The 63,868-nt window shown below is 39.0% G+C and overlaps 2 protein-coding genes across 2 annotated transcripts; one reads left to right on the forward strand and one right to left on the reverse strand.

Moving 5' to 3' along the window:
• Positions 1-28,383: 28,383 nt before the first annotated feature.
• Positions 28,384-29,268, reverse strand: LOC145994471 (uncharacterized). The gene has a single exon (XM_083130606.1). It carries the CDS (start codon positions 29,266-29,268, stop codon positions 28,384-28,386), a length of 885 nt encoding a protein of 294 aa, XP_082986732.1.
• A 7,420-nt stretch (positions 29,269-36,688) lies between these two features.
• On the forward strand, positions 36,689-60,557 carry LOC145993776 (protein broad-minded-like). The gene is made up of 8 exons (XM_083129557.1): positions 36,689-39,453; positions 40,688-40,923; positions 45,705-46,079; positions 47,940-48,088; positions 50,252-50,419; positions 54,653-54,833; positions 58,916-59,128; positions 60,250-60,557. The coding sequence occupies exons 1-8, from the start codon at positions 37,101-37,103 to the stop codon at positions 60,391-60,393; spliced, it is 3,819 nt and encodes a 1,272-aa protein (XP_082985683.1). The 5' UTR covers positions 36,689-37,100; the 3' UTR covers positions 60,394-60,557.
• The last annotated feature ends 3,311 nt before the right edge of the window (positions 60,558-63,868 follow it).

Consider the following 63,868-nt stretch of genomic DNA (forward strand, 5'->3'; position numbering starts at 1 on the left):
TGATGGTAGAGACAGCCCTGAACGGGCAGGTACAAATATCTAACTATACATTAAAATAGACTCATGATTCGTTTCTAGACTGAAGTGAGCAATGCAAATGGCAGAATGGGTGTAGACTAGCTTACCCTGTTCGGTTTAGAAATAAGACCAGTAGCTCCTGCTTCTCCGATGATTCCAGATTAAAAGACCTCGTGTCGCTCTCATGCGCACGTATTTAAACACTCGCTTGGCCTCTCGTCACCTCTTACCAAAGGCCAGTGTTCTTACCATTTCCTGTAGAATGCTTATTCTACACATTCTGAGCAGGAGCTGACAAGGTCTGCCAGGGTCAATATTTCTTAATCGAACGGGGTATGGTACGATATTGTTGTAGGTTTGGTTTATTTTACTTCGCTTTTCTGCCACATTTGGTTATCGCGAAAATGAGGATTGAGTGATGATATGATGAAATTGGTGAAGGGACCTCATATGAACAATCCAGGCCAGGATTCGAACCCGTGATGAGTGCGCATTCTTGTCCTATGTGTTGCAGTGAATAATGAAATAATTTGGAATGAAAAATGTATCTCAGAACTCAAAAAGTCAAATGAATATCATTGAAGAAACTACAAAAAAGTGTGTTGTGTTTTGTTTCCTGTCACCAAATCAACCAAGCGCGGGGGAGTGGTTATCACAGCGCGCTACGACACCAGGCGTTCCGGGTTCGAACCCCGACCCGGGCATGGGCGTTCCTTATGCTCGTCCCTTCATCAGTTTCATCGCATCATCTTCACAATTAACCAAATGTGACAAAAAAGCGACGCTAAGTAACAAAAATGAAATCAAATCATTGATTGATTGCTCAAATTGGTTTATTTTACTTCGCTTTTCCGCCACCTTTGGTACAACAAAATAGATGAAGGAACACACACAAAGAACACAAATGGCCAACCCAGGATCTCCGGCTTAGAGTCAAATCAAATAGTTTTTTATTTTCGAATGTGGGTGGGGGTTACGTGTACTTTTTTCTAGTACTCATTCATAATTTTGCAATCTTTTCCTGTTATTGACATTCTTCTTTTTTGAAGGAATACTGGCCCTAAAGAGAGGAGGGGTGTGACTCACACCAACCCCCCCCCCCCCTTGAGCACGCCACTGACTGCTACCCCAAGTGTCGACGTCACCGCACGTCACTGATTTGTACTCATTGTACCGGCATTCAAGAAAAGGTGTGTATACGTAAAAAATCGACCCATTTATTTTAAGCTTCCTTATACGCTAACGAAGTACGTTCGATTCTGTCCTCTTCATGGCGTCATAGCGCGCAGAGGATCATGGGAAAAAATATTGGAACCTCGGAAATGGCCTACCTAATAAAGCTATCTTGCCTTTGACTGCCTATTTCAGAGGTTTTTAGTGCCTTAAATACGCGCCCTACTAATGACTCAGTCAGTGGCGTACGCAAGGGGGGGGGTTACCGGGTTTAACCCCCCCCCCCTTGAGCTCTTGAAATATTATGGAAAATGCTGTAGAAAAAATTAAAAATGGCTAATTTATCACAGTCAAAGATCTGCGACAGTAATAATAATAATAATAATAATAATAATAATAATAATAATAATAATTTGGATTATTATTCCCATGCAGCATGAAGAAAAACACAACATTCCAAACACAATCTAAGCGGCCGCAAAGTTCAATTTTGCAATTTTCTTTTGCAAAAAGTCGCGCAGTGACTCTTGCGAGAATTGTGAAAATTCCTTGCTTCGTCCTTATTGCAAACGTTCTTCCCGGTACTGATTTCACATCCCCTTGTGAACTCTCAAGTGATGCTGAGTCTACATCCACATCATTAAATAATGTCGAAGAAGTCTTTTGTGAATCACCTAGAAGGGATAAATGTGTTGGAATGTCTATAAACTTACTTTACAACGAAAACATAGACTCAGTGGAATTTAGCAACATGTATTCTCGCGCTTCATCATCACCCTGGGTGAGTTCCATAGGTAAAGGTAATGTAAATTCCCCCGTGTATATAGCACCGTGCCATGAAGTCACACATAGTGGTGTGGTGGGCCCCAAAGATTCTTGATCTCGAACTATTTTGCAGGTGATGTGATCAGCACCATGCTCCGGCAGCCTTCATCCCCCAAGGTTGCTCTCAGATACCCATAGGCTGGGTGCGGAGACAAGGCTGGATAAATTCCAACCAATTCCGGGAATCGAACCCGGATATCCCACGAAGTTGTCAGACTAGACCAGCGCGGCTCCTTGAATGAGTTTCATATTTCGATTATTTCAATAAATTTAATATATTTGCTTGTTTTTATGGATTTTCTTCACAATTAAAATGTCTCACTTATCATATACAAATAACCGTTGACTAGACAATTATTTTGAAACAAAAGAATTGTAATTTTGTTCTATTTCTTTCATAAATAGCAGCTGCATTAGTAGTAATTAAACTAATTAATTAATTATAAGAATTATTAATTAATTTATTATTATTATTTATTAATTAAAGTATAATAAAACAATGGTAATGTGAATTTGTAGAAAGTTTTCGAGATAACACCCCCCTTGATGAAATCCTGCGTACGCTACTGGACTCAGTCGGGAAAGTGATCGTATTGAGCTCCCAGATGTTAGTTGAGCATTGCTCGAATATTTAACGCGCCCCAAATGAAGCATTCTGTATGCAGCAGATTTGCTATGGTCAATGCTATACTCTTTCCAAAGAAGGAGGACATTTACCGATTTCTAAAAAATCCGCCCGGACGCCGGACGCGGAAAGACACCTAAAAAGGAGAACATGTCCGGATAAAAGAGGACGTCTGGTCACCCTACAACTCTCTCTCTCTCTCTCTCTCTGTGGAATATTCGTGGGCCTTTGCATTCCACCAGCTGAATATGTAAAGTTTAAATCAACTTTCGATTTTTTAAATAATTGGTTATTATAAATATTTAAGGAAGCAAAAAATCAGATTTCCACATTTTCCTGAAACTTGTCAGGAGACAATAGATCGTGCTGAAATCCAGGAAATCTCCTGCGAAATCAATAGACCTGGCAACACTGTCCTGCGATAACTTGACAACACTCGAATCAAGGTTAGAATTATAATAGTAGCAGACGACAAACTTCAGAGTGACATATTAACATGGCGTATGGTACTTTCAGCTAGTGTTGCCAGGTCTACTGATTTCGCAGGAGATTTCCTGATTTTCAGCACGATCTACTGATCTCCTGACAAATTTCGGGAAAATGTGGAAATCTCCTGATTTTTTGCTTCCTTATATATTTATAATGAATAATTATTTAAAAAATCGAAAGTTGATTTAAAATTTACATATTCAGCTGGTGGAATGCAAAGACCCACGAATATTCCGCAGAGAGAGAGAGAGAGAGAGAGAGAGATGGGGGAGGAGGGTCATACCAGGCTTGGTGACATTGGGAACTTTGAGCCCTTTGTGCATTGGGAACTCCAAGACGGGTGTCCTAGCTTTCCCCATCTGGTACGGTTTTTGTCAAAGGGGAGGCAGCTGGAAACTGGTTACAAATAAATACCAATGTTGCCACCCACACATACGAACATTGCAACGTACTCCAGTTGGACACCAGTCGTCAGAAAGTTACTCCGCTACTCCTTTAGTCGGGAACATGAGAATCTTTGCAAATCATCAGGGCTTGCTGGGCAGAAAAGAAACACAACACAGTATTCAAAGTTAAACGTAGTTTTATAAGCACTTATATTTCCTATCGTATGTGTACTTACAAGCAAGGCACAGATTTGCTTACGTTTCTGCCTGAAGAGGAACAATTCTATATCATATTAAATCACATCACAATCACTAAAGACACTTGCATATAGAATTAACGTTGGACAAGACAAACAAATACACGAAAGTTTCTGTACTTAATTATTATTTCGAGTATAGCCAGAATGAAACGAAAATAGTTACCAATTACATTATTCCGGCATTCCATTAACTGTTACCATGTTCTTGTTGATTCTTCACCTTCACCTGTTTTTCAAACTCAGTCTGTCGTCAGGTTAGGCCGTGTCCGGATTGGCAAGCGCTCCGTCCCGTTCCCTCCCGTTGCTCTCGCGTGCCGTCGAAGTTAGAGTGCCACACACGTAAATTTGCCGTTGCGTAGAAACGAATTTTCGTTTCGTCTCCCTCTCTCTTAGCATCATGTGTTCTACCCTGCTCGAAAACCTTCGTTCTTCTTCTTCTTCTTTTTTGTCCCTGTCAGCATTATCGAAAACCTTCGCTATTGTTGCCACATTGTCATTCCATTCCTGGACACACTCGCGCAAACATCATTGAAAACAATTGAATAGCGCTCCAGCTCGCGGTTCCCACCGTTCGGTAGGGACGCTAATGTGGCAATATAGCACGGCGTAGTGCTTGCTTCTTTTATGCAGTGCATGTTCATTGGCTAGCTAGTAACTAGTGTTGCCAACTGTAATAATGAAGCACTATTTCTGTCACGGAAGGGGAAAAGGCAGGTAAAGTGGCGGTGAGTTTTGTTGGATTGGAAGCACCATATTTTTATTTTATACTAAGTATTTGACCGGTTTGACGTTGTGTGCGTGTATTGCGTGTGTGTATGTAAAAGTGTGTGTTTGCTAATGAACGTTAAATTCCATAATGCCTCCAGTTCTGTCGAAGTTGAAATCAAAAACCTTGCATAGCCAAGCTCGGGAAATTCTAAGCAACGTGCACGAGTTCATGAAGGAGGAAGCCAGTCATGGTGTTAGCATCCCAATAAAGCATTTTGGCAAGAGAGCAGCGAACAGCAGCAACAAATTGTTCATATTTCATAATTTTGGAATTATTCAAAATAAATAAATTATGTGGCTCCAACATCATTTCAACTCTGGCTCCGGCACGTGTTCTTGTAGAAATTGCATAGAGGAGGCTGTCATTTTTGCTGCTTAATGCGATACATATTGTTTTCTGTGTTAAAATTGCCATGCTTTGATGGGTGACCAAGTTCATAGCAGGGCCGGCGGAAGGGGAGGGTGAACCGAGCGGCAAAATTTGAAGAGAAGAAAAAAATAAGCCTATTGAAAACTGTGATCGAGCGAGATATTCTTTTGCGCTGAAAAGTATTGAAATAGCATAAGAAGTCTCATTATTTATTTTATATTTTGATGTTTTAGTTAGGAATATATTGATTTTCAATTTTCCGTTGCTGCGTAATGACCGGGGGGGGGGGGGGGTCGAAATAGAGCGGCATCTGCCGCCACCTTCCAGAGAGGCAAAATGACTAGCGCCGGCCCTGGTTCATAACAAAAGAAAAAGCCGCGCAGCTTATCGTCTAGTGGCAGTATATGTACTTGTTATTGTTGTCGAAGCCGGCATCCTTTGTAAATGTACAACAAAGGCAACCGACTGTCGCCGATCTCAGAGAGGAAATAATAATACTGTTTGAGGAGGAGTGTTATGGTGCAATTGTAGCGGTTTAACACGTTGGCATGTTATTATCTGCCGTTGCAGTTCCATACCAGTGTATACGGGTTTTGGGAGTGAAAAGTTAGAACGCCACCAGTGCATTAATGCAATGAAAAATAATATATACGTATATATTTTTTTTTATTTTGTTTGAAATCACTCAAATAAGGAATCGTATGAAGAAGTCTTCTTTGCAGCATTTTTGGTAATTTTACTTATGTGTTAGTTCATATTTTGCGAATTTTTAGTTCATATGTATGTAGCTACATACAAAGCCACTTGTTAGTACATATTAATCCTAGTCCTGGTATAATGCATGACGTTTAAAATTCAACGTTAGATAGACCTGAATTCTCTAATTTTATTGTTGTACGTAACAGCTGTGCATCGGAGCACTGCAGCGATTTTTCTATCTGCTCCATGAGCAACACTGCTTCTTTAGTTGTTTCGCGCATCGCACGGCAGAATTAACTGTGCTGGACTATACGTCCAAGTCGTCCGAATCTACATGTCCCCTTGTAGTACGGTTATAACTTTTCCCGCCAGGTGTCAGCCCGAACTTCACCCACCGCACTCTGGGGCGCAGGCGCACCGCACGGAAGCAGAAGGCAGACGCCAAACAAACATCACAATGATTTCCACCTATTTACTACTCATTTTAAAAATGTAACATGCTATTTCATCATTTACAATTTTTCTACATTCAGTATTATCGATAAAATGTTAAAGTATCACTGAGTTTTACATCGTCTAATCAGTAAATGCTGTCTGCACAAAGTGAAAGTTAGAATATGGCTGCCAAGCGCAGGGTCACAACGAGTTCAAGCGTGCATCTGTCGCTCCTCTCAGCTCTCCCCTCCGACTCCACGTCTGCCGCGAATTCGGACAACGGAGGTTGCCTCAGTCCCCGGATGGAACGGTGCTCTAGGTGACATCTGCTACCGATTCGGACGCGGCCTAAGCGTGCATCTGTCGCTCCTCTCAGCTCTCCCCTCCGACTCCACGTCTGCAGTGAATTCGGACAACGGAGGTTGGCCGATTCCCCGGATGGAACGGTGCTCTAGGTGACATCTGCTGCCGATTCGGACGCGGCCTTAGAAACATTCAGGTGTGTTCACTTCCTCTGCTGAGATGAGAAAATGACGTCAACACGAACAGATTATGACGTATTTATAACCATCTATACAAGTTCCAAACACAACTGTATCAATCTAACTATAATTGTCTGTGACAACTTGCACATTATTTGAAGTCAGAGGGGGACACTCCGCGACTTGCACGTTATTGGCTAGAGCTTGTGACGTCACCAAGCGGACACGAGCGGAAGAAAGCTATGCGTAGAATGTAGCAGATGGCCCATGAAACGCTGTGTTTTCATGCATCTTTTGATATTATAACAGTTGGGCTGAAAAGTTCGTAGGCTGACTCATAGATGGCGTTACTAGAATTAAATCCATGTGATTTTTACTTAGTACTAACCTTCAAAAGACACGTGTATAAATTTCACAGCTGCCGGATAATTAGTTCGTGAGATATAGCATTGTGAGTGAAGCAGCTTTTGTTATTGTGAAAAAATGGATAAAAAAGAATTTCGTGTGTTAATAAAGCATTGCTTTTTGTCGAAAAATAATACTGTTGAAGCCAAGGCTTGGCTTGATAAACATTATTCGGACTCTGCTAAATTTAAACGAGGCGAAATGAGCATCGATGACGATGCACGCAGTGGACGCCCCAAAGAGGCTGTTACCGACGAAAACATCAAAAAAGTCCACAAAATAATTTTAAATGATCGTAAAGTGAAGTTGATCGAGATAGCTGAGATTATTACATAGCGTTGTTGGAGCGTTTAAAGGATGAAATCACGAAAAAACGGCCCCATTTGAAGAAGAAAAAAGTGCTGTTTCATCAAGACAATGCACCGTGTCACAAATCAATGAAAACGATGGCAAAATTATATGAATTAGACTACGAATTGCTTCCCCATCCACCACATTCTCCAGATCTGGCCCCCAGTGACTTTTTCCTGTTTGCAGACCTTAAAAGAATGCTCGCTGGAAAGAAATTTAGCACTGATGAAGAGGTAATCGCCGAAACTGAGGCCTATTTTGAGGCTAAAGAGAAATCGTACTATAAAAATGGCATCGAAAAATTGTATGACCGCTATAATCGTTGTATCGCCCTCAAAGGCAACTATATTGAATAATAAAATCGAATTTTGTCAAAAAAATATATTTTACTATGTTAGCCTACGAACTTTTCAGCCCAACTGTTACACCAAACCTGTTAATTTGACAACAAGAGATCAAATACGCGATAGAAGAATACACTTATTCCGAAACAATGCATAGTTTATTTTTCATACATTATATGCGTGATATCTTGTCCCTGTAGGCTGTAGTCCACTGCCAGCTTTTCTTTCCAGCTAACCTATTGCATTTATTTTAAATGTCTAATTCTAAGGAAAGTTCTTGTCCGGGCATATTCTGATATGACTTTTTACTTAATATCCTGGAATTTCCCTTTAATATTTTTACGTTACTTTTCAGATTCTCCAGTTGATCGCCACGATGAGGATAAATTTGTTTTTGTTATTTAGTGTCTTCTTCCACTTTTGGCTAATCGCGACGAACAGGATGAGTGATGATTAGTTTAAATTGATGAAGAGACACTCGCAGCAGGCACGTATCCAAGGGGGAGCTTAGGGGGCTCGAACCCCCCGAAAGTTTGCTGTTTACAATAGTTAAAATGAGGTTTTCGGTTCCTTGTGGTGTGAAATAAAATAACGTGACGATAATTTAAGGAGATAATATAATTATCGAGTCAAGCACGTATGCAAGGTGGGAATCAGGGGGCTCCAGCACCCCATTCAGGAAATTACGCTACATAAAATTAGGTTCATGGCTTCTTAAATAATGTGATGATAATTTGAGATAAATAATTTTCGAACCAAGACACATAATGTTCTATAACCCTGGTATTGTTAATAGCGCGCACCCAAGGTGGGATCAGGGGGCTGGAGCCCCCCTTAATTTTTTCAGTTTACACTACATAAAATTAGTTGTTTTTTTTTTTTGTTTTTTTTTTTGGATTTGGTTTATTTTATTTTACTTCGCGTTTTGTTCCTCTTAGCTAATTTACGAAGATGGGAATGAGTGATGAAATGATGAAAATGATAAATGGACATTCACATACAACCATGGCTGAGCGGGATTCGAACCCGGGACCCTTGGCGTCGCAGCGCGATGTGCTAACCACTCAGCCACAGGATCCGGCAAAATTAGGTTTTTGTTTTCTTGAATAGTGTGCCGATAATATATAAGGAGAGAAATACTTACCAAGGCAACACGGAGAATGTTCTATAAGCCTGTTGTTGATAATATTGCATTAAAACTTTTCTTGCGCTTTCGGTGTTGTCGCAACACTATGCAAAGACTTGTCAGCATTTGGAAGCTGCAAACGTAGCGCCACACGTAGGACGATTCATTGTAATTTTTTAATCTCTGGAAAGCGCGGGAGGGAACGTTCTTGAATAAGAGAAGGAGTCGAACTACTGGCAACATTAACGAATCATTTCATCTGTGGAACGTTCTAGAATATAATGAGGTTAAAATACGCGGCTTCAATTTCCAGGTTGATCTGTACTAGGGATGGCCAGATCCGGATCCTAGCGGATCCGAAATCCGGATCCGGTTGGTTCCGGATCCTAAGGATCCGGATCCGGAATTTTCAGATTCGGATCCGGATCCGGTACTTTCGGATCCGGATCCAGAACTTTCGGATCCGGATCCGTTTTGCCATCCCACATGCGCTTCTTTGGAAAGTAAGAATGTGCTTATTACATATTGTAACCTGCTAATATACATATATATTACACACACACACACACACACACACACACACACACACACATATATATATATATATATATATATATATATATATATATATATATATATTTTGTGTGTGTTCGCGCGTGCGCGATTTGTAATTAATTAATACACTTACAAGGGAGGTCTAAGTCTCCCCCTCCGATTTCCATGAAACTTGCAGGGCCCAAATGAAGAAATACGTGTTTTTTTGTTTCGGCAAAAAATTTGTTCTAGGGGGCAACCACCTCTCAAGTGCCAAGATGAGGACAAATTGAAGTGAGGATCTGACCCCTGTGTTCCCCTCCGATTTCCATGAAACGTGACAGGTGTATAGTAGGGATGGCCAGATCCGGATCCTAGCGGATCCGAAATCCAGATCCAGAACTTTTCTATTTTAATTTGTAGAACTGTAACTGTAGAACAATTGTATAATTTTTGTATAACATTTCTATCTTGTTATATGTGTTAGAGGTTTCATCCTGGAATGGAATGTCTCACATTTATGTGTGTTTTTATTCCCCCCCCCTCAAATGTCAAGATGACTAGAAATTGAAGTGGAGATCTGACCCCGAAACCACGTAAATATGGCATAGGAAGAAACAGGGGGCATAGGGCCTCTCTATACACTCACATTTCATGAGAATCGGAGGGGGACACAGGGGTCAGATGATTCCCGCTTCAATTTGTCCTCATCGTGACATTTGAGGCGGGTTTTGCCCCCTAAAACACGTATTTCTTCCTTTGGGCCCCTCTATACACCTGCCAAGTTTCATGAAAATCGGAGGGGTACACAGGGGTCAGATCCCCACTTCAATTTGTCCTCATCTTGACATTTGAGAGGAGGTTGCCCCCTAGAACAATTTTTTTGCCGAAACAAAAAAACACGTATTTCTTCATTTGAGCCCGTTTATACACACACCTGCCAAGTTTCATGGAAATCGGAGGGGGACACAGGGGTCAGATCTCCACTTCAATTTGTCCTCATCTTGACCATTGAGTGGGTTTCGCCCTGTAAAACCGTTTTTTAGGTGAAACAAAAAAAACACGTGTTTCTTCCTTTGGGCCCCACTATACACCTGCCAAGTTTCATGGAAATGGGAGGGACACAGGGGTCAGATCCTCACTTCAATTTGTCCTCATCTTGACATTTGACGAGGTTTTGCCCCCTAAAACAGTTTTTTAGCTGTAACAAAAAACACGTATTTCTTCATTTGGGCCTGTTTATACACACACCTGCCAAGTATCATGGAAATCGGAGGGGGACACAGGTGTCCGATCCTCACTTCAATTTTGTCCTCATCTTGACATTTGAGGGGGTTTTGCCCCCTAAACCCGTTTTTTAGCTGAAACAAAAAACACGTATTTCTTCCATTGGGCCCCACTATACACCTGCCAAGTTTTATGGAAATCGGAGGGACACAGGGGTCAGATCCTCACTTCAATTTGTCTTCATCTTGACATTTGAGGGGGTTTTGCCCCCTAAAACAGTTTTTTAGCTGAAACAAAAGAACACGTAATTCTTCCTTTGGGCCCCACTATACTGCCAAGTTTCATGGAAATCGGAGGGGGACACTTAGATAACCTCCCTTGTTAGTCTTACACTTTGTAATTCAGGGGCGGCGCGTGCCTTTTCAGTCAGGCAGGGCACATTTTTCTTTTGGGTGGGGAGGGGGGGGGCAGTTTACCTCTATATTCCTCTTTAAGGTTTTTGAGGGGAGTTCCTTGATATGGAGTAAGTAAATTGTTCGAACAATTTGGAATAAAATTAACATTCTGATCAAGATATCTCTCCAAAGAGCATTAAATACTCACTACGTAGGAATACGAAAAATCAGCAACATATGGAACAAATTACATGAATAAAAAAAACTCGAATACTGACGTCGGAACCCTATCGCTTGCAGTAACTAAACTTTGGGTAGATACTGGAATGATTATGAAAATGTTACACTGCAGTTTCTCTTCCATTGTCAATGAATTGAAAGGCGTAGATATTAAAGTTTCTACATGATTCAATGTCATATTCACCAAGTATCCACTAATATCAATGACTAAGTAGGAAGATGATGCAGCGTTAAGTTCAGTTACAACACTTTACATTGGCCATGTACCCCAAAAAGTTCGTTTATACTTACGAAGATATTCTGCATGTCAAGTTGCTGGAACACAGACACAATTACACAAATAAATAAACGCGTACAGTAACTATAAACTCGCGAAAAACGAATTATTTCATAAGCGACCAATACGCACAGACGGACGCAACGCAAACTCACACACTAACTCAAATCCAAATCCGTATTACAATGGGAAGAAAGGAGGATCTTTTTGAAAATACGAGGGACTAGTTTGAGCAATAAAAAGTGTTGTCAACTTTTCAGGTCGCCGGAACAAGCGCGAAGAAAAGCATTCGAGGGATTTTTTTTTATCTTATTGCTGCAGGCTGGAAGAACGAATGAACTGCCTGCCAAGCGTTGGAAACACTGAACGGTGAACGAGGGAAACATGAATGGACAGGGCACCTCCTTAACTGCCCAGAGACGGCTACGAATTTTGCGCGTTTCCATTGTGAGGGGACCGTCCCTTGCCTATGCTGTAAATGTTTGGGTCAGTCAGTGACGTCACGTCTCCGGGGCAGAGCCGAGATTGAACTCTCTCCAACAGGACGGAGAAATATATTAACCTCGCACAGGGTGCATACCCTGTAAGTCTGGTTGCAGCAACGTAGGGGTTGAGGGAAAAAACAAAAAAAAATATTTACACGTATATACCGATCGTCTCTTCAGATGAACTTTTTATGTTAAAATTGTTGTGGGGCAGTGCCCTAGTTGCCCTTTATGTAGCATCGCCACTGTTGTAATTATTTAACACTGCATATATTATAATGTCTTATTTTAATTTGTAGAACTGTAACTGTAGAACAATTGTATAATTTTTGTATAACATTTCTATCTTGTTAAATGTGTTAAAGGTTTCATCCTGGAATGGAATGTCTCACATTTATGTGTGTTTTCATTTCCAATACATTCGAATGAATACATATTCGTTTCAATGGCATTTACAAAATCACCTCTGACATGTGTGCACGAGTGTGTTAGCCGATGCGTAGCAAAGTATTTTAGGAACAACACTTGAAAAAAATTATTGTAGGACTAACGAAAAATTTCTTTGTAATCGAAGATCATACCTTCTAATGTGTGGTAATATTATAATGGGATTGTGATACGAAACTCTCGGATCTGGATCCGGATTTTATGATCCGGATCCAGATCCGAATCTTTCGGTCCCGGATCCGGATCCGGATCAGGAACTTTCGGATCCGGATCCAAATCCGAAAGTTTCAGACCCGGATCCGGAACCGCGGATCCGGAACTCTCGGATTCGGATGCAGATCCGGAACTTTCGGATCCGGATCCGGAATTTTCGGATCCGGATCCAGATCCGTAACTTTTGGATCCGGATCCGTTTGGCCATCCCTGATCTGTACAACAGAATCGGTTAATGAGTATTCAAAGGCAAGTGTGATAGTTCATACAGTCTATTGGTGGCTTTATAAGATCTAGTGATTCGAAAATGAAAAGGACTAAATACCATAAAGTAACGAAGTCTACTACTAGTTCCAGTTCGGGTCCAAAGCAGAAGACATTAACGACAGCGGAATTTCCGGAGCCTCAGTGTAGTGCTAGTTCGGGTCGAGGGCCGAAGAGATCGAAGGTCTCTCTCTAAAGTGAATATTTAAGCAGTAACGGGTATTGGAGCGGTTAATTAAAAAAGAAATAAGCTGCACAGATAACTGAAAATCAAAGTTTTGAGTGATGAGTTAGTTGTGCCCGGACCAAATTTTCCCAGAATTTTAGAAGAGGAGGGTTATGCATACTATTTTTGGTGGTCAGTCCTCATTTTGCCATCTTTTCCTTTCTTTGACGTTCTTTTTTTTAAGGAATACTTGGTCAAATTGGGTTATGACCTCACCAACCCTCCCTTGGGCACGTCACTGGAGATAAATGAGTAAGCACTTAATCATATTGGCAGAAGAAACACTAGATGTGTTGGAATCGGAAGGGTTTTTATTGTGAATTAATTGTTTCGAACTGTATTCGAGGAGACTTTCTTCGTTTCGTGCCAATATATGACAAGACTGCGGAAGTTGTGACAGACAATTGTGAACACTTGCGAGTGCTTAGGCCTCAATATGAATAATTTGGTGGGTTTCGGCTTTTATAAGAACTGGAAACATGGGAGGACAAGACAGAGTAGTGGTGTTCAGGCTCGAATCAGAGAGAAATATTCGAGAAATTTCTGCGTCCAGTTCGCAGCCCACAGTTTGAGTCTCGCGTTGTCGAGTGGATTGTCCATCCCGTGCGTGTGTAACAGCTTCGTAAAAACACTCGAAGATGCCATAGATGTTTTGATGTCTGATGATAAGAAATGGACAAACACACATACTGAGATGGTTCCGGCACACAATGTCAATGCATGGAAACAGAGGAGTTGAGTGGTAAAAAATGTTCCGATTTCACGTTCTGAATAATTTGGCAGCCTTGAACAGTGGCGACGATTTTGGGGATAGTTGCTCCCCATTTATATGCCTTCACACTATGACCTCTTTATGCTAACCCTTGTATAGCAAGGGAAGAGAAAGTAAACTTTTCTTGCACCCCCCACTCCCGTTTTGAACCCAATTGCCACCATTGGCCTTAAACATACAATTGTGAGGTTCTATCTTGTAACGGTATATTTTGTGCTTTTAAGCTGATTCTCAGCAACATACACAATATACACAACCATACATTTTTGAATCCTTGTCCCGAGGTTCAAAACTTGCAGTACCTGAAGTTCTGTGGATGCTAGTTTAGGCAATAGACACGTACCTCTTCAAATTACAACTTAACGCCCATTTCCTTTTAGATATATATAGGTTTATTCATATTATATTTACAGAAGTTAATTCTTGGCCGTTATTCGCAAAATTACATTCCGGTGTACCCTGTCCCCCCTTCCCGAAGAGAGTGTGTAGACTCGCGTAGCCACTGGCTCCACGAGTAAAAAAAAAATATAACCCTCAGTACCAAAAAAGGTGGCTGAAGGTATGTGTGTTGTGTACCCGGTTTCCCACATGAAATAAACTATTGGAATAATATGAAAAGAGCAAGTGTGTGTATTAAAAGAAAGAAAGAAAGTTAATATCCCCGCCGTCGGTTCACATGATAAGGAAAGAAAGCTCGCCCAGCCGCTCCCCTCAGAGAAAAAGATACCTCTTACATTGCTGTACTCCGCCAAACATCTGAGGCCGACTGCTCCCCTGCCCTTCCTATTTATAGGCCCCGCTAATGACCTAAACCGTTACTGGAAACTTACCGCTCCCCAACGGCCAAGAACCCAAACGTACAGGAATACATAGACATACACAATTTATAACATAAAAAGGATCCAGTAATGATCGCATCATTACATAGTCCCCCCTTCCTGAAGAGAGGAAAATCAAAGTTCTGTAACCTAGAAAAAATAATAATAATATACACAAAACACTTGTCCGCAGTTTCTGTTAACTACAAACACACTTTCATTAGATAACACGACACTGACAGTCAATGTTCACTCTAATTTTGTCCACAAGTGTACTTCGAGATCCGTGATCTTCCCTCAGCACTGGAGCTGGTTAACACACGTCGATTCTTACCCGTTCAGCATCTCTTCCATCCTTCCTCCTGGACCAATGAGAGACAGTCTCCTGGAAATCCATCCAAGTCATCAAGGCTGCTGGTTCGAGTCCCGGCAACGCCACTGGTCTGCGCTCCTGCCGAGATCGGAAGACACCGCTTCTACCGGTTTCCACATGAATGGATCGAAGTGGCTCTACATCCGAAGATGTCACTGCTATGCTCGGCGCTAGAACTGCGTTCACTCGCCACCGAACTGCGACTTCTCGACGAAATTACACGGTAAAAGAATACGCACTAACTTTGCGTTACTTTCGCGATGAAATTGACTGCGGAACGACACTTTTGTATGAGTACTGTATGAGGTATGAGGTAGAGAAAATAAGTGAAAGATAGAATAAAGAAAAGATAGATAAGTCCCTATGTACAATATTTACAAAAAATCCCCTTTGAAATTAGACTAGAATCTGTTTCTCAGCTTGTAACGCATCCGGGATATATCTTCGTCTTGCTCCTCCTGCCGAAGTTATGTGCGCTCTCTTTGCTGAATTGGGTTCGGCTACTTTCCTTGCAAAGTCAGGTGGCGAAGATTAAGGCTTCAACTGGTCACTGTTGGCTCTCAATATTCTTCCGTCCCCGCTGTGTTTCATTTTGAAAGTATTTGCCGAAGTTTGCTCCACAATTGCGTGTGATCCAGAGGACTTCCCCGAGAATTTACTGCTTACTCTGCGGGCCTTACCAGAGATAGGATGTTCCTTAAGCCAAGCTTTATCCCCCACTTCAAACGTGCATTTGCGGCGTTTCTTATCACAAGCTTTGTTCTTGGCGTCTTCCATCCTGAATTTCGTTTCCTCCTTACTTGACATGAAATCTTGCTTCTTATTCCTGTCATCTTTTAATACGCAGCATGGCTGGCACGACTTACAATACTGGATAACGTCTTTAGTTAGGCCTATCCAAGTGTATTGTTCCCTAACCTTCGCTAAAGTTTTCAATCTCCCAGGATGACAAGCGAATGCATTATCATGCAACGACACGAGAATTAGCGAACGTAGTGAAGTAGGTGCCCATATTTTCCCTTTTCCCTTCTCTTTGTACTTTTCCGTAGGCAAATTTCTCCTAAGAATTCCCTCGTTGTCGAAATACGAAGATTTGGCCTGGGTCTTCACCTTTTCCTTGTACTTCTTCGTTCCTTCCACCTCCTCATTCCTTGTAACCCTCGCTACGTCAGCAAGAAACTTGTCTTTCATTTGCTCGGAAATGAGGGAGGCTGTGTCCAGAAGCCTACGTGGCTCCTCAGAATTGTATTCTTCATTTCCCTCAGTGGCAGAGAATGGCAACAATGAAGAATCTTCCATATCTTTATTTCCAGAGAGACGAAGCATGGGCAGTTTTGTGCTTCGAAGCAAATTTTCCCTCTGTTTCTTCCTTATTTGCTTCGCACTTTCTGCAGTACACAAAGCGCTGAAATCTGCAACTGATTTCTGCACAGTGTCAGTCGAACATTCGACACGGTCAATCATGTCCTCAGTTTCGGGGTGTGGTTTGCAATTTCCCATCGTCGCGGTTGCTTCAGTAACAGTTTCATTTATTTCCATCGTCGCAGTCATCGTCGCGGTTAGCCCTGCTTCAGCTTCCACAGTCGACGTCCTCCCCTGCTGCGAGAACGGAAGCCTCTTTCCCACTTCCCTCTTCTCCGCAGAAAATAAATGAATGACGTTACTGTCCTCAAAACTGTAGCCTCCCTGCTTCAAATGTAGCGATATGCCGGCCTTCCTTATGAACCCACGACCTGCGATAAATCCCGTGAAACAATTGCGCAGAACGACGAATTTATGCTTAAATTTCATCCCATTCAAATGTACAGTAAGATACATTTCCCCACATGATTGTACAGAGCCTACTGCCAAAGAAATATTAATACGTTTATTGTTAATCTTATTTCCTTGTTTTTCCCGTTCTCTTGCGATCTCAACAGACACGGTGCTCACAGACGCACCAGAATCCAAATATAGCGAGAAGTCCTTTCCCTGAACCTTACAGGTGACTAACGGTTTTTTGTCGCCAGAAGTGAAATTTCTGCAGTTGCGTATTTCCCTATTCCTCCCCCTGTTTTGCTTTCCTTCTACGTGTGCAAGAACCGGAGTTATCTGTTCTGGTCTAACGGTATCTTTAGAAATGAGACAGGTGGCGCCCTTCTGCTGACCATCATACCCCCTTCTCCTCGCCGGTTCTTCTGCTCTCGACGGGGTTCCAAAATTCCCGGAAAGGCTCAAGCGGTTGAAAAGACCCGGGTTTATGGCACTCATTGATACTTCTGTTCCCACGCGGCCGAAAGGGTTTGTTGCCCCCGCGGCTACTAATTGCCTTGCGACACTCCCTGAAGTTGACGCTAGTGGTAAACTGCTATCTCTTAGCTCTGGACAATAGTACAGAGCTTCTGAATACAATCTCTTTTGAATGTCCATAGAATGGGTTTCCAAATCTTTGATTGTTGCGAATGTTCTGTTGTACAAGTGTGTTCTGAATTTAGAATGGGAAAATTTCAAAACATGCTGGATGACCTCGTCTTCTGTCCCCCGTTTTTCCCTCATTGCAAAAAGCTTCCTGGTGTGTCGAATAAATGCAAGAAGAGACTGGTCTGGTGACTGGTAATTGTTCTGAATGATCCTTGCTATTTCCGAATCATAATCGACACTAAAGTATTCCTCAAGAAAAGCCTTCTCGAATTCCCTAAAAGTGCCGAAAGGTCTCGAAAATCTGAACCAATCTGCAGCGATTTCCTTCAACGAAAGCGGCAAGATTCTATCTAAGAGAAAAGTATCCCCAATTTCCATGATTTCCTTATAATTGCGTAATTCATACAAATAATCGTGTGGACTTACATCGCCGACGTTTCCCTTAAAGATCGGAATGTTAATGTTGCTTTTTTCCAAGATTTTGCTCATTTTTTCCTCGCCGGTCCTTATCGAAGTTCCTTGTGTAACATTTAGAGAAAGTCTCTCAAGTTCCCCCACAATATCTTCCTCAGGCCTTCCTTGCAAGTTCGCATTGCCTAGCAACTTGCTAATGAGATCCCTGTCTATTTGAATTGCCATTTTGTCTTCTGTTACTTTCTTTCCACTTCGCAATAACATATGCCTTCAGTACTTCTTACAAAAAATATCCCGACTATGAGCCCCCAGTATGTAACGGTATATTTTGTGCTTTTAAGCTGATTCTCAGCAACATACACAATATACACAACCATACATTTTTGAATCCTTGTCCCGAGGTTCAAAACTTGCAGTACCTGAAGTTCTGTGGATGCTAGTTTAGGCAATAGACACGTACCTCTTCAAATTACAACTTAACGCCCATTTCCTTTTAGATATATATAGGTTTATTCATATTATATTTACAGAAGTTAATTCTTGGCCGTTATTCGCAAAATTACATTCCGGTGTACCCTGTCCCCCCTTCCCGAAGAGAGTGTGTAGACTCGCGTAGCCACTGGCTCCACGAGTAAAAAAAAAATATAACCCTCAGTACCAAAAAAGGTGGCTGAAGGTATGTGTGTTGTGTACCCGGTTTCCCACATGAAATAAACTATTGGAATAATATGAAAAGAGCAAGTGTGTGTATTAAAAGAAAGAAAGAAAGTTAATATCCCCGCCGTCGGTTCACATGATAAGGAAAGAAAGCTCGCCCAGCCGCTCCCCTCAGAGAAAAAGATACCTCTTACATTGCTGTACTCCGCCAAACATCTGAGGCCGACTGCTCCCCTGCCCTTCCTATTTATAGGCCCCGCTAATGACCTAAACCGTTACTGGAAACTTACCGCTCCCCAACGGCCAAGAACCCAAACGTACAGGAATACATAGACATACACAATTTATAACATAAAAAGGATCCAGTAATGATCGCATCATTACAATCTATACCTCTTAAAAATATGGTGTTTAGTCCCCCACGAAAGGAATTGCTGGATACGTGCCTGACTCGCAGAGAACACCTATGACCATGCTGGGACTTGAACCGGGAACTTCGGAGGCGAAATCGAAAGTCGACCACTTAACGTCCTCGGCTACCGAGCCGGTGAATGAATTAGATGATGGCTATTGTATAAATGGTGTCTTTTCGGGAAACATTCAAATAGCAATATTTCTTCCAGGTAATATATCCTAGGAACTTCATTCTTGCGGGCTTACTAGGTTCTGGCTTGTGGGCCAACTATCTGTGCAGTACTCTGTACTGTTTGTGATCCACATGGATTTGTGATCATCCATTTCATCTACTCACCATTCATTTTCATCTTTGCGATTAGCCAAAGGGTAAATTATACTTGAAATAAAACAAAAGCAATACAAATACAAAACAAAAATAATGGAACGATTATGCTGTTACGTTTTCCTGTATTTTAGGCACGTCGCGTGTATCAGCCAACAGTGAGATTGCTTTTCGGTCGAATGATACTTCTAATAATCGGAGGTAAATGCAAGCTGAGAATTATAATTTGATCTCTTATCCACCTGAGTTGAGGATCTAAATTTTTGGATTTTATTTGTAACAATATTTACTTCTGCGATTAATTAAAAAAAACTTACGGCTAATTTCGTCACTGGCTTCCTATTCTGTAATAGTTACATTTGTTGTAAGAACATAATACATTAATTTACTTTGTATAAATATTACATTATCCATCGCTTTTCCTAATTAATAATACAGGTAGGTTTGGTTTGAGTTGGTTTCTTAAGTCTACTTTATGCACAGTAAGGCTAATTGGGACTGGACCCACAGTTTAAAGTGGGATCCGAACAACTTTGTGCCTCCACCGGGTATCGAACCCGGGACCCCTTGATTTCAAGGCGATGACGCTACCACTGCGCCATCAGGGGAGGACGTGTTTCTTGCATTTTTCTTCCAGACGGCCAAGGGTACTTGCAAGGGGCACAGAGGGGCAATTGCACCCTTCGATTTAAAATTTTATACAAATAAAAATACATTTCGTAAAATTATCTTGCACGCTTCGCTTACAATTTCTCCTATTCTTATATTCCAAGTTCAGAGCCATAGCTATATGGGGCGGCGGGAGTCGGACCTGCGAGCCCCCGTAAAATTATTTGCGCCCTATTAAAACAATTTCTTTCTATGAAACTTAATATGAAATATTAATGATGACATTGTAATCCAGGAAGTCATTGATCAATCAAGGGATTCCTATTTGTTTGTCAGGTGTCAAAACATGTATTTCAACTATAATATAATACAATTCACACAATATTTTGCAAAATGGTTAACGTAACCAGTAGGCAAACATTGTCTGTTGTGATGCAAGAGTCTCCCCTTTGAAGGAAATAGAGTCCGTGGTGGACTAAGGGACCCATGTTTTAATGTTTTAGCAAGGTCAAAAAAAGTATTACAATTTTTTCCACAATTCATCAAAGTGCAGATCCTAACCATTATTATGTAATTAATCCGATTTTGCTTGTACAACACAACACAATGGTGTTGTTGGATTCTCGATACATTCCTTTGTGCGTAAAAAATCTTGCATACTGGAAACTAGAGGGAATCATTATGAAGCATGATTTATAAAGGGCTCCGTTAATCAGTTCTGCAGAGAGGCCCAAAGCTGTTGTTAGTCATCAATTAACATTATCGACCTGTAAATATCAAGTAGGGTGAAGGCACATAATGGTTCGGATCCCACTTTAAACTGTAGGTCCAGTTCCAATTAGCCTTAGTGTGCATAAAGTGGACTTAAAACACCAAATCAATCAATTACAATATCCAGTAGGTACAGTCCCTACTAGCCTATTTATGTTAAACTTTATATTCTTTGGCAACCTGGAAAGGTCATTATCGAAATATTGCTATTTGATGTTGCTGGAAGTTTTTTTTTTTTGTTCGTTGCAGTTTCAAGATACTATCCCTTTTCTGTTACTTATAGCTTTTGGGGGAGGGGGGCAAGTGCCTCTGTGTACCCTAGCATAATATGTGCCAATGCGACATAATATATTAAAAATTTGCCCCCTCTAGGATTGACTTCGCCCCCCCCCCCCCCAAAGAATTCCTGGCTACGGGCCTGATTGAATAGCTTCTTTGGTCATTATTTACATGACAGCTCTTCTCATTGATTGACGAGAAGATTGAAAGGATGTGCAGGGGAGAAACGCCTGTCCTGTAAGTCGTACATTATATTTTCAGCACAATTTCTCAACAAACGCACATAAAGTAAAGTAACAGTGCAATTGTTAATTAGTGTTCGCTACCTACGAGATGTTCAAAGTATTATTTTCGCGGACGATGTTTCAACTTCAAAGCTAATAAATCTTATCTTGCACTCAATATTCAATGAAGCAATACTTAGAAACTGAGTTCCGATTGTGTAAAGGATTTTTGAAAGTTGCATACGTGATGATACGGAAGGCGAGTGTGGAAGATAAGGCCGGAGGCGCAACCACGAATTTTTATCTGGAGGGAGAAAGTACCAGGATAAACGTACCAATAATAATAATAGTAATAATAATAGTAATAATAATAACATTAATAATGGCATTATTATTACTAGTAGTAGTAGTAGTAGTATCAAAGACGTTATTATCCTCATAAACTACGCAAAAGGGAGGTAGATGTCTGTGCTAAAGCATTTATTTGGAACAAACGATTTGAAATATTTTTTCAACACCAGAAATTTTACATTAGCTAATAATTGAAAACAAGCACACAAACTGTATTTTTGAATGGCAGAAAATGAATGATAAATGCATCCCGAAGATATTTTTTTGTACATATAACATGTATAACTTTCATATGTTTTACACATATGCAACATGGAGCGACATAAAATAAGAAAATACATATGCAAGATGCTAACACTAAATTATGTACGTATTCAAAGTTTTTTTCATTACATATATACAAAACATATTATTTAAATACACCACATTACAAAAAACAATTATATTGCGAGCGAAGCGAGAAAGAAAATTTTTTGATCCAATTTTTGCAATTTTAAACAATATTGATTTAATAAGGAACAAATAATATCACATGGCGCCAAGGCATTCTCTCTTTCACATTTTTTTAAAAATTAGATTATTTGGCGCCCATGGCCGACTCCCGACGCCCCCTAGCTACGTCTCTGAACTTGACGAGACTGAGAAAAGCTGGCACTGCAAGCAAAGCGAGCAAGAAAATTTTACGAAATGTATTTTTATTTGTATAAAATTTGAAATAGAAGGGGGCAATTTCTCCTCTGTGCCCCCTGCAGGTGCCTTTGGCCATCAATGTTTGCCTCCCTAGAATTGACTTCCGTCGAAGGTTGGGGGACAATGCCCCTGCCCTCCCCTGTGGTTGCACCACTGAGTAAGTCCGAAATTTGGAGGAACAAATTGAATCAATCCTGCTACAGCAACGTTTTGGGAAGCGATGATCACTTTATTCCAGGCGATTTTCTTCTATTATTATTGCACGTGGCAAGAGCACAAACAGGTTGATTTGTTCTCATTCTACCGGCATTCAAGAAGAAGTGTGTATAAGTAAATAATCGACCCATTTATCTCAAGCTTCCGTATACGATAACGAAGTAAGTTCCATTCTGTCCTCTTAATGACGTCATAGCGCGCACAGAATCATGCGAGAAAATCTCGGAACCTCGGGAATAGCCTACCTTATAAAGGTACCTTGATTTGAAGTAACAAACATTTTAAAAATTTTAACATCTTACAAATATAAAACCTTAAACTCTCAGGTTCGTTTCAACATGTATTCAGTTTTATGGTATTGTTTATTGCAAATGCTAGATACAGGTTCGGGTTTTGTCTGATAAAAAATGGAGTCCACATTACGAATGCGGGCAAAGGTTATGGTTACACAAGCTCTTAGTAAGTGTCGATTGATTGATTTGTCATATTTTACTTCGCATTTCTGCCACTTCTGGATAATCGCGAAGAGAAGGATGAGTGACGATATGATGAAATTAATGAGGGGATAACCATGCCCAGGCCGGGATTCGAACCCGAGACGGGATCCCTAATGTCATAGTGCTGTGCTAATCACTCAGCCACGGATGCCGGCTTAGTAAACTGCTGATGCAGGCTTCTACTTCGCAGTTTTTTTTCTTAATCATCTCTTAACTTAGAAAGAATAGTTCATGTTCTTATAACGTTGCTTTTTTTACTGGGTCCAGCGTGGGTGGTCTTTGTGAGTGTCATCAATTTCACATCTTTACGGTTAGACAAATGTGGCAGATGCGAACTAAAATAACCCTAATCAATCAATGAATCTGTCTAATACTGGTTGGTTACCTTCCCTGTTTTAAAAAAATAGTTTTAATTCAAAGGTATTTTGGGGATTCAGGCATGATAGCCCTTCTCCATTCTGCATTACCATTAATGCGAGTATGCTTTGTGTTGTTAAAAAAAAAGTGTGGCCTTTTTTACATCTGTAAGTGAATGCGTTTGCTGCCCGGTAGGACCCTGATTGTCTCCCTGGAATGAATTGTATCACCATAGAGCTGAGTTCACCGCGATCTTCTTACCTAGCAACTTTCCTCACCCTTTACTCCTATAACCGGGAGCATTGAGGCTCTGAGGGTCTTCACTGAAACCTATCTTCAGGGTAGGTGTAGAACAAATCCAACCACAGTCGTGAAGTTTTAATGAAATGTATATTTACTGCTTGAATACTTACAGCCAGTGGTTAGGTAATTCATAACTGGAACTTGGAGATCAATTGTTAATGGATAATTTCAAACTTACTGGAAAGGTCAAACTAGGGTGGCCCAAACCTAGGTTTTACAGAAGAGCGGCATACACCTATTCACTTCTTCCTAGACTTGGAGTTATCACCCGAGATTGCCAATTTAGGTTTTACAGAAGAGCGGCTTGCACCTATTCACTTCTTCCTAAATTGGAACTTATATCCCATTCGGCTAACCTAGGTTTTACAGAAGAGCGGCATACACCTATTCACTTCTTCCTAGATTAGACCGTTCCTATTTGGCCAGTCTAGGTTTTACAGAAGAGCGGCTTGCACCTATTCACTTCTTCCAAGACTGACACCAGAACAGACCTCCTTACGGACCAAACTCCTTCGTATTTATACCCAAAGTTCCAGCATCGAACACCTGTCTTTAGGTAATTTCTTATTACAATACTCTAAATTACAACAGAAAGATATTTGAAAAATACATAGTTTGGCAATTAATAATTTACAAAGAAAGTTTACATATTCATTTGAGTTAACAATTATTTCTTTAACGTTGATAAAATCTTACATTTTGGAAATATACAAATTTAAATGTTCCGCCATTATTTAATTACAATTAGGTTAGTTCATCAAACATGGATAATCTTTGATTGGCAAATCTATATTTACATCATAATAAATGCCCGTTGTCTTAAGCGAGCCGTCTTCATTAGATAGTTACAGAAAGGTGAATACATTATTTCAACAACGCCTTGATTGGCGCGTTCATATTTGCGTCACAACATGTAGTATCACGGACATTAACAATGACTTGAGATAACACTATATCAATTTTTCTTTTAACATGGAATCTCAAAGTTACAAAATAAGTAAGGTCGTAACAATATGTACACATAACACGTAATTACACTGTCCTGCACTCCTGCCTCAGTAAACTGTTTATATCAAATTGGAAGCCGGTGTTACAATAACACGTCACTAGTTCTTCACTGAATGATATCAGCACTGTAATGTTCCTGTGAAACTGAACTACATATCACTGCACTTAACTGATATGCTGAATGAAACGTAACCACGTTAGGCTTACGTTTTTTGATGAATATCCGCAACGCGGTGACTTTCGGCTGTTGCCGGAGTGATTTCTGCACGAACACTGGCGGAAGTAAGCTTCCACGCAAAGATGGCGGAAACTAGGCACCACACCCGATATGAACTGACCGATGGGAGTGCAGGTTTTTTAAAGCACTGGATATACACAAAATAAGCAATTGGTTATATAAAAACAAATGCATTAGCAAAATGAGCAAGAGAAATGTTCTGTTATTTGCGAATACAAGAATATATAAAAAGATATATCGTGGTTAGTTTCTAGAAATAATTCTCCAACATACTCCCCCCCGTTGGAATGTTCACATCCAACCTAACACTAGGGGATATATTGTCAATGATTTAGCTCATGGAGCGTCTTCTTCCCATTGTGGTAAAGGCACAATTTTGCTTAATGCTCTCTTGTAGACTAAGTCTCTAGTACGAACGGTGACTACGCGCACTAGGTTATCCCTTCCCGGAAAAACTTCTTGGATGACACCGACTCTCCACGAGAGTGGTGGAAGATTGTCCTCTTTCAATAGTACTGGTGTGCCAGGCTTCAAATTCGACTGAACGGCTGTCCATTTCTGTCGCTGCTGCAGACTATGCAGGTAGTCCTGAGACCACTTCCTCCACACTCGCTGCTGGAACTGCTGTATGCGCTGCCATCTGGATAATCTGTTGGCAGCCAGATCTGTAATGTTTGGTTCAGGAAATGAGGTTAGAGGACCTCCAATAAGAAAATGACCAGGGGTAATGTAGCTGAATTCATCATGAGAATCAGGGAGTGTGGAAAGAGGACGGGAGTTGAGGCAGGCCTCTATTTGGCATAGCAGAGTTACTAGTTCTTCGTATGTTAGCACGGCGTTTCCTGCTACTCTGCGAAGATGGTATTTCATAGACTTCACTGCACTTTCAAAAATCCCGCCGAATGATGGACTGCGTGGTGGAGAATACTTCCATTGGAAATTCTCTTCTGCTGCAAATCTGTTGATGTCCTTGTTGAACTCTTGTGATTGAAAGAGTTTACGTAATTCCTACAATTCATTTTTAGCACCATGGAACGTCGTAGGATTGTCGCTAAAAATACTTGCACACTTTCCTCTTCTCGCGGTGAAGCGTAGTAGAGCTGCGATGAAGGCTTGTGATGTCAAGTCTGAGACAATCTCTAGATGAATTGCCCTTGTGGCAAGACAAGTGAAAACTGCAATGTAGCATTTTCTTGTGGATCTGCTTCTTGCGGCTCCGGTCTTGATGTGGTATGGCCCTGCGTAATCAACGCCTACGTGATGGAATGCCTTGCTGGGTCTCACTCTACTGGAGGGTAACTGCCCCATCAGCTGCTGGGCGGCTGAAGCCTTCAAACGATAGCATATGTTGCACTGGTGAATGATCTGTTTGACCACCTGTCGTATGCGAGGTATCCAGTATTTCTGTTATGTCCTAATATTAATGACATAAACAGAAATAAACATCTCAAGATTGGAACTTCATAATTAATATATTCAAACTTGTAACAAGGTGGATTACATGATTAAAACTTAAACATCCATAAGACACATAAACAAGATGCATAATCGTTGCTATGCACAGACTATGTACATTGGCCATAACTGCTAGTTCACCACATACAATAATGTATTTTATAATATATATCAATCTTCTCCCCTTCTAGAGAAAAAGTTATGAGGGGTAAAACACTCTTGGCCTTTTTACTCTTTCAGATTTCCTTCTTACAAAATCACTTCCTCCCTTCGAAGACAAACTTGATCCTGGACCAAGTCTGCTCGCTTCCTTCGAATATGATCTACTTTCTTGCTTCGGAGACGAACTGTGAGCATTGTGTTCTTCACTGTCGCTTAGTTCCTGCCGATGCATTTCATTTTTTATCGGAGGATATAAATATGCATGATATGCACTATCGTCATATTCCTTGGGTATTTCTGACTGATTTGAATCTCCTCCTGTTTCATGAAGAATCTTTAAAAATGAATAGTGTACATTTCTGTATCTGCCACTTTCTACATCTCTTACTTTATACACAGTAAAACTGCATCTTTCAATAATCTCTCGTTTCCGATGTATCTTTCTTTCAGGGCAGTAATAATATACTTTACTTCCAATTGAAAATTTCTCACATTCATAATGAACATTTTTAGTGTCATCTTTAATGATTATATTACTTGCAGTGTTGTAAGAAAACATTAATGAACTTGGAGATGTTCCAGTTGATGGCAATGGAGTGTTGTTACTGTACGCAGTAGTGATTCTACTTCAGTATTTAATTTTCTAACATCACCTTTTGGAAAATCTCCTATGAGGGTTAGATACCTTTTCACGGTATTGACTGTTCTCTCAGCCAACCCGTTTCCCGAAGGTTTATATGGGCAGGAATGCTTTAGTTCAATGCCCAACCGTTGGCAGAACATCTTAAATTGTTCACTTGCAAAGGGTTGTCCCTTATCTGAGACTAACTCTTTTGGAGGACCAAGTATGTAAAATTGGCTTTTTAAATGTCTAATTGCTTCCTGAGCCGTTAAATTAGAACATTGCCAAACATTCAAACATTTCGTGTGAGCATCAACACACAACAGAAATAAATAACCTTTGAAATAAAATTGATCGACATGTACACGTTCCATAGGTTGTGATGTCCGTGTCCATGATGTAAATTGTCCTTTTGCTGGAGCTCTTGCATTCGTCTGACAAGCATCACATTTTGCAACAAAACTTTCAATGTCAGAAGTCATTTTAGGCCACCAAACTAAATCTCTGCAAATCTGTTTTAATCTCACTACGCCACTGTGCAGACCATGAATTTGAGTGAGAAACTTGCATCGCAGTGTCTCTGGCAATACAATTCTATTTCCCCACATCAACAATCCATCTTATGTTGACAGTTCCAGACGTTTCTTCCATAAAGCTACTGCTTCCTCATTGATTTGTGGAATTCTTAACGTAAATTGTTATTTTAGACAACAAACTATCGCCTTTTGTATGCTCCTTGATCTCAGATATGCGTAATGGTTGTAACTTTTGTTCTAGATCTGCATACGCTGTCAAAACCAAATCTGATTGCAATTCTTCAGGTAGTGGTAATCTTGACAAAGCGTCTGCTATTGGAACCTTCTTAGAATACACTATTTCGTAATTCAGAGATGCCATGAATATTTTCCATCTCTGCCAACGTGCATTGTGTTGCATGGTGTATTCGAATCAAGCAATGATTATGATATTGATATGAGAAGCTGTGGACCAGCATGCATAAGTCTCTTGTGATCTGATGCTATCAGAATTTTCGCGAAATGACTCTTCGGATGAAGAATAATTTGATGTTTGCTTTGAAACTCCAATTCACTGTTTTCCAATCTTCCTCCGACACGAATTACTTTTTCATTGTCGAGAAATGGATGAAGGTTCCTCAAAATGCTTTTGTTGTGTACTTGCTGCTTGTCAGACAAATCTTTGATTTCCTGAGAGAAGAATGCACGTTGTGTTATCTTGATGCAGGCAAGTGTGGCGCCTTGAATTTCAAAGGTGGTAAGGTCTTCACTCATTTTCTCTCTTGAGTTTCTGCAATTGCTGATGAACCTTTTGCAGAGTGACACTACTCTCAGCAGCTTGGATAAACTTCAATATCTAGATATGATTTCTTCTTCAGTTGTTACATGAGTGACCAATGTGGTAGCTGCTACCTTACGCTGCTCTGGAATAGTGTTGTCGTCTGGACGGAATGCTAAACTGGATGATGGCCACTGTGTCTCATCTTCTTGGAGCCAGGTGGGTCCGTGCCACCAAAGCTGAAGTGATCTGATAGTTTTTGCATCGACTCCTCGTGAGATCAGATCTGCAGGATTGTCTTTTGACGGAACGTGCTTCCAATCACTGACTTGTGTGAATTCCTGTACAATTGCCACTCGGTTGGCAACAAAAGGTTTCCATTTACTGGCTGGTGACGCCAGCCAAGCTAGGACGATTTTTGAGTCGGTCCATAGGTAAATGGTGTCTATACATAGACGCAGTATGGGCAATGCTTTGTGTACCAGTTTGGCTAGTAGAACTGCCGCACATAATTCCAAACGTGGAAGAGTGGTTCTCTTCACCGGAGCCACCTTGGACTTTGAACACAATAAGTTCACACTTATGTGACCCTCTGAATCAATTGATCTTACGAAGAGAACACTCCCATAGTTTCTCTCTGATGCATCAGAGAAACCGTGAATTTGAACTTTATGTATGTCTCCTGGAGCCAAAACGAACCGTGGTACTTTTACTTCGTTAATACATGTGAGCTGGTAATGAAGACGACGCCATGTTTTCTGCAAATCTATAGGAAGCGGATCATCCCATCCTACATTGTGGAGCCATAACTGCTGCAGGAATGACTTGTATGTGATCACCACTGGCGATATTAGTCCGATTGGATCGAACACTTGTGCAATTGTGCTGGCAACTTGGCGCTTTGAGATGATCTTCAACGAGCCTACATCCACTGTTGTGGCAACCTTGCTGTCCATAAGAAATTCGTCCGTGGATGGGCGCCATGAAATTCCCAATGTTTTTGTGCCTTCTGTGTCGAATTGCACTAGGTCCTGTACTGCCTTCAATTCTTCTGGAATAGATTGCAACACTGCCTTGCTATTGGAGCACCATTTACGTAGATTGAATCCTCCCTTCTGGAGTAATTCTGTGAGACTTTCACGCAGCTTTATTGCCCCTTCAATGCAATGATTTCCTCCCAGAAAATCGTCAACGTAGAAGTCATGTGTTAAGACATGAGTAGCTACTGTGAAATTTGATGATTCATCTTCTGCCAACTGTTTGAGGCATCTTGTGGCCAAGAATGAACTTGAAGTTAATCCATAAGTGACTGTGTTCAAACTGTAAACATGGATCGGTTCGTCACGTGATGCTCTCCATAAGATGCATTGAAGTGGTCTGTCTTCTGAATGCATGTTAATTTGCCTATACATTTTAGCCGTGTCTGCAGTCAGTGCGATTTTGTGACTACGAAATCTGAGCAGGATTGAAAACAATTTTTCTTGTATCGTGGGACCAATCATCTGTATACTGTTCAACGATTCCCCCGTAGTTGTGGGCGAGCTTCCATCAAAAACCACTCTTAAACGTGTAGTTTTGCTTGATTCTTTGATCACACAGTGATGTGGAATGTAGTACCTTGTCTCCTTGTCTCTGGATATATCTTCCAATGTCCCAATTTGTTGCATGTGCTTGAGTTGTTGGTACTCGACCATGAATTCTGTGTACTCTCTTTTCAATTCCATGTTCCGATCAAGTCTTCTTTCTAATTGGTTAAATCGTGAAATCGCTGTTTGCAGAGAATCCCCAAGAACGGATCTGTCCTTCTTCAAGGGTAGCTTGACTGTGTATCGACCTTCTCGATCACGAGATGCAGTTTCCTGGAAATGTTTTTCACAGGTGATTTCTTCTGGTGAAGGCAACTTATCATGGAATTCCTCCAAATCCCAAAATCTCTGTAAATGGAAATTGACTGTATCTTCTGTGCGAACAAAGAATAACTTCGAAGGTCCGTTCGTAGATGGTGCATTGGGAATCCTTCCTGCTACAATCCATCCAAATTCAGTGTTTTGCAACGCTGGATAGTTTCCTGTTCTTGAAAGTTTTTCTGGCTTGAGAATCGTGTAGAACACATCTGCAGACAGAAGTAGGTCAATGTTGCCAGGTGTATGGGAGCTAGGATCTGCTAAATGTATGTCACTCGGAATTCCCCATGTGGAAGTTTCGAGCCTCTGCGCTGGCATCGAACTTGTGATGTTTGGCAAGATGGAACAAGATATCTCCATGGTGAATCCACTTATGCTGGATTTAATCTGCGTCTCCATGGTGTGAAAAGCTTGCACTGTAGCTTCATTTATCCCTTGGATTGGAATTCGGCGTTTTTGTTTCTTGATGCGTAGCTGCTGAGCAAGATGCTCTGTCATAATATTACTCTGCGAGGCTCCATCCAAAAGTGCACGACATGGGAGCCACTCGCCGTATGCGTTCTTGATTTTTATGACTGCTGTGGCTAGGAGAACTTGCGAAGTTTCTCTGTTCTTGACAGAACAATATGCTTCAGTCTGGGCATCATTATCCTGAAAACGAGTATCATCGCCTACTGCCGATTTACTTCTGGATTTACTGGGCTGCTTCTGTGTTTGACGTTCTCTGCTGTTCTTATCTTCATGAAGAAGGGAATTATGTTTCTCTCCGCAATACTTGCAAGATCCTGCTTTGCATCCTGACCTAAATCCCTGGTGATCTGACTGTCCAAGACAATTGAAACAGATCTGGTTGTCTCGAAGAAATTTGTACTTCTGAGCTATAGTATCTGCTTTGAAAGAACTGCACGCAAACAGCGGATGCTTATTATTCATCATAGTATCCTTGCAATACAGGCATGAAGGAGATACAGTAGAAACATACGATCTTGAAGGAGAAGGATGCGCAGGTTTGTGACTTTGTTGTTTGGTGTTGCCACTAAACTGTGGATTGAATGTTGATCTTTCATTGGAAATTGGTTTGAATTTCTCTAAAGCCTTGGTTCTGTGCTCTAGAAATTTAAACAAACTGTCAAGAGTGGTGAATTCAGAATCATTCACTTCTAATTCAAAAGCTTTTCGTGTGGTGGCATCAAGCTGAGAGGTAAGATGTTGAACTAACACTATATCTGATAGTGAACTATCTCCTGCTAATAATTTTAACACTGAGATGGAACTGATAGCTGTGTTTGTGAACGCTCGCAACTCTTCTGCGTTTTCTCTCGACACTGGTTTTATATGCAAAATATCATTGACGTGTGAAGCAGCTATGAGACGCTTGTTGTCAAAACGCTCTTGCAGTTGTTTCCACGCTACACCGTAGTTGGATGCTGTAATTGGTATGCTTTCAATGATTTGCAATGCCTCACCCTTCAGTGCGACACGTAAATACTGGAATTTCTGAATATCTGAAATATCCGAATTATCATGTATGAGCGAAGAAAATGTGTCTTTGAATGATACCAGGGTGTAATTTCCACTGAAATGTGGAAGCTCTATTAATGGCAACTTGACTTGAGACTTGCACGAAGCCCTGTGTTCATTTTCCGCGTCGTCTGTATTTGAATGATTTCCCTCATTTAATGTTAGCATCTGCGACTTGAGATCGAAATATGAAAGTTCGATTGTCTCTCGAATTGCCGTGTGTTCATCGTCTGTGGCTTCAAATTCAATGCAATCCTGAATTTCTTCTAGCTTGGGCCATAATGTGTTCAGTTGCTCCAGCCGAACCTTGATCTGTTGAACGTTCGGCGCCTCTGGATCAACACTGCTAATATACTACTGCAATCTCGTTATTTGCCCCCTGTCGGCGGCACGTTGCTTTAGAAGATGTGCTAAGTCTGCCATGCCGCAAGGTGGGAGGGACAAGCAATGCGTATTGAAGTGACAGGAAAAAATGAGGAAATATTGAACCAAACACTGTTGTACTCACCGATCTGGCATTCACTGGACCATCTGGGCAGCTGAAATCCTGGTTAGGCTGCAACACTGCGAGTACTGGAACAGCTGATGCACAGTCGCTATGGTGATGTCATGTCTGCATGCGTGGGCTGCTTGATGCAACTCTCCGCTATTCGTTTCTCCTCGCTAGAAGTTCCCCGCACGAAAACGAACGAAAAAGCCAGTCCCGTGAAGGAACAGAAAACTGCAGTCTAAAAATAACTCAGGGACACACCACGGGTGTATGACATCATGTCACTGGTCGCCGACTGTTCCTCCCACCGCAGGAGGAAGAAGGGAGCGGAGTGTGTAACGTCACTGACAAGCGAACAGAGAGAGCGCTGTCGGTCGGGGAAGTCCCGATCGTGTCCATCAGCCACGTGGAAAATATCTCGCGCTCTACAACGAATGACATAATGCTTTCAATAACTTGTAGTTACTGTACTTCAAAATAATGTTTGCACAACACAATGTCACTAAAATCACTGATGATAACGTACCTCATGTTCAATACAAAGGAGATCACGGCCTGCGGAGGACCATAAATGAATGCGTTTGCTGCCCGGTAGGACCCTGATTGTCTCCCTGGAATGAATTGTATCACCATAGAGCTTAGTTCACCGCGATCTTCTTAAGGTGTAAAGAAAATGAAGGCACTTACTAAAACTATAACGTTATATTAATAATAAATATGTAGACATAACACGTAATTACACTGTCCTGCACTCCTGCCTCAGTAAACTGTTTATATCAAATTGGAAGCCGGTGTTACAATAACACGTCACTAGTTCTTCACTGAATGATATCAGCACTGTAATTTTCCTGTGAAACTGAACTACATATCACTGCACTTCACTGATATGCTGAATGAAACGTAACCACGTTAGGCTTACGTTTTCTGATGAATATCCGCAACGCGGTGACTTTCGGCTGTTGCCGGAGTGACTTCTGCACGAACACTGGCGGAAGTAAGCTTCCACGCAAAGATGGCGGAAACTAGGCACCGCACCCGATATGAACTGACCAATGGGAGTGCAGGTTTTTTAAAGCACTGGATATACACAAAATAAGCAATTGGTTATATAAAAACAAATGCATTAGCAAAATGAGCAAGAGAAAAGTTCTGTTATTTGCGAATACAAGAATATATAAAAAGATATATCGTGGTTAGTTTCTAGAGATAATTCTCCAGCAGTAAGCTTTGGCTAGTTTTAAATAAAAGCAATATAAGTAGTTATAAGGAAGAGTATTTTAAAAAAAATACGTCACCAAATACGTAGTGGCTGAAGCTCTAGTCTCACAAAAATCGCGAAATGTTTCCATAAACTTTTAAAAGCCAAGCACATAAATCCACGCACAGCCACAAGCGTTTATTTTAGAATATTTCTGAGAGATGGACAGAAAATCGAGGTCGGATTCTTTCCAGCAATGTCACTGGCAGTGCCGGCGATTAAGGGGGGGAGCAATCCTTGCACATCCCCCTCAGTTTTAGCATAGAGAAGATAAATTTATCTTCTTTGTGGTTTTGGCACCCGATCGTCGCCACTGGTAGGGGGAAACTGCACCTTGACCTTAGGTGAATTAAGGGTGTGGGGTTATCGTAGCCCTTGAAGTGCAAATGGACATTCCCACTTTGGCAAGAAAACATTTTAAATCCATACATTTTACAGATAATGACACCAACATTAGATGTGCAAAATATCTCGGCGATATTTGTTTTGGTTCTCGAGAAACACGCCTTCAAACACCGCTGAAATTCACCTCCTACGTCACGGATTTGAAAACGTCCTCTCCACAGACACGAGGTCCTCTGACGTCATCACTTAGAAATGCGTGGAAGCAGGGCTTCTGCTCGTCCCGTCAACTTAGCATGAACCGCGGAAGCGACATCAAAGTCACTTGTTACTGTGTAAAACAAGTATCTTGTAACTTCCAGTGCAAAAATCTGTGCTCCATTTCTTGGAGATGAATTATGCCCTATCCGTATAGCAGTATTTACTATAATTCAGCCACTCGGTAGAGGGTTTTCCCATTAGGGTGACAAAGCAAAACTTGTAACAGCCAATGGCTGAACACGTGAACAGCCTTGTTCATTGCGAATACATAGGTTGGTTCTGACTGGCAAGAACTTAATGTTATAGGAATGCCTTTTCTGAAATTACAATTATTTTCGTCATAATATTTTCTTCGTAAATTTTAAGATAATACGTTTAGAACACTCTGGTTTACATGCCACTTTCTGCAATGTAAGAGGTGATACGGTATAAAAAGGTACGGGGAGTTTTTAAATTTCCTGTAGTAAACGACAATTTTCTTCAGTTAATATATATATATATATATATATATATATATATATATATATATATATATTAACTGAAGCGACGTAAAAGTAGGCTAAATACAAAAATTTGCAATATATATACTATATATATTGCAAATTTTTGTATTTAGCCTACTTTTACGTCGCTTTTCAAGCACTTTGTTTAACCACAACGATGAGAACGCATGGTTAATTTAGTATGTATCTTCTCTAACATCACATTTCTTCCCACTTTTGGCTAATCGCTACAATGAAGATGAATGACTACAAGCAGTATTCGAAGTCGGGGTGCAGGAGGACCCCCCCCCACACACACACACACACTACCACCACCACCGACAAGCACAATCTAAGTATCACCCAACCTGCCACGATACGAGACGAACTTTTTTTCTATCCCATCTCATTACGAAAACATTCACTTGTCCCATCTCCTTTCATGAGACGAGACGGAAAATGTCTCGTCTCGTGAGCAACACTAACATTAACAATAGAAGCAACCCCCTAGCTGTCCTCAAAGTCTTGAGGAAACATCCTCCCATGAAACAATTTCCAGTTCGATGAAATGTCACTCACAAGGAAACAGTCATGCCCAGGTCGAGAGTCAAGCCTGGAACATGCGACTTCCTCAGATAAATCATGAATTTTGTGTATAATAATTACAACGCCAGTTCATTCCTGGTAATTCTGAATCTTCGGGTTGGTTTGCATATATAAGCAGGATAATATTCAGTTTTCGAGGGCTCGTACAGACGAAACGAGGAGTAACAAAAGAATGTATTTATAATCTCTATGCACTGTGAAAGTTTGTACGATAAGCCTTTGCATACGTTGTTAATTCTATATTTTTCGAGACTTGAGGAGACGAGAACTAAAATTGCCCTCCCAAACCGAGACGGATATTTATAAATCGAGACGAGACTGTCAATGAGACATTCATAAATAAACACGAGACAGACATTTACAACTCTCAACGAGAACGAGACCAAGGCTGCCATGTCTCGTCTCGATAGGATCCTTAGAGGTGAAGTTGTGAACCAACTAATTAATGAGTTCGGGGTAACGAGATGAGGCGGCTTTTTTCGCAGTACAAAATTCAAAATATATCGTACCATTTCAGTATTCTATGGGATATTGTTATACACATGGGCGTATATATAGTTCACGTGGGGGGTTCAACTTTTGGTATGATTAGGGTTGCTTTATTTCGTAAGTGAAAATCCAGGACACTGCTGGCCGAAAACTTGTTGGGAGCAGGGGGGGGGGGGTGCTGGACCCGACAAAGTTGTGTGTATGTAGTCACGAAGTCACGCTACTTAGTATTGATACTTTTCTTTTCATTTTGTGTCACTGCGTTTTTAAAAACCAAATATCTTTCAGATGACTCGAGGGGGGAAAATAACTGATTTGACAGTCTCAATGCAGTTTCTTGTCGCAGAAATTCCGAAACTATCAGGAAATTGCAGACATTTGGTGTGTGGAATTACGTAATTTCCTTCCCATCCGTATCCCGGTCTAAGTCTCCAATTTAAAAGAATAAAATAAGTCCGAAGATTTTTTTATGAACAAGCGGATAGAACAGGTAACTGGTAATTTTACCTATGATTTTACTGAACCAAAGGGGGGTGGAACCGTTGAACCATCACTTAAATACGCCCTTGGTTATACAAATTATTTCCTTGTAATAATTATACATAAATAAAGTATTAATATGTTCTGTGCAACTGATGTAATCTTCTGAGTGTATTTTCTCTTAATTGCTCGAAAATATTTGATCATAACTTGCGCAACAGAAATTAAACACAAACTGAAATTGTTTTATGGAAAATAAAGTAAAATAGGCTTTATAAATAAAGTGAAGAATGTGAAAATTCTTATTTTGCACTACAAACTGTAGGTTAAGATAAATTTCAAAATAATTACGTGAGGGAGTGAATAGTGTATCGAATTCGATATTTCCACAATGCCAGAAAATTTCAAATTTCCCGTCCCGACAGAAATAATAATGGCCGATTTTTCAGTAAGAGAATATGGCCCTAGACAATGCATATAATTTGAATGTTGTTAGTGAAAATACTGTCCGTCCGATAACCCGTACCGTATGTGAATATAATCTGTGTTTTGTTCGAACCAAGTGTTGATAAGTAGTGATGTTTCAGGAAAATACCGAATTTAGATGTATTGTGTTGTAAGGAAGGAATGAGTTCCAAGTTAATATGTTCTGCAACCTGCAAACGAATGAAGCTGTTACTAGTCATATGTAGTGTACGGAACGCCGTTACGTACCCTGGATAGGGAGCCACTACGATAATGCTGTATGGAAACCCGTAATGTTTTATTTACCTTTTACCTGTCGGTACAATGGTTCCTATTTTTCAAAATAAAATTCCTCTACGAGATACATTGAATTAGTGCTTTAATTTGTCCAAAACCAACAGGCTAAACATTGCAATTTTAGCTGTTACAGATTTTTATTAGCTCTATTTCTATTAGTTCTATTTTATTAGCTCTAATCTAAGAATTGAAAATGGCAACAAACGACGCAAATACAGAGGAGATTGATTTTGGCATTAAAGAACTGCTGGTTCGTCTGGATCCCTTAATTAGAACATCAGGATCAATTCGTAGCATGGAGGGAATGCTACAATATTTGGAAGATGTGGATGAAGCATTTCCATATTATACCTTGATTCGCTGGATACGCAACATCATGCGGTCGAAATTAGAAAGCTTTGTTGAAAACGAAGTGAGCACAACCCAAAATATAACTGTTGAAAACTGGAGACACATTGCTCGTGAAGTTTTTCATAAGATAGTTGAATCTCCAGAAATGATTTCTCTAATGGAGAAAATTAGGAACAACGTTGAGCCTTCAGTTCAAAATTTAGTTTCCAATTTTGAAGAGGAAGTTCTTCTAGATTTCCATGTAGGCAATGGTGCATTGGATACGCCCAGAAGCCTAACAAATCTTAGTTTGTCTAGTGATGGTGAATTATCAATGGATGATTCATGGAATCAAAATAACTTTATCATGCTTCAGCCTGAACAGTATGAAGAACTTGCTGAAGATATATCAGGCCACAAACCGCAAAGATATCGCATTGAAGCTCTTCATCTTCTCTTAACAACACAAATGTCTGATGCAGTATCTAGTCCTAGTTGGCCACAAATTCAAAGGGGCTTAAGGGAGGCATTGTGTGAAGAAAATACAGTATTGTTTTCTTTAAGTTTAAGAGTTCATGCAAAGTTGGCCACTTCGTCATCCCATGTTGCTATCAAAGAAGGGTTTCTCAACTTACTTGAAAGTTTAACTGTTCAGTATCTATCAAGAAAGCTTCAGAACTATTTGCCAAGCTTTAATCATGGAGTAGACATGTCGAAAATAGCACACCAAAGACTCATTAAAATTACGCATCTCATATTAGAATGTCAGAAGGAAATGCCGAAAAACTGGGTTAGGTACACAGAAAGGCGTGTGGAGGAAATGATTGAAAACTTTGTGGATTTGCTAGCAATGCATACATATGAGGGTTGGTCTAAGGGTAAGATACTGTATCCTTTTCAGTTAATGGCTGTTTTAGATCCTGTGGCAAGCTGGAGTAAACACTGGCTGCATGGCACTTACAGTAGAATGTTGTTGCTTAGCATGTTATCTAAAACTTCTGCACTAGTGAAGTATTGTGTTGAAGAAGTACTCAGTTGGATAGACTCTTTCTCCGTTGATGAAAGCATCACTTTGCAAAAGATTTTGCAAAATATGGAGTCTGAAGACACTGTACATATATCTGGCGAACTTGTAAGATATTGCATTTTTCTCCATTGCGTGAATATGTTGTGTCAGGTAATGCGATACGAGAAGGGAAGGAAGCTTCTGCCAGTAAGTGTACCATCTCGAGATGAACCGGTTACAGTTCATCATGTAATGTTAGCTCTTGTTCAATATCTAAACAAGTTTACATGTGAAGATAAAGGCCCCTTGAAGATGGTTAGGGATCCAGTATATTATGTTTTGCAGCAAACTCAAGTGCTTGATCAACTCTTCAGTGATCTTACCCTCATTACTTGTATAATGCAACCAATAATAGATGCTGTTAATAATTTTATTGATGAGCCAGATGATAGTAATTACAAGAAAGTGTTTACCGTACAGTCACACACTGTGGAACTTTTGGATATTGTTGTGAGTTCAGAAAGCAGCCTCGGTTGTCTGCTGGGCAGTGGGAGGCGGAAAAGCAGTTCGAAAGTACGAGAGCAAGCTCCTTCATGTATGGCTAAAACAGTGGGTGATTATGCTGCAATCCTTGTACAAAATTATGCCAAAGTTGATCTGAGAATTATCAAATCACTTCTTTCAATTTGTTCAAAGTTGAGTTCACTGTATGAAAGCTACCCTGCTATAGAATCATCAAATTTTTTCCCTGGTATTGCCAGTGTGTACAAACAGTTAAAAGGAAGCATGAGTCTTAGCGTTTATTCTTCGTACAGTCAACCTCTGGTGTACAACACATCCCAAGAGATCCAAAGACAAAATGCTGTTTTCAAGTACATTCTTGCATCTTTCGGTGGCATTCTTAAAACCCCAAAGGGACTGTTTGCGATGGAAAGGGAAGGCATAGTGCTCGATATCCTCGTTGATGTATTCCAACTTCCAACGGTGCCTTGGAGGAATTCAGACTTCAGGACAGTTCTCATGGTGTCCAGTATGTTGGACAATGGGGCCAGAGGAATCGAAGAGGAAGGCTTGCTGATGGAAGAACTTCTCAGTCTTTGGAAAATGTACGAAAGAGATGACCAGATTAGATTGATGTCCGAGAGAGATCAGAACGACTCTGTTCATGATGTTTTGCAAGTGGTCTGCTCAATGGGCTCAACATTGAAAGGTTAGTATGCTAGTACATAAATATCAGTGTTTGGAATTAACTAATTGCTGTACTTAAAGAGTACATGGGTACCCTTGACCCTCTGTACCCCCTCAAGAAAGTGAAATATTGTTTGTTTATGAAGATTATGTTGTTTATTAACATTTTCATTTGTTTTTAGCTCACGGAAATGTGTTATTGTGAAGTAAAGTATGCCTGTTACCTTAGCTTGAAGCAGTAACAGTACAAACGCTTCACACAAGTGAATATAGCACCCAACATGACATTCCACAACAGCAGCAGATGGGATGTTGCCTTCCATTTCATAAATAATTTTATAAAATGAAGCAAATCAAACACGAAGGACTGAAGATTTCTGAAACCAAAATAGAAGTAAAATTATCGTTAGGAGTGTTAGATTTATTGGTGTTTATAATTTTACGTCATTAGGTGGTGGGCTGGTAGCAATTTTTGACATTTTTGTTAAGTTAAGAGCACATGTTCTTTCGCTATTTGAGTATGCATACAACCAGTTTATATTAATAAATAGTAACAAAATTACTTTGAGGTGGCAGGTTTTTACCTACGTGGTCCATAGTTTGGGATCAAATTTCTCCGTTATTTGTGTTTTCCACATGCTGGAACAAATTTTATATTACGTAAGAGATAAAAATACATCGATTAAAAAATATCAATGTAATTCTTGAAGGGGTACAGTGGGTCAATGGCCCTAGTACATGTAACTCAATGACTTTTTCCAGATAAAAGCAAGAAAATTAATAGTTGCCTTTGCAGTTACTTTTGGTGCAGTTCAACAGTAATGAACAATCTTATCTAGAAATGTTAGCATAAAATGTAGCTCAACCAGTTGGCGCACTGTGTCATTTATTGCCATTAGTTTAAATTTTGGATGGTTGTCGTTAAAGAAGATAACAGTTTTTGTGCAGTTCTTATAAGGTTATTCTAAAAAAGGGGGGATTTTGAACCCATGCTCTCAGATTTTGATGAAACTTGGCACATTTAATCCTTCCATGGTGGTGAGAACCCCCCCATCCCCCCCCACACACACGCATGCAAACACCTCTAACTTGTCTACTTTCATTTTTATAGCCCATCAATCTTTCAGTTATTCATCCTTTCTTATATTCCCAGAGTCTCCAAGTGTGTATGCTTACTTTGACAGAAATAATAAAACAGTTTAGGAATCATTTACACAATTCAGAAGAGGGGCTCCGTATATATTCTCATCTTTCAGGTGTGAAAGGTCTGTTATTGGAGAAGGAAGGAAGCGAAGAGACTCTGATCGAGATGCAGCATGGACCATCAAATCTCCCAGAACTTCTGGATTTTACTTTGAGTTTTGGCATAGACGACAGGTACAGCCATGTGATAGAAGTTCAGACCATACATTATGTTGGGTTATTAGTCTTGAGAGTGTTAGCAACATGTATGGACACAAGTCTGTACCTTGAAAACAGATTTCAGTTTCAGGTAGGTTGATAATTTGGCATGGTGTGAATAATTTTTGCATGATTAACTCATCATTTTTGTTTTCACATATTTATGCAAAAGTCCATCCCAGTGTATACATACATGTTAAAAATGAACTATTTGCAAAATTTTTGTTGCAATTAAAGTATTGCTTGTTAGAGAAAACAAATGCATGCTGCGTTTGGACACATTGTATAAATTTTTCTGTAGACAAGCAGATTTGTTTCATGGTAGACAACATTGTAGAAGTTAATAGTTTTCCCCCCCTGTAATTATCTTCCTCTTTCCTGTCACGCAGGCTACCCGATGGCTTGTAATCAAATGGTCCCAGGTTAGAAACATGGTGGAGGCACACAGTGGTTCCAGATTCTACTTTAAACTGTAGGTCCAGTCCCAGTTACTTTCTGTGCAAAAAGTGGACTTAAAACACAAACTTTGTTGTTTTTAAATTTCAGGATCTGGTCCATTTTGCCTAAATTGAGTCTACTAATATTATTTGACACCTGAATTATTTTTGGTGGCCGCGGTGGCTCAGTCGGTAACGCGTCTGACTACCATGCTAAAGGTCCCAGGTTCGATCCCCAGCCGGTTCAAATCCGGGAACTTTTCTAACGTTGGAAGCAGCCTCGGCGCCCACCCAGCGTCGAATAACCTGGGTACCTGGGGGAAACCCTGGGGAGTAAAGGCGGTCAGGGGCGTGATGCTGATCACATCACCCCCACTCACGACCGGATCAAGAAAGTCTAAGGCATTACCCCCACACCCCCTATACACCTTCATGGCGTGATGCTATGCACAGGGGGGGGGGAATTTACCTTTTTTTTTTTTACCTGAATTATTTTTAGTTTTGTCTACCTCTGCTGTACACAATCATATCTCAGATCAGCTGATTATTTCGTTGGCAGAGATAGAGACAGTCCAAATTGATATGCCCATAAATAATTTGGATATATTTTATTCTGCTCATAAACATGAGAACAAAAAAAAATCATTTTCGCTTTTTTCTACACAATTTTTTTTGGAAACAGATATTGTTATACATACATATCTTGATTATTGTATTTTAAACAGTTTGTATAGCACTTTAATGTAGGCTTACCATATTTTTTTGGGTCCAACCCAGGACATATTCGTGATCAACTCGTTACTGTTGAATTGTTTTTTGTTTTTTTTTTACAAAAATAAATTGAAATTACTTAAAAGCCTTAACATTTTATTGGAATATTAAACTATAAATTGTACAAGAAAAAATATTAACATCATTTTCTAAAATCAATCAATTAATTTTCAAATCTTTAATTGAATAATACATTTTCTGATGTTTAGGAAACCTCTCTATTCTAGGTAGCTTTATCTGTTAGTTGACTCAGTTGCACTTTTCACTAGACATGACTTTTTTCAGAAATGGCTTCTTTGTTTTAATAACATCATAAAAAAGTTCTGAATTAATTTTGACATTGAGCACATCTTTAACAGTGGATACTAGAAGTCTACCTCTTTCTGCAGACCAAATATTCCCTATAATTGAAAATAATCTCTCAACTGGAGCAGATGTTCCTTGTATCAAAAACGTGTAGACGAGTTACTTCACACGCTTGCAAGACCACCAAGACGCTCACGGAAGTGGAACCGATCGGAAGTCGATATCTTTGTCGGTCATAAATTCTGGTCGTGAATATTCAATACCGGTAGCTATTTTCACGTTCAGATTTTCAAAACCCCGAACATTTTGCAATCCCGGACAGCACTAAAAAACCAGGACTGTCCGGGCTACTCCTGGACGTATAGTAAGCCTACTTTAATGGTACCATAAAATTTGTTACATTTTGCGATGAAGTTTTGCATCCATCCAAATATGCATATAGTAGATTCCTGGAGGGCTTTCACACTGAGTGTCACTTGGAAACTACCTTCGGAAGTAACTGCAACCTTTTGTACACTCCTGTTCACATAAAGTGACCATGGTTGGACAGTTGAAGGAAGTGCCACTTTATCTGAACAGGAGTGTACCTGAGCAACATGACAAGCTGCACATGTTGCTTGGGTGTCACTCAGAAAGGGTCATTTTTTCAATAGCGTGCATTGTGTCGTCTCCTTCTGATGATTGTGCAGGTACAGTAAATCTTTTCAACAGAGCCTGTGTGCACATTTTGTGTTGTGCTTGTTACTGCCATTTGAAACTCACATGTCACTTCGGTCTGAAAGCAGCTTAAATAACACATAAATATGGTTAAAAGTAGGGTTGTTAAATCTCGAGGAATTTTAAATAAATGCAATTCCAATCCAGGAGAGAAAATCAGCAAGCGTAAATGGGTTCTGGACCATAAAGAACATTTTTATCTGTAAAGTATTTGAATTCGGTCCAGGAACCTTTTTTGCTAGATCAATTTAAATACAATCCACGAACCTTTTTTCCAGCTGAATTTAAATACGGTCCAGGAACATTTTTTCTGTATCAATTTAAATTCAGTCCAGGAAACAATATGCAACTTCAAATTGTCCTGCAGCGGAACCCATTAGAATTTATGTGTTTCTGGACCTTTAACAACCCTGGTTAAAAGAATGTGAAGTTCATAATAATATAATTGCCTTTTTAATAGGAATGGACCGATACGAAATTTTGGCCAACACGAAAAGAGTAATGATATAAAATTTACTGACAACCAATATACTACCGATCCGATATAAAATTCCAAATGGTTCATTGACCTCCTCAATAAATTTATATTACCAGATGAACTAAGCTTTTGCAATGCAAAATAAGCTGCATATTAAGATATTTACTTTAAAAGAAAGTACAGAATGGAGATTATATGGTTATATCCACAAGAATTACAACAATATTGCACAAAATTGTGAGCCTATCTATAGATATATTGAATTGGAAAAATTATCGGTAATTTTATCGATAAACAAATACACTGATATGGCTACATTGGCCAATACCGGTAAAGTACCCATTAATCTGTACCATCCCTACTTTTTTTTACTGAAACCAGGGGTATAAAATACAGGGTGGCTGGTCGCCATGGCACCTGAGTTTTAAAATTCAATTTTGTTTCCTTATACAGGGTAGTTACTCGCTGGGAAGTCCTTGAATTCTGCATGAAATTTTCTCTGTAGATGTGAAAAATTGCAACTTTTAGAAATCCAAATCCCTTTGAATTTATACATATTTTTGTAAATGCCCTGAGGCAAGTTCATCACAGTTTAGCTTTTTTTTTTTATTAAGGAAGGAAAAGAAAGCTGCGTGGAAAATAAGACAGAATTCTCTCAATCCATTTACTTTGTTAGTGTCCTTTGCAGAACAATCTACCTGACAGACTGAAGATTATTACAAGATAAGATATTTTGAAGTTGATTAAGGGAATTTTAGTTTAAAATTCTTATACAGTTAACATTTTTTCGTAGATTAGTATATCGTGTAACATTTAAGACTTGTGTTTGGAGATGTATTTCAGGCCTGAGTATGTGAAATAGCAAATGTAAACTCCATATCTAAAATTAAATATTTTAAAGATGTATTCCATTTAATTTGAATGGAATTAGAATTTTTGGATATGTTGGAATCTCTATAATTTTAATATATTTGTGTGTGTGGGTGGTGAGATGCCGTAATACAACCTCTGACAATAAAGTTCAGTGAATGATCCTGAATATCGAAAGTAGACGAATTCTTAATGAAACCTACCTCCCATGGCTATGCACTGTTGAGAACGGCTGTACATGTCCTGGAAACTTTTAGAAAAGTCTTCTTTCGGGATGGTGTTCAAGACCCTCGTCACGTTCCTTTGGATGTCAGGAATATCCTCAAATCTCTGACCTTTCAAAGCGATTTTGAGGCATGGGAAGAGAAAGAAATCTGGAGGATTCAGATCCAAATTTCTTGCAATGCATTGCTACAGAGGATGAGACCTGGTGTGTGAGGTACGACTCTCAAATGAAACGCCAAAGCATGGAATGGCGTTCTTCTGCATCACCCCGTCGGAAGAAGGTCATGGCGTAAAAATCACGCATCAAGACGATGCTTATCACTTTCTTTGACAGTGATGGCATGATCCACAAGGAATTCCTGCCGGAGGGAACAACAATTTTTCCTTGAAAACCGGGAATTATACTTGCATTTTATCATGGTCCTAGAGTGGTGACCCTCTTATAGAAATTTCAGTTACTTTACTTACGTGAAATTTAGAAGATTTCGTACTTCCGACAGTGGATCTTCGAAATTAATAGGATTGAACCATTAATTTGTGCAACGCGGAAGTACGAAATCTTCTAAATTTCACGTAAGTAATTTTAAACTGCATTTACCGCAACCACCATGAATTCAGTTACTTTATTTTTAAAAATAATGAGTACAGTATGTGCTTTTTAATTTTTTGTGTTTTTTTTTTGTATTATGTGTATCGTAAAATCAGAATAATAAACATGCTGTTATGTACTTTTCCACTGTTCCTAGCTGAATTTTAAAATCTGCAATGGTATGGCCATATGTTAGAATGTATTTATATATAGTTATTCATGCTGGTACCAGTTGAACCTTTAGGAAGGGCACTCTGGTGCAAGAATTAATTACTTTTAATCGAATCATGTATTAATTAATAAATTATATGTTTTAATATCACATTCCAAAGCTTATCTTAGTTGGATTCATGGCTTTCTTAGCCCGTATTTGCGGCTAAAAAAGGTGTGGGGGGGACCACTAGCTCCTGAATTAATTTTAGTTTTGTCTGCCCCTCACTATAACAGTTTCATGGCACCTTATTATGCATTCCATGTAGGCAAATCTGCTGAAACTTCAAGGGGAGAACACACCATCAGAAGACAATGAACCAATCATAATAGACGAGTGCAGTCTCCTCAGAAACCAAATCCTTGTGAGCACGTACACTGTCGGTGGACCATCCGAGAGAATCATTCCGGGGATACTCATTACGGATGAAGACAGGGGCACCTTTCCGTATCCTCTCTTCTCCTCTTACCCCGTGCCGAAGGAATACTACCCTGTTAATCCTATCAAGGGAACACCGAAACGTCAGATGGAGCTCATGAAATTCCTGGCAGATACGAGGCATGGTCTCCATGATGGGAATTGGCTTACGCACTGTAGAAAAGCATTCAAAGCCACGTTGATGTCAAACAGTGAAGAAATCAAGGTAAATGTTCTGTATGTAGTACATTACTGTAATAAGCATTTTAGTATTTTTGTGGTTTTCTCCTTCCACGTTATTTAAAAATTGCTATGTTTGTTGTAGAATTTGTCATTTTGGAAACTCTAAACTCCATGTTACAAGAGCTCTCTGAGGTCCAAGGCATGACTAACAGCTCTTTGAGTGACAGATGTTCGTCGCATTGAGGAGAATAAGAAATTTTGTGAAACTGCAAAGAAATATATAACATATTGTAATACGTTTGAGTGTAGGTTTTAGTGCAATAAGCATGTAGTCTTAATTTTTTTGTGAATTTTATCTCAATTTTCATGGTGTCTACCAAAATAGCAAATCAAAATTCTTGACTTTTGTTTCCTTTTTCTTTATCTTGTTCTATTTTTCTTAACATTTATTTAATCATCCCATACTTAGGTACAATTGCAAAATTAAGAAAATATATATTTTTATTCATTAAAAAACCTCGACCACAAGGGAAAACTGAAGCTGTACTTTAAAAATAGTGTTAGACTTGCTTTAATTATTAATGCATGTAAAAATTGATGCTTCAGACTTCATACTGGATGGGGAATGGCCACATTATAATTTTACAAAACCTCACACATACATGAACGCAATTCTTAAGAAACAAAGTGATCAAATCGTAACCACAACTGAATAGAATTTTAGATTTCCAAGTATTCAGTTTTTACAAATCCTAGTACAGGTATATAACAATGTAAATAATGTAAAAAATAGCAAACATTCTTGAGTACAAGCATAATTTCTTGACTTTTTCTTGGCATTCTTCACTGGTAGACACCCTGATTTTTTTTTCATTGGAATATCTTTATGTTAATATTAGTTTAATGTAATGCTTAGCTAATACTGATGCTGATGTATCAGTATTCGCCGATACCAGTGGTGACAGCATCAGATAGTATCGGTTGGATTTTATTTACCAATGTTGGCTGATACTTTTCCTCTGTTTTGATCATTAACAGGGTCTGCAAAAATGCCATGCAACACTTTTTCAGGGTCTAATTATAACAGTTATCTGAATATTCTGATCTATTTTAATATTTTAAGCAAAACTTTTATAAATTGATCCTTATTGGATTGCAGTACTCACCCACAAATATTAATCAACAACTTAGAATTGTTACAATTTTGGAGCATCGGTATTATAGGTATTTTCTACTCTTACGGCGGGCACCCTATATGCTGGCAAGGGGAGCGGGGAAGCGGCCAATCCAGTGAGATAAGGAACACAGCAGCCTGTAGAACTAAGTCCACGTTGCACCTCCCCTCCTCAACCTTATAACTCTTGGTGCCACTGCTGTTGTCTGGTTGGTCTGTGGTGTAATCCCCGCTCCCCACTTTCCTTGCCAGCTTGAGGGCCGCCTGCCATAAGAGTAGAAAAGACCTATAGTGGAAATCGGTAAGGCTCAATATGGTATCGCCTCAGCCCTAGTTTCATTATTTCTATTTGTTTCGAAATAATTTACATAAGAAAGAATTGCTTTTCAGGAATAATAATTTTATCTACATTACATGTTATTTACATTTTTATCTATTATTTTACATAATTTTTTTTACCATTTGGTGTAATAGTGAAACTTATGAATGATGAACTAACAAAATAATAATGGGAGACACAAGGATCATTCAATCTTGTCATTGTCTTTAACCAAGAAAGTAATTTAAAATGATTACAATAGCTTCTACCAGAAGCACTACTTCTGAATTTATCGTCTTTGTGTGAACACTGTTGCATTAGAATTGTAATATTTTAAATTCATGTACATTGTCATATTTAGCACATTAGACATTATATATATATATATATTTTTTTTTTTTTTTTTTAAGGCTCATGTTCTTCTGGATCTAGTGGAGCAAGTACAACGTGCTGGAAGCAGCTTGAGTGATGACAAGGGCCTCTCGTGGCCAGGTGGAGAATCTCTAGACAAAGTGGTGCTTTTTCCTGAAGATCAACTGGGAATTAAACTGGCTATAAGGTATAGAAAACGAAGCCTTTTATATGGAAGTTTTCTTCATGATTGGCAGAATATAGCAAGTAGAAGTGAACTTAACATGTTAAATTTAAAACTGAGCAAATACTGATACCAATGTATCAGTATCAGAGTCAACTGTATACTGACCAATATTTTTCCAGTCAGAAAATTTTGGATAAATTCCTGGTGAACATTACGACCAGGGAACAGATTTGTGTGTAACAAATAAGTGTTAGATATGTAAATGTATATACAGGGTGTTGAAAAAGACCTCTGCAGCATACAATAGTGTTTTGAGTGTAATCGTGAAGCGAAAATAAGCAAATTTTACTTCACATATTCCTTACAACATCACATAGTACAGGCTAGCTTGATGTCCGTAGGGCTGTAAATGATGCACACATTGAATTACACTAACGGAATCATACATTACATACCCACACGATTCAGAAAGTAATGAAATAACTTGAATTCAAATCCCTGGAGTTCTTTTTTTGGACACCCTGTATTTAGTTATGTTAATCAAAATGTGCATGGACTTGCAATTATGAAGGCATTAAGCAAGCGGCTCACCTAGCTAAATCAAATGCATTAAGCTTAAATGACATTGATTGTAATGCAAAGTTCAAATACAAAATGTGCTTTATTGTATTTAGTTATTTTTTTATGAAAACAATGGATTGCCAAACTTTCTTTTAAGGGCTGAAACTTGGATCTCTTCCCGTTGTCTCCAAAGGCAGATTTATGTTGATTGAAACTACGTTCATTATCACATGAAATGATGAGAGTATATTTACAATATGCAATGGATTTCAAAGTGAAAGGTGGTTGAGCTTGCATACTCTGTTGTTGGCAAGAATTTTAATATAAGAGAAGATTTGTTTTTAAAATAAACAAGGAGTTCAAAAGGAAGAAAATACAGATGATCGGAATTTAAGACACAAAGGAAAATCTAGTAATAGCACGAATATGGAATATATGTCAGAAAATGTGGAAATTATGTGTAAAAATAACTAAAATATGTGCTAAAACCTAATACCTGTAAAATATAGAAAATAAACATATTATTTTTTGAACTTGCATGCCACAATTTACAAAGATGATACAAAATATCATTGATTGTAGCATCAAATGAAGATATGTACATGCACATAAATCTGTTCCTTCATTATGACCAATATGGTGAATCCATGCCGAGTACAAAAAGAGCATGCGGTGTCAATGATGAGAGAAACGCACCTTAGATGTGGTAGCACATGGGGTACACTCACTAGAGTGATGTGCAGCCACCATGATAGTAAGTTTTCAATCTGAGATGCCGCCATTTTAAAAAGTGTGTGGCTCTTCTCCTGTGATGATATGATAAATGTAACGTATGTTCGCTGAGACTCCCTCTACCTAGAGGTCGAGACTTGTGAACCTTGACCACTAAAGAAACAAAATTCATCTGAGGAATTTGTCGTTTAATGTTTCTATCTGTGCTGCCACTCATGGAAGTACATGGTGTCTAGAAAATGTTTGGCACATTTTAATTGTGGATAAAGCAGATAAGAATGAAGATACAATGAATCTAATAGCATGGATGTATAGATAGATGCTAGTATGCTTGAACATGTGCTCTGTTTGCCACACAGAATATAAAGTCGAGAATTGACTTCTTGCCAGGTTCGGTTAAGCATGCCAACAATGGCTATACCTTTTCTTATTTTGATTTTCCTCACTGATGTATAAACAATGCCTTTCACATATCGACATAGAATATAAATTCTTGGACATGATCATCATCATCCAGCTTGTGCTGGGACGTCCAGGACTTAGGACACTTCTCGCTTCTAAAAACTTTCTTTTCCAAGCATTGATATGGTGTCTAGAAAGACAATCTCTGATAATGTGTTCTGAAGTGTGTATGAGTTTGAGTCACCGATTGTGTTTCAATAAACGAGCATACAATTTGAGTTCTCTCATGCGAAGTTGCCATTTTCTTCAACTACAAAACTACCAGTCATCCATGAACATGCTCATTATGCATAAATACAGAAATAAACTTTTTAGTTTATCTATCCATCCATGCTACAAGTTTCTTTGTATCTACATTATTTTCTGTTTTATTCAGTTATAATGTGGCAGAACTTCTGTAGATACTCTGTATATCTTGAATGTTTTCAGGTATGGAGTGCAGCTGAAACTTCTCCAGTCAATTCCGCAGAATCATGACAATTTGTGCCTCATGTTGAAGTACAGCTGTGCCTTCCTTGCCACAAAGAGAGAAGAGTTCTGTGGTTTTGATTGGTTCGTGGCTACGCTCTTCTTGCTGTGCTCAGGCAATATTGATAGGTAAGAATACATATCATGACACTGTAGGGTCATTCCACATCAAATCAACGCAAAAAAACTAAGATTTTGACACCCACCAACTCGTATTTCGATGAAATTTGGTATACATTCTTTCTTTATTGTTCAAAGAAACCCCCTAAATTTTCTTCAATCTATCTGAAAACGGTTTTAATTTTACAGCACTTTGAAATGTCAATAAATCAGTGTTGTCTGTCAGTCTTGAGACCCTCGACACAAGGTACCCTTGCTTACATTTTATTTCTTTTCTCCTTAACCAATCATCAGATCTCTTTGAAATTTTACACAAAGTTCAATGAAATATTGAGGATTTCAGAAAAAAATACATCCGCACGCAAAGAATTTTACAAATGCCTATAAAAAGACTAATAATGGATTTGTAGCCTAATTTTTGTGGTGGGAAAACTAGGTTACGAAAATCTGAATTTTCATCATGTGGGTATGATGGAACCAAAAACTTTTGATGTTGAAAATCATTGCAAGGACATGCTCTTTCTCTACAAAAACTAAATTTTTGTTTTTTTTATTCCTTCTAATGAAAATTTTACGTTTTTTGGAAATTGCCTAAAATTTCAGGGTCAATCCGTACCAAATGGACCAGCACTGGTCGCTCAACCATTTTTTAAATTTTTCGTTTGTTTGTCGTCGTAACACCTGTACAAGGGTAGTTCAAAAGAGGCATTATCTTTCAAAACTAGACTTCGTTTGGAAATGGTGGCCATTTTTGTTTCATGATTTACAACATTTTTGGCCTTTGCAGACAGTTGTGATAAATAAGATAACTCAGCTAAAAAAAATATAGAAATCTGGGCTAAAAAACATTGTTTTCAGTTCATTTAAGTCTACCTACTTACCTACTAAAAAAAATATTGTATACATTGATTTCCCTTCAAAATTGAATATCAGTCAGTTTTGACCCTAAATTTCAGCCATTTGCATTAGATGTGGTGAAAAAAGATACGGAACATAAAATGTAGCGAAAACAATGCTTTTTACCCCAGAGTTCTATAATTTTTCTTAGCTGAGTTGTCATAATTATCGCAACTGTTTGCATAGGCCAAATATGTTGCAAGTCATGAAACAAAATTGGCCGCCATTTTCAAACGAAGTCTAGTTTTAGAAAAATAATGCCTGTTTTGAACTACCCTTGTACAGGGGTTACAACAACAAACAAATGAAAGATTTAAAAAATGGTCGAGCAACCGGTGCTGGACCATTTGGTACGGATTGACCCTGAAATTTTAGGCAATTTCCAAAAAACGTAAAATTTTCATTAGAAGGAATAAAAAAAACAAAAATTTAGTTTTTGTAGAGAAAGAGCATGTCCTTGCAATGATTTTCAACATCAAAAGTTTATGGTTCCATCATACCCACATGATGAAAATTCAGATTTTCGTAACCTAGTTTTCCCACCACAAAAATTAGGCTACAAATCCATTATTAGTCTTTTTATAGGCATTTGTAAAATCTTTTGAGTGCTTGTGTATTTTTTTCTGAAATCCTCATTATTTCATTGAACTTTGTGTAAAATTTCAAAGAGATCTGATGATTGGTTAAGGAGAAAAGAAATAAAATGTAAGCAAGGGTATCTTGTGTCGAGGTTCTCAAGAGTGACAGACAACACTGATTTGACGACATTTCAAAGTGCTGCAAAATGAAAACTGTTTGAGATAGAGTGAAAAAAATTTAGGGGGTTTCTTTCAACTGTAAAGGAAATGTGTGTACCAAATTTCATCGAAATCGGAGTTGGTGGATGTCATGACCTCTTTGAAATGGCATGGAATGACCTGTAGTTAATTAATTCAAAATGGTTTTCAAACCTGCATTTCTGGAGTTGAGTTTACCTTTTGTTTAAAATCTACTTTACACGGAGATAGGCTAACCAGGACTGGACCTGCGAATTCAAGTGGGAGGCAAACCACTATGTGCCTCCTCTGTTAATCCAACGTGAGATCACAGGCTCCAGTGACAGAGTGGTTAGCACATCGCGCTACGATGCCAAGGGACCCAGGTTCGAATCCTGACCTGGGCATGGATATTTATGAGTGTCCATTCATCAATTTCATCATATCAGCACTGATCCCCATCTTCACAAATTAGCCAAAAGTGGCATAAGAATCGAAGTAAAATAAAGCAAATCAATCAATCAGTCGTATCCAACATGTGATCCCTTGATTACAAAGCAATAACGTTAATACATTTGTGGAGGTCCAGGTTTGTCTTTGAACATTCGACTGTGAATCACATTTAGAGAGGTGTCATTATTAGACCTCGAATTTTAGGTTTTTAACCTATTTTTTCCTTTGAAGGTAAATAAGAAATAACAAGTTATGTCAGCGTTTCATAAAAAAAACGCACCAACTGACAAAGTTTTATAGTGCCTAAAATAACATATTTTGCTTGTTAGAACCTATTTAGGTTTACGTGCCTAAATTAAACCTTTTTTAGGTTTTAAAGGATTTTTATATCTCTCAGAGGTATTTACTAGATTTGGTGGCGAAATAATTCAACGACTGGCGTGTTTGGAACATGTTTTCTGTCGAATTTCCCTCCCTCCAACAAAATGTCTGACACCACTGTCACCTGCACACAGAATGGGGCAGTTCCCCCCTACTTTTTAACCCTGCACCATAGACTCTTAATGATAAGCCTTGGGTACTTAGAAAAAGTAAACTGTCCTTCCCAACCCTCTCTCTTAGTTTTGGCACCAAACCATCTTTACTGCCAACACAGTCCAAAGTGCAAACTTCTGATCTGGGTAGCCTTGCTAACTTTCACGTCAGTTTGGTCCTTTTTGGCATTCACGCCTTACGTTAGCATTCACTGACTATGTTTCTGTTGAAAGATAATTTTCAGCACATGAAATGATCCTCGCAGACAAAAGGCGGAGTTTGAGTGTGGATAACATGCAAAAAGATTCATGGTGGTTACTAAGACCATGATAAAATTCAAGTATAATTCCTGGTTTTCAAGGCAAACTTTCCAAATATTCAAGGATACAAGCAGATATTTTCTCTATTCCAACGTTACATATTACCGACTCTCACCCCCCCCCCTCCCCCACCACCACCACCACCATCACCACACACACAAAAATAAAGGATTGAGAATATTTTGTTTTATTTACCATGTAGCTTTCTTTTTCATCCTAAAAATAAAAAATAAATGAGAGAAACTTGCCTAAGGGCATTTGTAAACATGTATAAATGTTATGGGATTTGGATTAATAAAAGTTGGAATTTTTCACGTCTACGGAGAAAAAAATTGGAACAGAGAAAACATCCGCTTGTACCTTTTCTCATGTTCTACCAAAATTCATGAGTAATTTCCAGAGCCAATAATTCACGCATATTTCCTGGAATTCAAGGAATTCCCAAGTGAATAGCCACCCTGATATTGTCCAGCAAATTATACATACGTGATTCATTTTTCATATCAACGAGTAACTTTTGCTGACAGCACAAGTGTAGTATATTTTGTAGATAATTTTGAAAATGATATAATGAAATGGAAATTTGTTTAGAAAATTAACATTTGGATATTACGGTTCTTGTAAAATTTTGTTTTTAACGATTGTATCTAATTAGTCTTTTTCAGGAATTTTGTACCAATTTGAGTTTTTTTTGCAACCTATTTCAGAATTTTTCGAGCCTAATTTAAGATTTTTAGAACCTATTTTAGGATTTTTAGACTATTTTAGGAACCTAAAGCACACTTTTTAGAACCAAAAAATTCGATGTCTAGTCATTATTGTGAAATGACAATAAATTCCTCTAAACTACCTATTTTTCTATACTTTGTAGCCAAAACAAGTAGTAAAGATCCCCCTGCCTTCAGAAAAACCATTCAAATTTATGCCCTCGCAGCATTATAGCAAGAGTATTTGTTATTATTTTTCACCTCTTCACAATGTGTTTCCTTCTAATAATAGTGTAAACAGTAACGGAATATTTTTTAAAAAAGTGATACTTATCATTTGTGATGTGATGAATGCCACAGTAAAGGCCCTTCTGTCTGATACAAAACTTAGAAGTATTTTACATTTGCATAACTAGAAAAGATGTAAAAATTTGCAAGTAGTATATGGAACGTAGTGGACTGTCCCTATTGCCTAATATCTTGTTTGTTCATGTTTTAATAAAAAAAATCTGAAGTTACCTTATATCATTGCTAGCCAGGTGTACATAAGTACTGTAGTTGTTTCTCTATTTACAGGTGTCGCTCTTTTCTACAAAAATTTACTGGAGTATCAGTTACGCCGTTCCTGTGGTGGAAACTGGGAGAATCGATCAGTGAAGAAAAGGGTCAGATGGCAGGGGAGCTGCTGGCTGTCATGGGGCACCAGATTGAACTCCTGCTTTCTCTAGAAGTCCCTCTTGTGTCGAATGCCTTTCAGGTAAGTGTTTCACAGGTCATGTACCAGGTGATCATAATGAAAGTTCCCCCTGCTGAGAGCCCTCTGGAGCCCGTTCGAAGCATCGGATTGCGGTGAAACTTGATTTAGAGTCTATGGAGACCGTGGGTAATGCTGACGGGAAAAAAAAAACAGTTCAAATTTTTACCACCAGGTGGAAATGTGGTGCTGGTGCACAGTGAACCTCATCCCAGGAAACGCTTTGTGTGACCATTGTTTACGCTTCCAAGAGGTCATTCATAATAACGACATATTCATATTATTTATTTCCGTTGACCCATGTCCATAGGTATGGAAATCGTCATATAACAATACATACAGTAATAAAATATTAATACAATTTTAGACAAGGAGTACAGTAATGATTTTAAGAACTACTACATGAAGGAAATCCAAATACACTAATAAAATATTAATACAATTATAGACAAGAATTACAGCAATGATTTGAAGAACTTCTACATGAAGGAAATCCAAATAAAGGAAGAATACACTATGGGAGTGCAATTACATACAATATTTAAGGCGAGCACAATAATAAGCGAAGGAAATTTTTTAGTGTAAAAATAAAATGTAAAAGTAAATATGTAACTTATACAACATGGAAGAATGCAATATATGTACAGAACCGATTAATGATCATTTAGGCACAATAATAGCATATAGTGAATACTTTGTACATGATAATATAAATAGTATAATTCCATTTTCTGTACAACCGAACTCTCTTTGTTGACAATTTATGTAATTTAATATTTACAAATTTAGAAATTCATTTATTGAATAAAAACAATGTCGTAATAAGAATTTTGTTAATTCCCTCTTAAATTTGGTATTTGATTCCATTGTTTTTATGTGATCAGGTAATTTATTATACAGGTAGTACAATAGTGCATATTGAACACTACTGTACTGAAGTAAACTCAAAATAAAAGTGTTGCATGTCCAACTTCTGGTTGTTGTTATTTCAGCTCCACATTTCCACCTGGTGGTGAAAATTTGAACTATGTTTTCTTCATCGGCTTTCACTTCCACATGACCTCTAGACCCTCTATACCAAGTTTCACCCCAATTCAATGCTTTGAATGGGTTCCAGAAAACTGTGGGTATGGGGACTTTGATTATGACCACCTGGTATGTCACAAGCATGGTTGCTTTACTTATCTAGGAATACAGGATTGAAATTGAAAGTATTCTTTTACATGTATGATGTTTTTCATATTTTGAAGTTATATTTGCCAACAGAGAAAAAGAACGTCACCAATTAATATCAACACTTTCCCTGACGTGGGCTTGTTTTCACGCCGAAGAGAATCCAACCTTTCTCTGGCGTGGGCGTGTTTTCATGCCCAGTCACATGTGCTTCGTCTGAGCTATCCTGCCGCCTAGCAGCTGAATTAAGAACTTGCTGTCTCTTTAGTTAATGCTAAAACTATTACATTATAAATATTTGCTTTCATTGATCCTCTACTGATATTTACACTTTGTATAACAAAAGATTTCATCTTTGTTGCTGTTGCCATACAAAAAGAATAAATATGTCTTTTAGGTTAATTTTGTTTAAATTGCCCACCAGGATAGAGACATCGAGTTCGTAATCTTGCCACCAGGAAAGAGTTAAAATGTAACATGGATTGGCAGCATAGGACTTGGAAGGATGCAGTGAAAAAGATGCAAATGACTTGGTTTCAAAAGCAGTACTAAATATCACAGTAAGGTTTATGCCATTTATAGCCATTTTGGTCTGAATACCTTGTATGATAGGAGACTCTGTAGTGACAATATTTTCATGGACATTAGTAAGACAAGACTGGCTGTGCTCTGAACTGTTAGAGAAAATCAATTTTCATGTAACATTTTTTTTACTTGCCATTCTCCAGGAACATAGTGGTTCGGGTCCCACTTTAAACTGTAGGTCCAGTCCTGATTAGCCATACTGTGCATAAAGTGGACTTGAAACACAAATTCAATCAATCAATCCAGGTTGAATCTTCACAGAAACTCTCCAATTGTATGAATGCATTGATTGGACATAATTTTTGATACATTGTTCTTATGTGCAGTATTTTGTAAACTTTCTTCTTTTGTTGAATCAGACTTCAGTGTTTGAACTCAATTTAAACTATGTAACTGTAATGTGTTATCAATTATTGATTTTATCTTTGATTCTTCGTTTACAAGTTCCATATTACTAGGGCTGAGCCGGTACCACTTTTACCTGATACCCGTACCAATACCAATGTTCTTACCCTGTTCTCACAGATACCAGTGCTTGAAAATTGTAACAATTAAGAGTTAAATATGGAGAAAATAGTACTCAATGTATCCGTGAAACTATTTTTTTCTTCTTTGTTCTATTAATTTCAGTGGCCACTGCCACCATCCTCGGAACTTGTACTGTTTGCTTGGCATGCTTCTATTGTTTGTAGTTCTCCAGTTGCTGCTAGGTGCGCTGTTGTTAACTGTACGTCTGTGTCCGCGTCATCTGCTGTTCTCCGGTGCTAAATGTTGTTGTAGGAGAATCCAAGTGTGGTGTGCCTGTCCGCTATCAATGTTGATGGGTTAACAGTGAAATTTTAGTTATCTTTGTAGATTGAACTTGGAGACTGTCTGCACCAGAGATATTAACCATTCAGCTATGTGGGTTGCTACTAAAAATACCATTGGTAATTGACATGCACTAGGAATGACATTTTTATAATACCGATATACAGAGCATTCCCTGACATTCGCTATGAGAATCGGCGGCAAGCGGCCCGGCGTCAGCGCTTGTCTTGCCCGGTGAACGGGTCTGCTAGTCGGCTACTCAAATTACAGTTTTCATATTGTGTACTAACCTTGACTACAGAAGGTGTTGAAAATGATGTCCCTCTGCTGCAACACATTCCTGGCATCTCCGAAGGAAATTGGCATTTACACGTGCAAGTTCGTCTACTGTAATCCTACCGATTTCTCGTACAATACTCTCTTTTAACTCACGGATGGTGTGCGGATTGTCTTTGTATACTTTATTTTTTAGATTTCCCCATTTTTCTTTCCACTTTTATTCAGAACTGACCCTGTTACTCTAAACCTTTTTACGAAGTTTAATATAGTGGTCCTATGTGGAACGGGAACACCAAGAAATTTCGTTGCAAAACGTCGTTGCACTTCTCCACAATTCCTCTTTCTGAAGTAACGCTCGACAAGATAAATCCTTTGTTGTAATGTAAACTTTTGTGGTGCCATATTAAGCCACAATCTTCAAGACACGGACACGACACAACACAACTTCCGAGGGAGGATTATACTGGCGTCAGTCTGCAACGTCAACAGAGAGGGAAAGAGAGCGAAGGCAGGGAGAGCAAAAAAAAATACACTGTAGCATGCGACTGTTGTGGACCCCGTTCACCGGGAAAGACAATCGGTGATGCCAGGCTGCTTGCCGCCGAGTCTCGTAGCAAATGTCGGAATGCTCTGTAGTATTGATATAAGAAATTGCTGATCCAGTGTAAGATTGCAAATGTTTCCCAAAGAAAATAAATGCCTTAAGAATATAAGTAACCAAGAGACTGCAATAGAATGCTTTTCAAAAAGGAATCATGTTTTTTAACATTTTCTTTACAAAACTATAGTATGTGGATTGAAGGGCGAGGGTGTTAAAACATGGTAAGTGACTTTTTGGTCATTTTGAGTTACAAAGTAAAATGTGTCATATTTCAATTTTCAAGTAAAATTGCCATGTCATACAGTTTGCTTTGACTCAGTGAAGCCTTCTGAAATTCGTAAACACAACACGAAAACAATTTATGTACAGTATAGCTTCTAACAACCTTTTTTCTTATAGAACTCGGAAATGACCAAAATGTCACTTACCATGATTTATATCCGAGCCCTTCAATTATAAAATTAAGAAAATGTCAGGATTTCGCAGGAAGTTATAGGCTTTAATAGAAATTATTGAGTCACTAATAGAAGCACTGGCAATTTTTTACCAATATGCCTAAGTTACCAACACTGATAGTACCTATTTTCTACCATAAAGTTTGAAACCTTTTTTTCCCCCTTAAATTTTATTTTAACAGAGCAGTGGAGTGTCTGCGTGCATATTGTGTCAGCAGTGGCTGAAGCAGTGCTTCTGGAATGTACTGGATTGGCCTCACATCACTCATTTCATCGCCCTGTCTGTGCTTCACGATCCAGACTACATGGTTTACTACTGTGTTAGCTTGCTGAAGCATCTGCAGCCGATGATTCTCCAGGCATCTTCAGATGGGAATTTATGGGAATCCATCAAGGTTGGTTGTTCTGAAAATATGTAATTCAATTTGCTGCTCACAAATGTATAGGGTGTCCAAGATGACCCTTACTGGCATGCATCCTGTTGCAACCATGTTGAAAATTGGCCAGTATTCAGTTGCTTGGGAATGATTTTCTTTTTGTGGCTGGCATCCCTGCCATGAAGATCATGTGGAACGCTCGCTCGAATTCGTTGTCAGTTGTGCCATGGCTGATGCGAGCGGACATGGTTACAATGCTGAGGAACTGCTAGGGACGGTGTGTATGGGTGCATGAACAGCAACGCACGGGGCAAACAATGGACTGGAATGTAATACAAAGTTTGCAAGAAATAGTTACATGTGTTATAAAAAAATGTGTCATATGTACCTAGGGGTAATATGTACTATGATTTAGGGATACAGGAACTTCTTGGACACCCTGTAGAATATCGTTTTGCCCAGTCTTTGCAGTAGTGGGTAGTGTGCTGGATGCACATTCATGTGTTAGTGTGTAGCTTATCAACAGGATGGCTTTTCTCAATGTGGAGCTCACAGTAGATAGCAACAATGCTGCATGATTTTTGCTAGAAAGGTCAACGTTCAGCAAGCGTAGGAACAGCAGCAAGGCCGAACATGGCTTAGTCTAGGGCAAGGACTTATTTAAAGTGCTCCCTTCCCCAAATTAGCAAAGTATTTGTATGTCGTTTGTTGCATATTATTCTATTACGGTAAACTGGTTTTGTATGGATAGTGTTTATGAAAATTGATAGTCAGGGACCAAATTTTCATGAATAAAATACAGTGGAACCTCAAATTTAGGTTTTTCAGGGGACCATGCAGAAAAAAAATTTAAAATACACGGAAATGTAAAAGATATCTTATAACATTTTGCTACGTTGGGACCATCAAGATTGACTGTATAATGCAGGAAAATGTAAAATCGAGGAACTTAAAATTGGGGTTTCACTGTAAAAGAACTGTGTTTTACAGAAGGTGTTACAGAAATCCTACTGTGATTCATACCATCTTGTAATAGAGTTGTATTGAATGGAAATTCTTTGAGGATTGATTAATGCAAGTTATAAAATATCTAACTACTCTAATGCTTTTCACTGAATTTTTTCTCTATTTTTATACAGGTAAACCCAATAAAGAAGTTCCAGTTGGAAGAATACTTGCCTTTCATGGAGAGGCTTTCCAAAAGATACCGTCAAAGCATATTGCAAGATATGATAATGCACCAGACCAAAGATAAATGGACTTATGAATTGCGAAATGCATAGCATTAGTGCTTGTTAAGTTCAGATATTACCATTCTGTGATCTCACTATGCACATACAGCTTGTTAGGTACTTTGCTGTCTATGCAACACAAAAGTTGTTTTTGTTACGAACTGCTTTTTTTATGTGCAATGTTTGTATTTATGAATACATTTAGTTAACTTGAATGTGCATTGTTATTTAACCTTTACTCATATTCTGTTGCATATGTGCAAGACGGAAAATAAGGGCATTGTCGTAATGTGTTACAGATGTGCAACACGCAGCTTAAACGTGCTTTTAGCATGTTGTAACTTTTATGTGAGGCTGGAAACACTGACAAAACGTCCTCCAAGGGTTTACAGCCATCTTGCGAATGAAAACTTGCCCCTAGGAACACATCAATGTCACAGTTTGATTTGGAAGCATGCTTTGACAAGGGAACGCTAAACATGTACTGTTTTTGGGCTTTATTTTCTGGTGCAGGACATGAAATGACTTCTAGGTGATAAGATCTGACCGTAGCTTTTGTCTGAAGCTTCCAAAGAGCTGTGTGCAATAGACCAGAAGGCATCTGTGGACTTTTCCCGAACAGAGGCTTCAAATAGAAGCTAAAATGTGTCACACGTGACAGCACAAATCAACTCAACAATGCCTCAAAGGGAAGTTGAAGCCCACACCCCATCTTCAGCGTTCTGAATTGTAAATGGGTTGTAATGCCCTGATGTTTTAGTTTCCAAACAAAAGTAGTTGTCCGAGGTACATAGGTCAAATAGTCTAGGAGTTAGAATAATTTCATGTGCAACAATAATTTCATGTGCAATATTCAAATTAGCATTTTTTTTTGTAAAAAAGCAGTGTTTCACATATTGTCTCACTTTACCTTTTTTGTATGATAGCCAGGAACATGAGACAAGTTTCATTTCGTTGCCAAAGATCCATTCTATGAAAATAACGCTAAACTTGGCATCCTTTTCCCATAAAAGTGGGAAAGAGGGGGCAAAGTCCATTTTTTTTCATGGAAATTTGGGAGTTCGGGGGCCCCCTAGTTGCATGCCGTGATGTTTTAGCTTCCAAACAAAAGTTACCTGAAGCAGATAGGTCGAATAGTCTATGAGTTATAATAATTTCATGCGCACTATGCAAATTTATTGCCTCATAATTCACCTTGTATGACAGCCAGGAGCATGAAACAAGTTTCATTTTGTTGCCAGAAGTCCATTCTATGAAAACAAGGCCACAGTTTACGTCCTTTTCCCATAACAGTGGGAAGAGAGAGGGTCAAGTCCAGATTATTTTTCATGAAAATTTGGGGGCGTGAGGCCCCCAAACCCTCCTACCACCTTTGGTATTCCGAATTGGGCATGGTTGCATGCGCTTGTAATGATAAAACTGGATTTTGCGTCGTTTTTAGCTTTCGTTCAGCGGGAAACAATTCCTTTTTATGTTTTATTAATACTCTCAAGTTGCGTATCCAATAAAAATTACATTTATTAAAGAATAATCTTTAGTAAACAATTATAAAATTTAAAGTGAAAGGCATCTGAGTTCCCGCTTGTCCTCGGTTTATAAAAGTCAACTTAATACGAGGATTAAAGCGGCACTTTGGATTGTATTGAAAAAAAAAAAAAACAAATTTCTGTAGCTACACACTTATAAAAATTGAGTTTAAAGTAATTACTGAATATTACTACATTTACTTACATGACCAAAAGCTAACCTGTTTTGAGATCTCTACCTTTTTTTCTGAATAGCGCTTTTCGTTAACCCTTTTGTAACAACCACTTTAATCGCTGAATACGAGATCTCTCTTTATTATCAAAGTAATCACGTTTCACTTTAGCACTCAGTTTTTCACTTCACTTTCCTTTCTGCGAACTCGGATCTAATTAGAAGAAAACTCTCTGGAACAGCTGACAAAATCCTTTCGAGATGATCACGTCATCATCTCAGACCCATGCTCCTGGGCACACGTTTCCATCTTCCTCACTGCAGCTTCCGGGCCAACCAACTTAGACCCTACAGTTTTCGTGGATATCAAAAACTAACAACGGACAGTCACCGATTCAGAGTTTTAACTTCTTCTTAACGTGATTGCGAACTACCGTTCAGTCGACAAGACTACATTTTCAGTCTTAACACGAAGAAAACTGCGTGGCCTTCCAAAGGCTTCCCACGCTCGCTCGCTACTCTTCTTAGCACCACAAGTAACTGACACGGCTGTTTCCCGCGAGACCTAGTCCATTTTTAGCAGGGGTGATTATAGTTCTTCAGTTCAGTCTTTTCGGACAACTTAACAATCGGTCACACGCTATGCTTCTAGCTTCCAAACAAAAGTTACCCAAAGTAGATTGGTCCAATAGTCTACGAGTTATAACGTTTTATCTGAAATAAGTGTAGAAATTTAAAATTTGCAGGCAAAGGCCTCGGTGATGCAGGGGTTACTTTCAAAAAACCCGCTCGGCAGTCTAAAGGTTAATATCATTGACTTCTGGTGAATTACTTGGGAGACAGGCCAAGTTGTCTTTTCATTCACACACAGCAGGCAATAAAGTTGAAGTCTTACCATCTAACTGTGGAACTCACCTCCATTCATCAAGGTATGAGGTAGTGTTACGTGTTTTCAAAACTGGAAGAACAGTGGTGACAATCTACATTAATTTTTCTCTAAGTAATATAAATTGTTATGTCGGTTTGTAGCATCATTGGTATATTACAGAATTTTGTTTCTAGGGCTACTGTTAGAAAACATCATATTTTTTATCCTGTTTTTTTAAACTTTTTATAATCCTCATTCAGATTTATGTTCTGTAGGCATATGCAGGCCAGTCAGCTTGCTGTTCGAGCATGTTAAGTAGTTTACTTTTGACATTTTCTTCATGTGAGTGTTCATCAGTTTTATTCACTCACTCTTCATCATCATTGCAATTAGTCAAATGTAGTATTAAAGTAGTAATAACAAAATACAAATATGCATAAATGGAGTATGCGTTTGTACTGTATTGTTATATTTCATTATTGTTCTAACTCTGAGTTAAATGCAACAAGAACAACAAAGGAACACCCATCTGCACGAAGGTGTGTACAGGGTGACCTTCTGGTCAGGCACTCGAAAGTCAACCTCGCTTCCCAGTAGTACATCCCGGCAACTGCTTCTTGCAGGCCAATGCAGCTCTGGTGCCTGGATCCATGGACAGGATAACCCTCTGTGGAGTCGTGTTGTCCTTGTGTGTTCGGAGTGCCCCTTTACAGCCTCTGCTTTTAATAGATGAGATTTTATCCTTGGATATACTTCTAGTTTCTTAAGTAATGAATGAATGAATTAATTTTATAAATAGAGTGAGAAAGTTTTTAACAGACATAATTTATGTTGTGGCTAGAGGCATGTCCTCAATTGTTTTTAATTAAGGACTTATGTGATGGGCAAAACTAGCCTATGTGCTGATATGCACATAAGAACAAAACCAGTCAAGTCAATGGTAAGACTGGAAGTCCAGCA

This window comes from Lepisma saccharinum, chromosome 10, assembly GCF_977018435.1.
Source record: "Lepisma saccharinum chromosome 10, izLepSacc3.1, whole genome shotgun sequence".
NCBI lineage: Eukaryota > Metazoa > Arthropoda > Insecta > Zygentoma > Lepismatidae > Lepisma > Lepisma saccharinum.

Coding starts and splice junctions, on each gene's coding strand:
- LOC145994471 (XM_083130606.1), bottom strand. CDS start 29,268: ATGGACAGCAAGGTTGCCACAACAGTGGATGTAGGCTCGTTGAAGATC.
- LOC145993776 (XM_083129557.1), top strand. CDS start 37,101: ATGGCAACAAACGACGCAAATACAGAGGAGATTGATTTTGGCATTAAA. Junction 39,454..40,687: donor AATGGGCTCAACATTGAAAG/GTTAGTATGCTA, acceptor CTCATCTTTCAG/GTGTGAAAGGTCTGTTATTG. Junction 50,420..54,652: donor TGCTCAGGCAATATTGATAG/GTAAGAATACAT, acceptor CTCTATTTACAG/GTGTCGCTCTTTTCTACAAA.